Consider the following 72,089-nt stretch of genomic DNA (forward strand, 5'->3'; position numbering starts at 1 on the left):
ATATGATGGTCTCCCAAGCAGCTCCTCATATCTGCATTTGACTTTCCAAGGACTCCAGAAAAGCCCCCTAACTAGAGCTTTTGCAGTAAACAGAAGGTTTACTGCAAATTAAGGTTATTTAACAGTGTCAAGACAGCTACATTTTTTATTAGGAGCATATTATTTAGCAACTGAGTAAGCATTCCTTTTTGTGAAAGCTTCCTCTATAGTTAGTTCCTCACTTACCATCTTTCCAGTAGAAACATAAATACTGAAAGGAGTCACTGAAATGGAATGGAAGAAGGTGAATCACCAAGGGCAAATGGCAAGTTTTCAGATGTCCCGTGCTTTGGTTTGCAGGAACTGAGCATCAGTCACTGAGAAAGTAATCTGTTCTCAAAGGAACAGCAAATGAGAAGAGGGAAAGGAGGAGTGCTGCATTTTAACCTATTCAGATCACAATCATCAAAAATGCAAGGGCATAAGCAAAGCCTCAGGGTTTTCTAATGTCCCTTGGGGGTGTCACCATTCTATCTCTGGCTAGAGTTGAACAATACTTTTTCACAGAAATGCCTGCTGGCGTATTCTGGGAATTTGAAATAGGATTTTTGGAGCTGGGTAAATGTTTACAAAGCAGGTAGTAAGAGAAGTAATGTCCTTTCATGAGCTGTACCCATCTTGATACAGAAAACTGACATTTTTGAAACCTTGTATTCACCTCCTGAATTTGAGCTTGAAGATTCAGTATCCACATCTCCACTATATGCCTTCAGAAATCTCACAGACACTACATATTAAAATATGTCTTTCTCTGAGGCAAGTAATTATTTAATATGCCCATTAAATTATTGTGATACAGCACTGTTATGAAAAGATAAGGGAAGTGCCCATAAAATTATTTTTTATAAGAGGATACCAAAAGTATCTCCGTATTAAGGCTTTTGAGAAATAAGTTACTAATTGTACCAGTAAACAGAATTCTATGAAAAACTGAAGTTATGTTCACATCAGTTTAATTACAATCCACAGCACAGGCAGTGAGGAAGAGTAAAGGAAGTTTCTCACTGTGATTAATGAACTGTCTAGAAAAAGAAAAAGAATTGATGTTTAATTGTTTTATTTTTATCAATGCATATAGTGCACCCATCACCAAGTATTTTTAGGTACACAAACAACAGAGATTTGAAAATACATAAAATATTGACTCCAAATGGACAAACTTCACAAATAATAATGAAGAAACTCTTTGTGGTTGAGGTGTGTCAAACAGATTTTAAAAACATAAACAAAATTAAAGGTAACAGCACTAAAGCTATAAAGGGTTAAGATAAAGTTATACAATCATGTCCCAGAGTATCAGCACACTTACTCAATTCAGCTGGATTAGCACCTTGGCACTAGCTGCTGAATGGCTCCCAATTACTATTACATTTCCAACACCAGGTGTCAAAGATACCATTTTTTTAAGCAATATGTAAAAGGCTTTTTTTTTTCCGCCCAGCAGTTCTTTAGATAAAACGTACAATAAACAGAGAGAAAAAAAATGTACTCGCTATATTTAAGTTTCTAACAATTAATTACTATGTTATCTATACTGTAAGAAATTCTTAAGTATTGTTGGCAACTGGAGTTGTGGAACAAGATGCAGTCTAGCTCTTCCTATGTAATTTCGGATACATAGTCGGCAGAGCTGACAAAGAGAAGATGGTGTGGCTGCAAATAAAGAAAGGAGTTTAATTGTACAATTATACAAGCAAGCACTTTGTTTTACAACTGCCTCACACAATAATAGATTTCTAAAAAAAAAAAAAATTCATATTTTGCAGATTTGACCTTTTTCTTCATTCCATTTCCTTCACTGCCTTTCTGCCCTCAAAGACTAGGGCTGCTTAAACCTTAATTAATAGTTAGGGAAATGCTAAAGAAAGCAAGTCAAGGTCAGTTTTTTTTAAATTAAAAACCAGTTCCCAGAAAATATCTGATGTCAATAACTTTAAAAACTGCAGACTTGTTGTTTTGTTTTTTTTTTTATTCACAGCACAGGTTGCATACCTGCTAGAGCACTACCAGCTGCACTACCAATGCATCACTGCAACAAGAATAAGCAGGAAAAATACCCCAAGATCCTGGACCATATTTAGTGATCTTACTACTTAATCATAATGTCTTTATCATTCTGCCCCCCATTCCTTAAAAATGCTATTTTCTCTGGACAATAAACCTGGATATGTTTCATGCAATGTAATATTTTTCTTTGCTCTAACTTTTAAAAACACTACTAGTCTTGGTAAATTTGTGAAAACATACAGTTTTTAGAGGGGTTTTGTTAGCAGCATTCAGACTACAGGGTGGTTTTTTTTTGGAGGAAAACATGAATCAGTGTTACTTGTCAGTTCACCTCTAAAGAGACGCCCATGGTTATTGAAATAGTTGCATTCTCTTGTGGCTTATTTTTACATTATACATAGTTCAGTCTGAACAAGTCCAGTTCCCTTTGCAATATTTCTCTCTTGCCAAAGCAGATAGACCTTTAAGAGGTTTGAAGAACTATAGACTCTAGTCTTCTGTTTCTCAGGTTTTGAAAATTTTGTAAAGAAAATTTAGAAAATTAAAATTCTTACGCTTTTTTTTGTGCCCATAATCAAAATAATTTGCTTTATGTGCACATAAAATACATATTTAAAAATATTATGCCAGCTGAACAAAATGAAATATATTTTTAGCCTGAAATTTAAATACTGTTTCTTTTTAACAAGGTCTGTAAAAACCAATAAAAATGTAGCTTAAATATCTACTTAAGTAAACACCCAATAAACATATGACGATACTTTTTCAGCTTGTATAAATTCTGATGCTGCTTGGTCAATGGGCTCTGGCCTGAGGCTAAATATTGCTGAGTATGTTTATAGTTAGAAAGGAAATTACCTGAATGCTCATATAATCATTTCATACAGCACAGTATATAACAGGGGTTGTTTGGGCTGTTAAATTGGGGTTTTTTTTCTAGGTAGGTTGGTTTTTTTGATAATACAAGTTGCAGTTTCAAATATAAACATCTAAAACTTACCTTCGTGGAAGAGCAGCAGTCTCTCCACTGAACTGCTTGGGGCAGCTAAATCAACAGGCCTCTCAAAATCTGAATTTTTGGCATTTATGTCTGCCCCAAATTCAAGGAGTAAGTTTACAATCTCTGTACTAGAATGCTGGGCAGCAGCATGGAGTGGAGTTTGCAAATGCTTTCCCTTCTGCACGTTGGCACCTGGTGGGCAGATGCACATAAAGAGACGTGAGATTAATTAAATTTGCCATTGAGTAAGAAAGATGAGGCTACAAAGCAAATAAAAGCCACCACTGGTCTGGAATGCCACAGTGCATTTAGCCACTTTATTATTATTTTATTACATAGAACTATAACTAATCACATCAGTGTTTTGTTTGGGTTTTAGTTTTTTAGCCTAGGTTTTATTATCCAAGTACAACCAGCTAAAAAGGTATCAGGTACTAATCAGATAACGTAAGCATCACTGTTGCCTAATCATAAAAAGCACTTTTTGTTCATATTTAAGAAAATTTACACTACATAAAAAACATACTTTCCTTATTTAAGTCTTAAAAAAAAAATCACTAAACTGAAGCTTTGTATGTATATTTTTGTGAGTACACCAACTCAAGAAAAAATCTTGAATGCCTTATAATTTTTCACATGTTGAAGCTGGCAGTGGGTTTGAAATAGACTCCCATCCCATCCAACTTTTATTTATTAATCTATAAATTAGTTTTAATTTTAATTAAGGTGAGATACATGGTCAAGAAAGCTAATAGGGAAAAAAAAACCCAAACCATTAATTCTCCTAATCCATGGGTTCTAATTAGTACACTTTTATATTAATAGGTAATTTTTAACATGTTTTAAATTAAAATGGACTAAATTAATTTGCAATAATGCATTCATATTCAAGAAAAAAAAACATACAAGAGTTAAACTAAACTAGTTAGTATGGAAGAATCTCCCTTAGACATGGAAGCTGTTGGTTCATCTAAAACCCAGCCTTCTTCGGACTTCTTACTGACCTTGTGAGACCAATAATTGCCTGCTGTACCAACTTTACTCCCTGATTCAACACTTTTTGCATTTTAAATGTCCATTTGAGTAAAATAATAATGTCACGGGTCTATAGTAATTGGATCTGAAATCTGAATAATTCCCTGTTCTTATATTAACAATTGGAGCATGTTTCTGCATTCTCCTGCTTATTTCATTGTCTGCTTTTCAACTTCTAATACATTCTCACAAACTGATAAAACATGAAAAAATTTAATTTACATAAGTAGTTACTTAAATTCTCAATTTACATACCCTTTTCTACTTCAGGGCACCAACAAATGTAGAATATGCCCTTCTGTTACTGTTTTTTCTGTATAGTAGTATTTGAATCCCAAAGTATGCTAATTATACTTTTGCTGTTCTTAAACATAAAAAATCATGACATAGGATAATTAATCATCAGAGGAGATGGACTCAATGAGAAACACTTTAACTGCTTGTTGAAGTTCTAAATATAGCATGCAATCAACTAGAAAAACTATTCTGGTGCAATGATAGCAAGGCTGAATTATTCATATATACATTTTAATTCCTTGTTCTGCAGGATGCAAAAGCCCTGTATGTAAATACTGAAATGCACCAAACTATCTTTCAGCTATGCCAGTTGTGTCCCTGGACTTGTGCTGAAACAGAGCCAGCCTTCAACATCTCTAATCCATTGATTAAAAAAATAATCTGAAATTTAGGATCAGATGCCTTTTACCTCACCCCTTCCCTCTGCAACTCAGCCTCTATGCCTTGTGCAAAGATCAGTCAGAACTTGATGAAGAATGAAAGCGAGGGGGACCTCATTGCTAAAGTAGTTTGACTGAAATTTTAATTATTACTATATGAAATTTCTCAAAGCTCATTTTTTACCCTTCTTGTTCTTATAGAAAACTGATATCTACAAAGCTGCACTATGTGCTGAAAATTTTGAACATTCATTCTTAGTGGTCTTGCTTCCTTTTTTTCTCTTAAGCTTACTGTGGTGCCAAAAAAAAAAAAAAAGTAAATATAAGAAAATATTATTCAGCATAAACTTTGAAGTAGAACCCTGCAAGCAAGGGTTCCAGTTCAGTTGGCTGAGCACAGCTGAGTTCAAAGGTGAGTGCAATATGCTTATTTTGCAGTAATATTTTATTGAAATCATGACATACCTGCATAAAGAAGCTTTCGAATGCAATGGATCTGCTGTGAAACACAAGCTACATACAGAGGTGTTCCTAAATGAGGAAGATCTTGGTCAACATCTATACCCCAGGATATCAGTACCTCCAGACATTCACTGTGACCTGTCAGTACAAAGCATGACAGTTTGCTGGACTTCAGTATGCTGTCTCATGGACAAAACCACACACATTTCTTAACCCTCTTACTGGGACATTGCTCAGCTGATCCACGTTTATTGAGGAGCTAATTTCTTACCTCTGCTGGCTGCTTCATGTGTTGGTGATGGCAGACAGGACTCCCACTGAGCTTTGGCACCGTACTGTAACAGGAGCTCAGCACATGCTGCACTGCCTCTCGAACAGGCATTAAATAAAGGTGTTACGCCATCAATTGTTGTAGCATTTACCTAGAATATATAAAATCTATTTACAAAAAGAATTAAAAGAAAGGTAGATTTTTAAACAGGAAATAGTTAGAAATTGCATAAAATACAAAAAAAAAAAAAGTACTTGTTAAAATAACAAGTTAACTGACCAGTCTCTGTGAAACTGTCTTCCTCTTACCATGCTTCTCAGTTGGAATAGTTTACTTTTATTCTTGTTAAAGTATGTTGGATAAAAACAGTATTTTAAGAACAATAAATATTTCCATTACAAAGATCAGAGACCTAGGAAGCTATGCACTTGAACTCTGATGTCAGCAGACATTGCACTGAAAGTGATCCATAAAGTCCCATTTTCATTTTGGGATAAAAGGTAAGACCACCTATGCCAGGAGCACAGAAAAGAGACTGTGCTTTTTTCTACTCATACCAAAGAATTTTAAGAGCACAGCGGTGCAGTGTGACAGCAGACATTCTGAACATTAAAAGAAAAGCCTCCTGAAAGCCACCTAAAACAAGAGGAACCCAGTAAAGTAGAGGAATGCATTCCATATTTTTGAAATGAAATATCATAATGAAGACTGCTAACAGATTCACTCCAACTCATTACTGCCTCAGCAGCTGCCCATCACTCTCATTTGCAAGCATTCAGATGGCAGCTGTAATTACATGAGATGAACATAGCCAACAAGGTAAGTAGAGACCAATTACATTAAAATCAAGAAATATATCCTTCTCAGTTAAGCCAAGGTTAGAATTGGACTTCATATAAAAGGAAACAAAACCAAAGCCTTACATTTGCTCCTGCTTCAAGGAGGATTCTTGCACATCCTACATGGTCTCCCAGGCAGGCTTCATGAAGTGGAGTTACTTGGTCAATTGTTAGTGTGTCTACATTGTACCCCTAAAATAGATGTGAATGGTATTTAAAGATCATACAAAACCTATTTAGAGTCGTTTCCTCACACTACTGTTCAAATGAAGAGTTTACAATACTCTAAATAGGCTTAAAATTCAACTTGCAATAAATTAATCCTCAGTGAGCATTTATTTTTCATCAGAAATAGGCATAAAATATGCAGACTGTTTAGATGCACAGTGACAAGGCAAAAGACAACAGACTCAAGTCAGAACATGGCAAATTCCAAATAGCTATGTGGAAAAAAATTTAACTGGGGGGCAGAGAAACCCTGAAACAGATGAGAGAAAGGGTGGTGCATCTCCAATACTGGTAATCTTTAAAACTCCACAACGACCTGAGTCTAAACTCTCCTATGACTCTACCAACCTGTGACTTAAGAGCTGAAATATCCAAAGCTATGAATTTTAGCAAAGAAAACATTAACTGGATTGATAAAATCACCACGCCCTCTAAATTTTTTGCAGTAGATGTTGTTTGATTCTTAAGAACTAACAATTTTGTCTACCTGCTTTCATCAAATATATTCTATAGTATAATTTTTTCAATATTGAAATAGCTAATAGGACAATATTGTATTATTAAAATTTAGCATTGACAGTCCCTCCCTTTGATATTAGCAATTATTTTTAAATGACAACACAATGCAAAATCCAGAATCTTTCAGTGATTCTTCCTGTTAACTAATATCTTCCTGACTGGCTCTATTTACCCAAAGGGTTAAAGTAGTGAAACTGCTTTATATTGATTTATACTATGCAAGAGGGGAAGACTGACATAAATTTAGACACAATTTTGGTTTGGGTTTTTTTTTGGGGGGGTGGGGGGTGGATGGGGGTTGAAACATACAGAGGAAATATTTTAAATACTAGCTTATATCTTGTAATATGAAAAATTCCTAAACGTGTATTGCTCTGAAAAATTCAAGTGAAAAAAGCAAAACAAATACTGTATCTGCATTAATAATCTATGCTGAGAAATTAAATAACATTAAAAATGAAATCAATTGTAAAAACAGAGCCTTCACCTGTGACAATAAAGTCTTCAGAGAAAGAAGACGTCCTTGGCTGGCTGCCTCATGCAGAGGTGAGCGATCTGCCCAAGAACCTGTATAATAACAACATTTATTGAATAAGCCATATGAATTAGAAAGGGTTTGGAATGCACAGAGCAAAGCAGAAAATATGATGCTCAGAATGAAGTCAAATGTCCTATGAAATTAATTTTTTCCTCTTTAGAGACTCAAATCATCAGCTTCTAAGCAGTAAAATAGTGCTCTATTATTAATTGTAACACATCTCTAATAAATTATTATGTGGTCCACAGAACAAAATATTGAGATATTGATATCAGTAATCTATTTAATAAGTTCATTAATTACCATATTCCACTTCTATTTTTGCACTGTTCATTTTTAATACACATAATAAAGCTTTGTAGCTGGAATATAGGCATTATTTGAACTTAAACCAGACATAAAGCTGCCTGAAGAAGTCACAAAGAAGTTGGTTTATATGAAAAGCAATGTGGGAATCTTTATGTATGGTCAGATTAATTTGAAGCTACTACACAAGTGCAAGGAGAGAAATACAGTGAGAATCACAGTAAAAAATTACTATAGTAGAAAGAAGATATAAAGTCTAAGTTCTCATTCCATAAACTATTAGGTTTAAAAATAATGAGATATGTTTACTGTAAAGTTTTGGCCTTAATTTTCATCTATTTATCACCCTCAAAAGAGAAAGGTAAAAAAGGATAGTAACCCAACAACAACCCTGCGTTCACACACATAACCCTCCATAACTCCCAGCCCAGTTTCCAGACCAATCCTGAAGCTCTTGCTGAAGGAGCTGCCCTTTCCTCTGCAAGACTGCACACTGACAGGTTCCCTCTAGCCAGCCAAGGTTGCAGCCAGACCTGATACTGATTTATGGCAGGAATTTTGAAAATTCAGTTTTGAGAGGCTGTGCAAGGAAAAAACATCTTCAAAATGTATTATGAATTATCAATATTTATTCCTCTAAGAACAAAATCACTAGAACTGTAAAATACTAATACAATCACTTGTGTGAGTTATATCAAGCTGCCCAAAATTCCTGAAGAAATGCAGAGAGAATTACCCTGGCATGATGAATTGGTAACACTGGCAGATGATTCTTCCAGGTGTGCAGGTTTGACTCTGCCATGGGCAGGGACTGCCTACAGAGCCAGCCACTGCATTTACTGGCAAAGCAACGAGTCTGAAATGCAAAGGCTGTTGCTCAATCACTGGCAGTCACCAGCCTAAGCTCTAAGATAACCACACCCCAGAAATAGACCCTGTTTCTGTTTCCTATTGGCCTCCTGTCCACTAGCCTGTTTCAGAAAGTACACTTTTGTTTACTATACACAACCCCCTCAAAACACATCAAGAATGACGAAAAGGCTATTCAACGTGAAAAGAAATCAGGGCCTAGTTAAAAACATATGGAAGAGTGCTCAACAGGAAATTATAGATAAAACCTCCATTTTCCCAGTGGTGTTAGTGAATGAGACTAAAACTTACACAGAAGTATGACTGCATCTTGGAAAACATGGTGCACTTTGTGACTCAGCACTACTGAATACTACTGAGATCAATAACTTGGCAAAACAAAAGCACAGATGATTATTTAAATTATCATAAGACTACATAAAGCTGATTGCAGAAATTTAAAAAATGACAGTAAGATTTTATAAACCTGATTTTAAAAATGCAGTGAGATTTCTATCATGTCAGACTATCCTATGTGTGTGAAGCTCCTTGAACTCTTTCATCTGTGGCAGTAGATGGACTATTGGCAAGATCCAGTTTCCAATCCTCTGTCAGAATTATTTGCACTAAGCTCTGGTCATCTGTGTGTGCATGTACATACACATGCACACACATTACTCCCTGTACTTTTTACTTCAGGTTAATTTAATGTAATGTTTTGAAATGCTTATTGATAGTCCAAATTAAAAAAAAAAACCAACAACATCATCAAATCAAAAAAAGAAAAAAAAAAAAACAAGCTAAACCCACAAAACAAAACAAACAAATAAAACAAAAAAAAAAAAAAAACACCACCAAAAAAAAAAAAACAAACTCCCCCCCCACACACAAAGAGATTGTAATATGATTTAAGGGCTATTATACATAAAAAAACCCTTGAGCTAAGAAACCTTCAAGTGACCCAATTTTGACAAATCATCAGTATTTTCTTTGTCATACCAACAAGCTCAGATAGATTTATTGTACTGTGGTTTGGATGTGTGTCATCACTATGAGTATTTCGATCACTGTTCTTCTGCAGTAGTATCTGAATGAGCACTCAAGTTGTTCTAATTCAATTAGATCCATTAAGTTATCCTGCTGGCTGCTGCAAAAAATTCCTCAAATTTAAATCTGTATTTAGAGGTTGCTTTTCGTAATTTCATCCCTCTGTCTCTATAGATGAGAACATCTCTTTCTCTACAGTTTATCCTACTCAATGGAAAGAAAAAAAAAAAAAAGAACTGGTTTTAAGGAAAAATATCTTATAAAATCATAAGAGTTATGAGGCTTTTATGCTCATTCAATACACATACATTTCAGACATTTTTGTAGCCATGTATAAACACAACAAAAATACAGGTAGGATCTGAAAGCAAAAATTTTCCACCTTTATTTCCTTCACCTCCTTCCATCTTGGATTGATCAGAAGAATGTCTATTAATTACTCCAGTGACATTTGATAATCAAATTATACCAGATCCTGTTATAAGTTCTGGTTTGCACCTAGACCCACCTTATATCCCTATCTTCAGGCAGAGATATTTGGCAGCCAGCTGTTTCTGATAAATCCATAAAACGCAAAACGCTTGTAGCATCTCTACTACAAATAAAATCTAAAAGCAAAAAGTTACAGAACTATTTTGTGCCAACCAATTCTGGAAAAAGAAAATTCACATTCCAACTGACTTGTTGATATACATAGTAATTCATCATTAAATACCACAGGAGCAAGAACATGTTCAACATAAATATTTACCATAAATAAACATCAAAGGTGTTCTTGAATTCTTTGCCTAGATTACTGCCTTCTGCTAATCTACAAATTACGGTGTCTCTCACTTAGAAGTCATTAGCAAAAACATAAACACTTTCATTCATTGTGTTTGTAATAGCAGTAGTAGCAAAAATAGTCTATTCCAAAATTGATAATGCATTAATTCCCTCTGGTCCCTTACAATGCTGAATACGAAGTATCTCTATATACAGAAGCCATATTAGTTCCAAGTTCTCTGATGTATAGTTTACCAGAAGGACAAACTATTACAAAGCATCATTGCTTTGTAAGCATTAACAGGAAAGAATAAATATATTCACTGCATTAACAGGTGAAGTTAAAAAAAATTACAAATTATAATACAATACCTAAATCTCCATCTCCCCATGGCACTTCCAGCCAATTGCAATTATAAATCCTACTCATTTCTTTCAATCTGGAAAATAAAAAAAAATTAAATAATAATAAAAAACCCTGCTCTTGCTAGTTGGACCTGTTCCTAAAACACCCTGGCTATGTTTGGAAGATCAGCAGCTCCCTGTAATATGAACTTCCAGCCTTCAGTAAACACAGCTTTGAATATATGAGTGTGTACAAGTTGTCAGTTTCTAATGGTAAAGGACGGCTGCCCCTTTTTGTCAGTTTTTCACATTTCTTTCTTTAACATAACAACTTCTCAAAGTGCCAGGATCTGTGCATTGGCTTTCCAAGACAGATTAACCGGAATTTCAGCACAAGAGAAACTCACAGTAAAATCAAGAAAACCTTGACATGAATAAACTGCAGGAAAAACTCCTTCTATTTTAACCTCATGCAAAGACATAGTTTTGTGTCCTCAAAAATCAGTATCAGTACATGGATTTTAAGGGAAGCACTGCCAAATGTCCCTATGTTATTTTACTACTTACTCACAATACATCTAAAAAGAAAAGCAAAGATATTCTGAACATGTTTCAAATGCTGTTTGAGCTGCACCTGAACTGTGTTTTTCTTTTAGTAGTTTGCTATTCCTTCAATTATGTTCTAAAATATTCTTTGGTTTTTGAACTGGGGCGTTGGTAGCTATTCTCAGCAGTGAAAACGTCCAAAAATAGGGCTTTGCAATTCTTGACTTTGATTCATTTCTAAGTCATTAATGTTCTTTTCCTCACATTTCCCTACAGACTTCACTCCTTTACATTCTTTACCTGCAATTATCTATAAGTCATTCCTGAAATTATAATTATAGTAGTAAAATACTAAGTAAAAATATTTTCACAACAGTCTTTACCTCCAGTCATGTAATTCCTTTTGTATTTATTTCTAAAAATTTGTGAAGTCTCCAAAAAAAACCCCAAAAAACCAATAAAACAACGACCCCCAGCTCAGTATAAAAAGTACATTAAAGGTTAGAGTTTCAAAAGGAGAACTGTAATGAATAAAGTTCTTTTTGGGAAAGTATTTATACCAGGGCTCAGCGCTTTAAAGAATTACTGGTCTATGGCTAAATAGATGGAGTCCCAGTCATCAGAAGAAGCACTATCATCAAAGAAGAACTGAAAATAGAAGCCTGACACAGCTCATTACTGGGAGATGAGAAACACAGAGTATTTGGAAAGCGTTGTACCTAATATTTATTTCTGCAAAACCAACACAAGCGCTGTTACCTTTTACTTCTTAAGATGCATTCTGAGTGCTTCAGCTTCTGGCAACTGAAGCAACATACAGGATCAATAACTAAAGAGAAAAACCCTGCATGTCAGAGTCCCAAGATAACAGAATCACTTCACCCCAGCTGTTGAAATTGTCTGATATTTTGTATATCTAATTAGGCTTGAAAAGATTTTAATTGTGGGACTATAAAATTACTCATTTGTCTAAATCACTTGTAGGGTAAAGAAGCATGTCAACTACTTAATTGATATTTTATGTTGAAAACTATTAAAAAAAATCTTCAGTGAAGGCTTTAAATTTTAAGAAATATATCTATGATGCTTAACTATCATGATTAGATATGACCAGAAAAACAGAAGTCACTTTTTTTTTTTTTTATAAATGACATTTAAACAGTCAACACTGAAGAACTCCAAGAGAATTAGAATTTAGGCTAGAGATTATTAAAATAAGTCTGAAAGAGAAGATGTTATTCAAGTGGCATTTACATCTGTCATTTCAATGTTTCAAGTAATATGAAAATTCTCTAACAATATAACTATATAACAGTGTATATATATATGTATATATATATATTTATGTATATAAACAATGAAAACTTGATCGATTCAAACCTGTATACTTTCTATTGTTTATCATAATGTAGACTTTAAATCTACAAACTGGGGGCTTCATTTTAAATGTAATGCTAGCAATTGCCTACTCCTAAAAGCCATACAAAGCTTTCCCACACAGTTCTGTGTCTAACAGCACCTGCACCACATGACACATTAGTTTTGCCATTCCAGTGTTGCATTCAGTGAATGAGTTGGTATTCAAAATTTTTTTTATCTCCATGTCTAGCAGGATCTCTTTAATACTGTAATATTGTTAATTTTCTATTGCCTTTTTCATGGTATTGTCCCAATGATAAAAGAATACTTCAACTCCCCTGCTGAACCTATATCAGAACATCATCCGTTCATACTATTTTATAACTAAGGAAGTAAAAGACAGAGTTTTCATGCTTGAATTATAACACCATTCTAACAGGTTTTTTTTTTTTTTTGAGTTCTTAAACATTAGAGTGCACACTAAAAGCACAGTTTAATTATGGTTGTGAGAGCTCTGAGCTTCTGAAACTTCAGCTTTACATGATAATAACCATGATCAGCCAAAAAGCTTTTGCATTAGGTGATTGGTCTTAAAACACATAGGTTCCAAAGAATGGAATTTACTTTTAAGGACATTAAAACACTAACCCTTTCTCCCTACCATTCACCGCATGTTTCTAACCTTTGCATCAAACAGCAGAACATAGGGTATGTTTTTTCTGAGTATAAAACTAATGCATTCTCAGAACATCATTCATGTTGGAGGAGGAGCACAGCTAAGGAGGCTGGGGCTTTGTGGAAGAGCACAGCATGTGACTGTGCTGTCAAGTACTGGGCTATAATGCACTGGATGGTCAAATCAGGGTGGCACATGTAACATTTGGAGTGTTTGGCATTGCACTTTTGCATACTTTTCCCACAGAAACACAAGCCACTGAACTCTACAAAAAAGCCTAGAATACCACAACAACAATTTCCAAACACAGCTTGCTTGGTTCCCAACAGAATTAACATTAAGCTACGTGAAGATGATGGCAATGGCAATGGTGGGAGCAGCAGCAGCCGCTGCTGGTTCTGTGCTCGGCCTTGCATGTGTGGGAAGGAGTGTGTCAGGCCCCTTCTCGTGTCACATGAAAGCACAGCCACAGCTCCACATCCATTGCTCATGCACAGGTTGTTTTTCCATCTTCTTGAGCAATCAACAACTGTCTGGATGTTTTTCTAACCTAAAGTTGCTTGCAAAGTCTGTATGCCCTAGCTAGAATGCCAAGATGTAAAATCACATAAATGTCCAAATTCAGTAATCTATTAGATCCTTATCGGATATGACTTGAGTAGGAGAAGCAGCTGGTAATATTCTTTGTTATTATTTCCTTGGACATGTCACTAAAACAAAGTAAGGGTTTTTCAATCCCCTTCCCAACTAGAAGGTGACAGAAAAGGCCTATGGACATTCTGAGCTGAGTTCAGACTCTGAAGATAAAAGTCTGGAATAATTTTGCTCCTCAAACACAGTCTCAGTCTTATTCAAGAGTACAAAAAATTTTTCCCAAACTGCTGAGAATTCTCTGTATTTTCCCAGCCTTCTGGAGAGTGAATGCAGCCCAGGGCCTAATCCTAAACCTTATAAACAGAAAGCAATTGTGCAGCAAATCTGTGCCATGTGTAATTTTTTGTCACATCCATGAGATTTTGGAGTTGTAGCCCCTCAAGCCAGCAGGCTGAAGGCCTTTTCCTATTTTGACTCTATCCTTTCACCCTTCTATCCAATCTTATGATATATTCCACCCTCTGCATCACTTGCAGTCCATTTTCCAATCTGCCTATTTAATTACAGACTGCATTGCAGTATGACTTTCTCTCCCTTTGCTCTGCAAGGGTGCCTGTAGAGCCAAGTCAGGTTTGGATACCTGCATGGATGAAATAGAGAGGAAGGAAAAAAAGCATCCTTCAGAGTTTATAAAAGATATACTTGTTATTCAAGTGCACTGCAACAATCAGAAGCTTTAAATGCAACAGAAGTCTCTCAGTACTTCAGGATGCCTATCAATAAATGTATATTCCCAGCATGGCAATTACAAAGAGCTCTAAATGGCTAGACCCTGTTAAGATGGATTCTACAGAAAATTTTAGTTTCCACATTTTACTTAGATTCTGAGAATTTCAAAACTAGAGTAATCGTGGCTATTTCGTTGTGAGAGTTGCAAGAGAGCCTAACCTTCAACCATATAATGGAGTGGGGCTAGTACTAACACTGATAAACTCTTGTGAAATTTCTTTTCAGCTGAGGGATATTGTCCAAGTTTTTTTGGAAAATACTGACCTAACAAACTAAAATGACCATCAATAAAAGTTTCTTTAAGTCAGGAAATCTTAGCCCAAACAGTGGAAAACATGAGGGCAAAAGGTGCTCTGCATATTAAAACTGATGAATAAATGCAATCATACAGTATCATTGCATTCAAATGGTTACTTGGAAGATAAGACAATGTGCTTAAATTCTTGAATATTTCTTCATTCTAAAACTGTCAATACTGAAAATCATCAAAGGTATTTTAAGAATAAGAATATATTTTAAGAATCTAGCTAACATATAGCTATATTTTACATGGTAAATACACAGTTCCTTTATGTAAATTATATGAACTCACTCCTGTCTACTACTTTCATTGACTATTTTAACATTTCCATCTTTTTATTTTATATCATATGATCATGAATTTCAAGCTTGACTTCCTTCATTTCTTATTTTGTTCCACTCTAAACTTTATGATATCATCAATATTAAATCATGGAATTATGGTCACTCTTTCAAAAAAATCACTCTTAAGACTCTTGCAATTATTCAAAGCTCCCTTTTACACACTTTGACTATGGAAAAAAAAATTACAGGAAAATATGGCACAGGCAATAGGAGTCCTAAACACTTCTAACAGAGTTTATTCCTCATTGTTGAAAATGTCAGTGTTCAGCAACTTAAAAACCTCCTAAGTACTTCTCTATGAAAAGCCTTACAATTATATTTTGTCCTTAGTATCTTAGAACAGGACAATAATTCAGTCACCTGTGTTCCACTACTGCCTTCTATTTCAGCTATCTATAGACTCCTCACACATAAAGTTATATGTAAAGTTTACTCCTCCCCCTCCTTTCATTCCCTGGTTCTCCATAGTAAACAATTAACCTTTAGTATCCAGTTACCTTGTGACAGGACACCAAAAGTCAGGGTAAGTCAAGCCTTAAACACTTGCATAAAATAAATAGGGCAGATAAACAAGAAATGGTATTTTAGATCAGCTGATAAGAGAGCAGAAAGAACGAAAATAGCCTCAGTACCCTCGTGTTAACCCATGCAAGACAATAAAGTCCCACTAACAAAAGCATGCATTTACATTACAGCTAGGAAAAAAAACCTAAAAACCCAAAAATCAGTTTTATAGCTAGACCATCATAAATTGGGTCAGCTTAGCATATTTCAGTACCAGTTTCTGAAATGGCTGCTATACTAACCTTGGCTGGTCAGAATGCCCCAGCCAGCTTTCCGTTTTGCAGGGCACTCCCCTACACTTTCTGGGCGTCTTTTGGGGAGATTGTGGCTCCTCTGCACAGCAGTGTTTGTTGTCATGATCTGTTTCTCGAGGAAAGCCTGTCTGTCATTGGTGCAGGTGCTCTGCTCTGACGAACATCCACAAATGATCTCTACCACCTTTTTCCTCCTTTCGCTTTCTCACAAAGGATCTTGCTGTACTTACTGTAGAATGGCTACAACACTGAAATCCATTCAGTAACATTTACTAGCTTGGACTAGTGACTACAGAGTGGGGGAAGGGAAGGACTGCTCCAGCATTTTCTATTTTTAAAACAGAGAAAGAATCAGCTTAGCTACAGCATGAGTCTTAACTATTTACATGATTTAAATGGAAAGAAGGTGTTAATTTTTTAATCATTTAACACAAAAAAAACCCAGATTCTTAAAGCATAAGTATTCAAATGTTTTGCTGCTTGAATACCAAGCAGCCTAAAACAGAAAACCAAAATTATCTTATCAGAATAGAAATTCTTTTAATATTAGTAACAACAATTATTACTGCATCAGGTTTTACTGATATGTAATGTGGAGTAAAAAGTGATTTTAGAATTCAAGAGAATCCATGAAACTATGAAATACTCCTAGTTTTCTATGGTTTGTTTATTGGCGTTGTTTTTTTTTTAAATAGGGGGCAAGTTATCCTACAAATGTCAACAGAAACTAAATCCTGAATAAAAACATGTTTTGACTAAAAAATATTATTTTGAAAGTCTGATCCCATTGTGAAAGTAAGGCTGTAGTCTTCTCAGAAGAAGCACAGATCAATATTTTTTTAAAATAGTAACAAAACCAGCCAAAGATTGCTAGAATTTTTTGTTGATTACTATGTATCAGGCTGATACTATACAACAGAAATCTGCAAAGAGAAGCAATCCATGATAAAATTGCATCAGAGTAAAAGACAGTGATTTCTCTGTAATAAAAATATGTTAAAATGTCGCCTTTACCTCCCCGGCATTTCCTTGTAGTATTTCCTCATTATGCTCCTCTACAGATATATAAAGTAGCCCCTTGTAAATTTTTAACAAGCAAATCAACATTACCGAGTTTCACTAATACTATTTTTTTCAGGTACCTGACAAAATTTAATCCCTAAAATTCTGAAATAATGCTCAGATATTTAATGAAATTTTCTACATCCCTCTTGGTTTTCTTTAGGAGAAAATCAGAGGCAAGCTTATAGGTAGATAGGGCGAGAGGAAGAAGAAGGAGCAGCTGCAAATTTCACCTTGAAACTGCAGCACATGAGAGCTGTCTTACTTGGAATAGTGCTACACCCTTTACAGAGCAGAAGCAGGTGGGCTACTGCTCTTCTCACAAGACAGAACAAAACAGCACTCTCAGAGACATTAGGCTGCCTTCAGACAACTGTTTTCCTCGGGTTGTATCTAGCTGAACAAATCAGAATATCTCCTAGACTGAAATAAACACTTCAACATATCAAATCTCTGCATGTAAATCTGAAACAGAGCTTTCACAAAACGGCTCATTATAAACGGGACATTATAAATATATCACTTAAATACTGGAATGATTCTTTCTTCCAAGTAAATAAATATTGGGAGGGGAATTAACAGGAGAGTGTACTAGGGACATGTAATATGTGCCTGTGCAGGAAGATACCAGCATTATTCTCCTGTGAGAAATAAACTGACAGTTTTTGTGCTTGCCATGGCTCTGAGGCTCATCTCAGCTTTAAATTTCCATTTGGAATGGAATTCCAGGACTCTCAGTAGAAGGTGGTGAGGATCAGGATCAAGTAAAGCATCGGGGACAGCAGAGCAGGAATTGACAGTGGTCTGGCAAGAAAAAATCTACATTTTTTTGTAGGAGTTTTGTGGGTGAGGTTGTCAGCTGAGAATGAATCTGCATCTTTCTACAGGAGTGGTACAAACCTGGAAGGACTTCATACAAATGCTTCCCACACTGATCCAGCCTCTGTTCTCTCTTACTTGTCGGGGAGGTGTGGCTGGCAGGAGCAAGGGAAGCAGCAGGTACACAGCCAGCTGCCATGGCTTCAGAGAGGCAGAGCCCCACAGGAGCCAGCATCACCTGCCCCCTTGTGCAGACAACTGCCAGGGAACAAGGAGCTCCCCACAAAGAGCAGTTAGAGTACCCCCAAAACCCTCCACCCCCAAAGCATAGCTTATAGGAAAAGTATCTCCCTTACACAGAGATATTCCATAGATGCTTGCCATTCACTGAGTTACTTTGAATACTCTAGAGAGCAATAACAAAATATGCATTTTTGTGCTTTAAAGAAGGCAAAGCTTATACAGTTCAGGACTGCAGAAGGAACTTTTCACTAAATTCTGCTAGGCCCAAGCATTCCACCTCCAGGCAAAAAACATTTAAAAGTCTTATTAAAACAGTTCATAAATACAAGAATTAAAAAAAAAAAAAGCTAAAATGGCATAAAAAATAATCCAAAATTATTTTAAAAATATAGTTGAGATGAGGGAATAAACATGGCTAAAACCATGGCGTAAGGCTGAAGACTGTGCTACTTCAGTTCCACCTCTCACATGGATTTGCTATATGATCTTTCTCATTTATGCCCTGGACTACATTAGCTACAAAATAAAAATCAGTATCCTTCAACTTCATTAGGTATAAAACTATTAACATTCAAAACTACAAAACCACAAAACCACTTGGGCTCAGTCCTGAGATTATGTTCTTCAGATTTTTCCCTATAGAAGACATTCAAACACTTCCAAAATCTGCCAGAAAACCTTTAACACAAGTCTAAGGAGATGTCCAAGCATATAAAAAACACAGCTGACCATTATTTTTCCTGAGTTGGCAAAGAAGCAGTTAGGCACAGCATTTAGATTACAGTTACTCATGGAAGCAATGCAATTACCTTCAAAAAAGCAACCACGGGAAGGGACAGATGCCACAGTCTGAGAGTAAGGAAACCAGAGGACTTTACTGATGGGTTTGGAATTCTGGCCTAAATTAGCATACAAGCTTTAAATAAAGCACTATGTTAAATTTCATTAATAATTAGTTCTGTTCAAGTTTATAGCACAGAGGAAGAAGTGTTGAAGGAAACTCTCAAAATCTTTTTATTCCAGATTTTTATAAAAGGGAATATGAGTAAAGTTTCAACATTTCCATGTCAGCACATAGCTCTGAGTTTAAAGGGGCAGCAGTTCTAAACAGGTGGGAATGAAAATAGAAGTAAATTTTTGTTCCTCCCTTTCAGCAGGAACTCATTCTATTTTCAAGACTATTTTTAAGGCAACAGAGATGCAGTTGTGGTAACACACAAAAAATGTGTTGATAAAACCAACAATACCCCAAATCCCCTTGACCTTTCAAAATATGATGCAGTCCAAAGCAATACAGTCCAAACTCCTATAACAGTAATTTATCTTAGGAAAATTGCACAAAATTGCACCATTTTCAAATGTCACAGATCAGTATTTTGTGTGCAACCATCTCAAAACAGCAAACTGATGACCCACCTTGCTTCCCAAACTGTTCTGTACTTTCAGGTTACTCTGTTTTCATGACCAGGATTACTATGGGGTCACAGTGACTGCATGGAACGTGCCACACTAAATTCTGGAACAGGACTAGAAACTGATTCTTCCTGCTCATGTGATCCACACCCTGCAACCATGAAGCTGAAATGACAGACAGACTCCCTGTGGCTCAGTGCCAGTACCCCAGCAGTGGCCTGCTATTTGACATTGCCAAAAACAAACCAGAAGAAATCTTGAACATTCCTCCCTGTAGGAGATGCCAGGATGAAGCAAATTTTAGGAAAGATTGAGGAACTGTGGTTTCTGACAAAAACAGCATCCTACAATGCCACAGTGGTGCCACTGTTACATTTTACAGTGCCAGCTCAATGCCAAGGAACATAAATGCACCATGAAAGTACAGGGATACAGCTCTAGGAGGGGAACAGGGAAAGGCCTGGAACAACTTTTTATTTGTTTGTTAAATAGATTCTTGCATCAAGCCATACTTCATGGCAAGTATGATGGTGATATAAAGTCATTACCAAGCAACAAGAAGCTTAGGCATTATCCAGGTCACTAACCCGTCCTCTTAACAAATACCAGCAGATAGGTAGATAATGCTTTAATGGTCCCTAGTTACTTATGCATAAAATGACATTTCTTTACACCATTATAAGCTCTAAAAAAATCTATTGCATACTCTTAATACAATTTCATCACTGTCTCTTAGCTGGAAATCCAAATCAGTAGTAGTAGTAGTAGAAGAAGAAGAAGAAGAAGAAGATGATGATCATGGCAACAGCCTGGCTATCTGGCCAATAATTTCCCTACCTCGTCTCCTGCAATTTCTACAGTTGTTACACCTTGTGTTCTTGGATGCTGGAATCATAACTAAAGGTTGAAAAAATATTTGAACTTCTGATACTATAAAGGCTTTGTCTCAGGTCTCCCAGAAGTCAAATACAGAACAGTGACACATTTATTATATTTTTGGCTTGTTTGCAATGTGTACCTGTCAGACTCTTCATGCAGTAACATAGAAAAATTGCTAATATGTAAACTAAACTAAATTACAGAAGTCATGGGGCAGAACCTAAGCAAATCAGTTACCAAGCAGGCCTGAGCTTCAGGTATTGACAGAAAGACAGACACAGGCATGAAACCTGTAGTCAGCATAGGAGTGGTAAAGGACACCCCAGAGAGAATCTTGAGTCAATTACAGTGAAAGAACAGCCATAAAGAGAGAGAGCATATCTATTGCCAGAAAGACTCCAGACATGGCAGAGAGTAACATCCACTGGTGCAACAGATGCAGCATGCCACAAAGGATTTATGGCCAGCCAGGCAGCATTGCTGCAGTCCTGAGCAGAGCTCAGTACTCAGGCATGCTATGCAATTCCCCCCAAGCCATCATCCTCTAACTGGCAGAAGTTCACTCGCTGTTTGCCTGCATTGCAAGTGTTTGAGAACATCCCCTACAAGAGAGGAATGTGAATAGCAAAACCTTGGCCATAAGAATCCAGTGGCTGAGGGAAGGAACATCACCTTCAGGGAGCTTTGCTATTTTGGTCCTCTCCTGTTGCCTTATGCCCCACCAATGCAAGAAAGACCAGTGCAGATGGTCAGCTGAGCTTGCCCCAAGCCAATACTGCAGTTTTCTGCATATTTTCTTTAACACCAGTTCTCTTTAAAGCCTTGCAGACAGATTGATCCAAGATTGCCTTTCAGTCTTATTGCTATGCACCTTTAAAACCCCAGGTTTTAAGATACATGAGAGTTTATAATGTTCACTTTGTGTGCTTTTATTATTTCATAGGCTTACTCTGCATTTCACACAGAAAAATACAGAAATCAATTGATGAAGGGCATTTCCACGTGAGTTTAGAGTGTACACTCCAAGCAAGCCAATGGGACCTAGGCTGGTGACAAGTTAATGTCCACATTCAGAAAAAAAATACATTTCAAGGAGGCACACCTGAATGAAACCAACCAAAAAATGCAGCTGGTGGACCTCAAGGAGGTCCTCACATATACAGAAGAGTAAAAAACAAATCCCACAAACAAATCCACAAGACAGGCTATATCAGTTTCCTTTCGAGAGGCAAGCATGCAAACAGATTCCAGCATACATATTCACTAGATTTTTCTGTGGCCTCAGAAATTTTCTTTCAGATGAGGGATGTAAAAAATGAAAAATTTGAATTAAAAGTAACATGCTTGCCAACAGATGTTCTTGCTCTTTGTTGCTGCAAATAAGTCAGGGCTAAGGCCATGCCAATTTAGTTGCATCATATAACTCTGAGCAAAACCTCTTTAAGGTAGAATATATTCTTCAAGAAAGAATGTTCTGGTACTTGTCTAATATGTGGTGTCATTTCCTTCCTTCAAAGAAGGTGCCTTTTTGGTGTTATTCTGCAGTATGACTCCTCTTTGGCAGTCATTTGTCATACTAGGCAAAGTTATTTGGCATACAAGAGAAAGTGATGAGCTCCATCAAAAAAAAAATACCCTTCTAAAATTTCAAAAAAGAATATTCACACTATCTTAAGCATTTTTACACCATTAGCTTACGTGCTGCAAATGAAAAACAAATGCTAAATGTGGTGCCTTACACCAAGTGGTATGGTGAATAGGTATGCCATACAATATTCCTATCATTGCTAAATGAATCTCCATTGTATCCAGGAAGCTAAGAGAGGTCTTGTACGGCTTTTATTAATAGAACTGTGATCTCTGTGGAATGCAAGTTGAGAAAATGCCTCATGCCTATCTTCCCTACCTAACAACTGTTGCTGAGTGGCATTATCAATTGCAACTTGTTAAGATAAAATAAATATGAAAACTTTGCTCTAATCATTCACTAAAAGCCATCCAAACAGTAGATCTCTAACAGTGAAACATGACATTACTGTCCATTTATGAGCTGTATTTTAAGGACCATATTCTTGGGACTACCCAAGTAGTTCTCAGTGTACAAGAAAAAAGGAAACAGAAAACTTCATAGTATTTACCAGTCTCTATGAGAAGATGAAGACTCCAGTAGACTGAACTACCACAATCCCGTGGATGGCTTAATTTAGCCTAACTAGTGTACTGAGCTTTCCTACCATGCCTGATCAGGACAGATACAGCAAAGTTGGGTAGCTTAGAATTTGCTACACTCATTCAAGAGCAGCCTTTCTTAACCTCAGAAGAAATCAGGGCATATTCACCTCTCCTGTTTTGCAAAACCAGAGTGTATTTTAAGAAGCATACCACAAACAGAATTTCTGCTTTCAAGTAACTTTTACACTATGGATAAAGTGAAATTTTATACAAATTTTTGTGAAGAGAGGTGACATAATTAAAAAATACAATATTTAAGACAAATCATCTTACATTCTCAGAACGACTTAGCTTGTCTATCAGGCCCCAGGTATCTGTATATGTACATGACCCTTTGCTGTTTATGCTACATTAACCTCTGTAAATTTTCTTTTTTTTTTTTTTTTTTTTTTTTTTTGTAAGAAGGCTCCTCTCTATCACTTTTTGCTTGTAGGTGATTTTGACAATTACTGAGTACCAGGTTTACTTTTGATAAAATAGACACCTTCTGCCTTATAAAAATGTTCATGAGTGGGAACTATGCCTCATTCTATAAAGTTATTTTTAGTAACAAAGCATAGGCTCTTTCATACAAACCAAGATCTTACCAGTATTTTTTGGCAGAATTAATATCTTACAGACCCAAAACATCTGATAATTGATTAATTCTTTAGATTTGATCCACAAACTTTGAAATCACCTAAAACCACAGCACTACTACCTCATCCTAAAGCAACTATACTGTAAAACTCATCTGAAATTCCAACCCAGTGCTCCTATACACAGAGCACTTTCATGATATGACTTGTTAGTTGCTATAGTAGGAAGAGTCTAAAAGCTGCTTTTGACCCTCCAGTGTTCATCCAGCAACAGCTGTACAAAAGGCTGATTTATTAACTCTTCACAGATCTGGAAATACCATGAGAGAAGAAATGTTACTGTGCAGGTCACTGTCATTACACATAGTCTGCTAAGGAGCTAAATATACCCAAAGTTAATTTTCAAGTTAGTTTATTCTTGTGTATCAGTCTGTAGGGCACAGGATTTTAAAATGGAGCAAACATATACTTGTTATGTCTTTACCCATTAAGAAAGAAATTAATAAAATGTTTTTTGCAAAGTTTCATATGCAATGAATATGTAAATGTTCACTTCAACACAATAAATAAAGAAACACTAGGCACCACAACCTATTTCTAACACAGCTCTAGTCCCTGATTGGAAAGCACTTGGCTCCAAACAACTAATCAGTCCCTTTCAAGTCAATGGGGCAAGTGTATATGAGTAAGTGTTTACAGAATTAGTGCCAGAGTTAAAAATAACCCAGCAAAAGGCACCTTTATAATAGAATGGATCCCTTTTTCATTTAATTTTTTTATGGTACTAATAACACTGACTTCGCTGAAAAAAAAAATAATTCAACTCTAATAGCTTACTAGGACCCAGGTCTTCAATTCAATTTAAGCAAATGTAAAAAGGACTGCAAAGTCCTGTCCTGCATTTGGTGCTATTCAGGCTTTTAATATTGTGAATGATAGAATAATGTATTTATTCTTATGCAGGCAGTAGATGACTAAACTGTAGATGCTACAACTGCTCAGAGGGAAGCAATTCAAAACAGACAAGTAAAACAGAAAAACTGTCTGATACCAAGAGAGCATGAAATTAGCTGAAGGCCATTACAAAGTACTGTATGTAGAGAGAAAAAAGCAAATGCACAGTACAGTGACTTTGTTTTAATATGTGGTTTACAGGCTACAGCCTCTATCTGTAATACTTTACTGCTGAGGGGGCAGCATCATTCCAGGAGGTATTACACAGGGTGCCATATACATGGCACATGACACAAGTGTTCCACTTGTACAGAGCTTATAGTTCCCCTGGTTACACTCATAAAGTCTCAGCTGGAGCACTCTGTTTAACATGGGAAATTAGACATCAGTAAAGATGTCTGTTAACTATATATGAACTAGCACAAGTCCAAGGGAGAGCAACTGCAGTAACTCCAGGTGCTAGAAAATAAGATTTCAGACGACAAAGTTATATCCTTTTAACTTTATTCTGAAAAGAAAAAAAAAAACAGCAGAAGTAAGGAAATGCATGATAATAGTCCTTAAATTGATTACTTCTCATACACAGAAAGAAACAGTAATATTTAATGAATTTAGTTAGCAGACATAAAGATTTAGGTCACCCTTGGGGGAAGTGGGAAGCAGTTTAGTGATGAGAACAGCAAACCTGCAATTGGTTGCATAAGGATGCTGCAGAAATCACTATTACTAAGCATTTAAAAAACAGGTTAGCCAAACATTCGCCAGATAACTCACATTTAATTTACCTCTGAAGGTACCTTTCAGCTATACACAAGAAAGGTTTTACTCAGACATAATTTCCATAAGCAAATGAAAGTGCCTTATAATTAGTAGAGCTTTTACATGCACTTTTTTGGTCTCAGCTGATGCTGAACACTGATCTAGTTCTTATATTTCAATGTCACATAAACTGTATAATAATTTTTAATTAATGACTTTGACATTATCCAGTCATTCATATACACTTGAGAGCCAAAGAATAAATGGAGTGTAGATTGCTGACTACTGAAACTGAAAATATTCCTGAAATATTAAGAAACAAAGTATGACCCATTTAGCAACAAGACCACACAAAGCAGATGACACAGGCAAAGCTGTCTCTTTATATTTAAAAAGAAAAAGTGACAAAATAAAGCAAGTCAGCCTTGAAATGCATGATCCCTGGGCCTCAGTTCCTGAACTGAACTCTATAACTTCAGTTTGACAAAAGGAGTTCCACCAAAAACTACCTCTCTCTACCTGAAACACCCTCAACTACCCAGACTTCAAAAAGAAAGACTTATTTTAACTCAAGGGGTCAATTTAGAAAGTATGAAATAATGCCTGTGCCTAGTAGCACATTATTTACAAAGGTTCTTTTTTCTTCAAAATTATAGCACTCTGTCCTAGAAAAGCCATTATAACAGCAATAAGTAATCTTTTGTTATTAAAAGCAAACCTAAAATACCATTCCTAACAGAATTTTGAGAGTATCTAATCAGGTTAAAACTAGAAAATAAAAAGAAACATTTCCTCTAATTTGAATTACTTATTGAAATGCTATAAACTTCAATTAACTAATGATAGATGCTAGGCTAATTATCTATCTCTGTGTTTTTTCTGCCAAGGTTTCTCTGCTACTTGAGAAAAAACACAGAATGGATCATTAATTAGGAGGATACTTGGTATATAATTTTACAATGTAATGTTTCAAGCAGTTTCATGCTTCATGTTACTTATTGCACATCTTTTAGATATCACTTTTAACAGGATATTTTATTAAATGTATTACATGAATTCTGCTGAGACATCCCTGTGTTTCACCAACACCAAAAAATCAAATCCCACAACACATTGTGAGTTCAGACACTAGCATACCTCTTTTCACAGATATAGAAAATAATTATAGAAAAGATAAGATAAAATAATGATTCTGAGAAGAATTATTTGCATCCCAAAGAGCAAGGATTGCTGCTGTTAGCCCCAACAAATGGATGAATAGCAGATTCTGTAACACTAGCTGGACATGTGCTTAAAACTTAACAAATCCAGAACCAATCACTGCAAGCTGGACAGAGAAAAATGAAGGCACACTGATGTTGAACTGTAAAAAGTCCAACTTAAGCACTAAATAGTTACATTAACAATTTTCTTTTAATAAAACAAGCAGAAAACTAGAAAATCTACCATATGTTTGATTCTTAAATCAATAAAAACCTCTGCTATCTGACCAAAACAGTAACCTGCAAGAGTGATAGATTTTCACCTTTTGCATTGCCCAGCTACTAGAATGCTTAGTAAGACTTAATGCTTAAATTTTTTTAGGTATGAGATGGGAATTTTGACAAATGCCTGAATTGCAGATTCCTGGGTTCAGCAACAGGTAACACCATAAACACTACTTTACTCTCCAGGCTGATGCATGCTATTCCTTTCACTCCAGTTCCTCCCAAGTCTCTTTCCTTCTGTGCCCAGCCCGTGTGTTGGTCTTCCCATAAAGAGCTGCCTTAGAGCTAGCGAGCAGCTTCTGGCAAAAAATTCTTGACTTCAAGTAAGGCCTTTTCCATTCTCTGCAAGTATTCCTGTCTGTGCTCTTCTTACCCTACTGTAGTGAACATATACATACACACATAAACTCACACACAAACACACACATGCACAGTAGTTCAAGTGTTGCCATCAACAGGCTCAGATGTAAAAACCCTGGGTTTCAGAGCTTGTGCAGAAAACACATGATACAAATCCATCTCAAGTAAATCTTCTGCAAAGTAAGCTGATTCCTACTTTAGGATTTAAGCCTTTCTTTCTGGATTGCAAATTTTAACACCCCTACACAAAATGTCTAGCTTTAGTCCCAGCATTGAAGACTGAAAAAATCTTTTGAGTTTGAAACTGTTTCTGGCTCATTTCAATAGTTTCTCCCTTTATGTTTAACTTGGGCTTTGTCTTCACATTTGTGGTACCTAGGGATGAGTGATAAAGGCAGCAAGAGGCAAAGACAAGTCTTCCTGTTCCATTCCCTAACTCAGCTTGATGCCACCCCAGAATACAAGGAAAAATAATAAAGACAAGTGAGGTAGCAGGGATCCCAAGCTGAGCAAAATCAGGGCTCAGTCATGTGCCAGCATGCCACAATTTAGAAGAAAGAGTGCTCTGTAATGCAGAAGAACTGAATGAAAATGGTACCTCACTACTGATGAGCTTGGGGCAACAATTCTGCCAAAGTTCTGCTAGTGTGAACAGAAGAAGGAATTTTCACAAGAGCTTTACAACCCAGTAAAATCTGAAGGGTTTCCACACACATGCCCAAAAGTTGGCCCTGCAAAGTGTTATTAAGGTTCCTGCTATGTGCCAAGAGACAACTTATTCAAGGTATATGAGGAATATATATCTCAAAAAAATTACTATATGAAAATTTTACCCTAATCAAGACATAACTTTCAGAAATATTTTGAGTAGTTTCACTAGAGTGGTGCAAAATAATCATATGCCAAACACGGAAAATTTCAACTATGCATGGTAACCTGGGGAACATTAGGAGAAATTGGGAAAATAGTCCCAGATTGGGAAGAATTTGGAACCTTATTTATACACAGGCATCTTAAATCTAGACCTCTCTCCAAATAGAAAACTAGCTGTGATATTCGAGTTTTATTCTCAACTTAATGTTAATTAAAAAAAAACCCAAAAACAAACGAACAAAAAAACAACCCAAAAAAAGCTCACATAATCTAACAGCACTCCTACAGATAATTTTGGTTATAAAAAACACAGCAACAAGTACAGAACAAAAACCCCACTCACACATATCACTTGAAAAACTGAATGCGAATGAGGCTATCAGATAAATAATTACCTGAAAAACAAAATCCCCAAACAGTAGAGATAACAGAGTATACACAAATATACCTTGTCCTTGAGGAACTCCATAAAATTCAGCAGCTATCCTTGCTGCTTCCTTACGGTTTCCTTTCACAATGTAGAAATGACTAAGTATAGCAAGGCTGATCTTCACAAAAAGTTTAAAACAAAAAAGTGAAAGTATAGTAAAGTAGACATTGGATAACTGCTGTGCAAAAGGGCGACTTTCTTCTATGACAGTCATTGCTGCAGCAAAACCTCTGTCAGTGTTTGGGTCAGGCTCTCAAATGTGTTGATAAGATCATATGGCTCCAGCCATGCACTCTTGGGAACAACTGGTCCCGAGGAAAGAAAATATCAGCTGGTCATGATGCCTGCTGCTCAAAATATGACGATTATTTATACTGTACATAGTACTGAGTTCACTACCGCTCTGCTAGCCCGGTGATATTCATGTGGGACAGCAGGTTCCAAGATCCTGGATTGTACTTGTTCCACTTAAAAGGTCTGTTGCATTACAAATTCTGCATTTCTAATTCATTTATTTACATGTTTAAAATACATTTTCAAAAGTATTATTATAAACTCCTGAAATTCGTGTACTAAACCACGTAACTCAGATAACATGTTTTTGCTAAAATATGTTCTCCTGCTGCTTAAGTACATTGCTCTTTTCTGATATTTCATTTTATGTCAGACTAATATTCGTTCCTTAAAAAACTAGAATCATATCAGTAAATAATTGAAGTACACATTAATAAATAAACAGAGATTTAATATATATCAGCTTTGACAGTCTCATTATTTTGCTCAGGCTGAATGAAAGTACCTAGTATACAAAGACTTTAGCACTATACAAAAACAATATTCAGAGTAGGTGATATGAGCCAAACATCTAGATATTTTTATCCATAAGACCTGGAGCACCTAAAATTAAATTAATTAAAATGCAATGGTAAAATTTCAACATGGAAAATTTCTAGTAGTTATGATATGTATTTCACTGTGCTGCATCATATGACATGACAGGCTTTATCCGTTGGCCAGTTTTAGAGAGGGGAATCTAAATTCCTCCAATTTTTTAAGAATTAATTTGCCTTTATACCATAAAGCTATTACTCACAGTCATCAGCAGTCACTCACAAGTTGTTCCATTAGTGTGAGTAATTGCTCAGTAAATTGCTGAGTTGCAACATGATACAAACTGAGGAGCTGCATGACAGAACCAGATTTCTAAGTGAACTATAATCCTAAAGTAAAAATCCTGGCAGCACAAGAAAGGGTCCTACCCTAAACTTCTATACTTCCTTCTAAATTAAAAAAACAGTGTCTTGAATTATAACTTAAAATGCTCTACCCAAAGTAAGCCTAAACCTTTCTATTCTACCCTGGATTCTCATTTGGTGATTAGAAAAAAACAAAAACATTTTAGAATGCTGGCAGCGGTCCATCAGGATAAAAGGGTATGATCCAAATGTCACTGCACCCACAAATCACCCTGACTTCAATGAACAGAATAGCAGATACAAAGCACTATAATACAAAACCATACTTCTGAAGGGAAGTGGAAACAATAAGGCACCTCTTATCATCTGACTCTCGGAGTAACTTATTAGAGTAAGAAGCTATAATGTTTTCTGGAAACTAAATTCAAACAAATCTATACAAATGAAGAAAAGACAATGATAAGTGGAAATGTTCTTGGAAATTATTAAAATTTTTGACTGACAGGAAGTGAATTGTGCTTATCTTGAGAGAAACAGGCAACAGGTATTTTTCTTTGAAAAAATTTAGTCTACTTAAAAGTCAATCATAACTAGAAAAGACAATTAAAAGGAGTTTACCATGTAAAGTATATTAGTTAGTAAAAAAAAATACGCAAATTTTTACCAAATTTCATTTATAGACATTTTCTCATCCAGCCAAAATAGGAACTGTTTTCCTCATACCATTCTTAGAAGCAGGAATGAGTACTTAAAATGCCAAATGAAAATCCATTTTTATATTTGGCACATTGTTATCCGACACTGAATTGAGGTGTCATGTTTTCCACAAATATAAAAGGCATTATGATCTGAGCTACCACTGCCAAGTTCTGTTTCAATCTTCTGTTTCAATCATTAATAGAAATGGTATTTTCCTTAGTAACACACCCAATACTGGAATTTCTTACTTCTCCCATATTTGTACTAGTATTACTAAGCTTAACTTGATCAGTCCACAGAATTCTCCAGCCATCTTATGGACCTGTTTCACAAATTTACCATGCAGTACAAGGAAAAGCCATAATTATGTTACAGAAAGCTTTTTCTTCCTTACAGTTTTTTACCTGACCCTTTTTCCCTTTTTTCATGTTATGCCATCTAGTACCTCCTTTCTCATCTGGACTTCTCCCATCTTTTGTTAACGAACAAAATAATCTTTCTTTTTAGAGGCAAAACTCCAAACACCAATTACCATAAATAACAGCAGGAGTTAATAGTCCTCAGAATTCATCTTCCCCTTACAATACTGTTTCCTGCTTCTTATAACCACAGTAGATAAATCACAAAATAAATTTCTCAATTGTTAGATTGTTTTTTTCAAGTTATTTTTTTCTGAAGAGGTTAAAAAACTGTAAATTTAAAACTACAATAATAAGGCTAATATGCATTTAGTATTTTGTAAGCGATGTTTCAAATAACCTCACGGATTTGTAAAACCACTTTTAGGAACAAGATGAAAATTGAACAGGAAGATTATTCCTGTATCAAAACTTGCCTCGCGTCCTTTCAAAAATTTCCCACATCACTAATAAACTACTTAAGGATGAAAAAATACGTGAAATCATGAGTTTTGAGAATTCCAGTTCACACATACTCATCAGAAACTGGCAAAATTAGTCTTAAAATATTTCCTCTTTTTTCAGAGCTCTGTAACTCTTATGTGCCAGCTTAGCTGGAAACTCTCCCAGCTGCACAGAACCAAGTCTATCCTAATCTAAGGGTTCTAAAGAGCTATAGAAATTACTGTTACAGTTTGTTGGCAAAGCCATGCTATGAGGCACCCAGTCATGAAAACTGAGCAACTGCTTAGAAGTTAACGCCCACACGGCATTTTGGGAAAACCAACAACGTGAATGCTGAGATCTGAGCACAGAATAGCTGAGAGGAAGCCCATGCAGACTGGGAAAACCAGAAACAGAAAGCTACAGCTGTTGTAATGGAAATCAGAAAATAGAAGCATAGGTAAATAAATGAAGGATCTGGCAGTCAATGAGATGACATGAAGGACTGTAAAAAAGTGGGATGCAAGTGTCCCACATTTTCTACTGTGTGGCAATGTGAAGTAACTGAAGTCAGATTTTGCAACACTTCAAAATAATGAGAGCTTCCAAATGGAAATGCACCATATGTAACAAATGTACAACACTATAATGACATCAAAACACTTAAAAAGAACAGTGGCTTAATCTGGATATTCGCATTTCCCATGTAGTTTTGACTTTTGGGAATGAAATTTCTTGGCCTCATTTCCTCACTAGTAAAATGGGGAGTATTCTGAAGATAACTTCATTGCTGTTAAAAAAACACTCAGTTATTCTGGTGAAAAGAATAACTAACTACGTATTTAATAATTTTTATTTTAATACAAAATTCAGATTACAAACCTAAATAAAATGAAATCTTGACTGTTCATTCACTTAATGTCAACAGAAGAGATGGGATGTAAAATTATTTTAGCATTTAGGGTTTTATCATTGCACACAAGAAAATGGCAACAAGCTACATTGCCCATTAACAATATTTGTATTTTTATTTTGTTTAAGAAGATAGTAATACTGTGGCAGACAAGGGTACCCTTACCTTGACAAACTAGCACATTTCCAGCACATAAAACAAGAACGATGTAATGATTCCTCTGATATGCTTCCCCACTTCTGGAAATTAACTATTTTAATTTTAAAACCACTTAAGAAACTTCAAATGCTGGAATTTATGGTCTTAAGAGTTCCCTTTAATGTAACTTGGTCAGCTATCATTTCTCAAGAACATAATCTGCAGAATCAAGATAGCAATACTGCTGTTTAGAATGACTATAAAGGGGTTCATTTCAAACTCCAAAGCTAAGACAAAGTAGCTTGGCCTTTAATGCTTTGCTGTGTAGCAGCCAAGTGCAGTAGCAGTGGCACCTGTTTGTGCTAATTCAAACTGTCCAAAATCTAGTGTACAATTTACCCTCAACCACACAAAGTAATTTTTAGAAAAACAAACAAACAAACAAAAACCTCAGACAAAAACAAAGAAAACCAGACAAAAACAAACAAAAACAACAACAAGAACAAAACAAAACAAAACAAAAAAAAAAACCCAAAACCACAAAAACTATGCTCTATCATCTATTATTAACAGCATAACCACAGTCATACACTATTTTATTCTGGCAATTTTTTGTCTACACTTTAGAAGACTGGTGTGTTTAATTTTCAGTAATGTAAGATACACAAGAAAATTAGCACAACTGATAGAATATTTAGTCTTTGAAAGCAATTTTTTAACATCAAAGACTATAAAACCCTTAGAAATATTATTTCTTTGTAGCACATGGTGTGTTGTTACATTTGGAAAACATACTTCCTTCTATTTATATTTTTCAAAGCAATCTATTTAAACTAAATGATAGAAGATGTAAAAGAGTAATTATATTCACAGCACAAATTCCATTACAGCTAGTCTTAACAGTTTTCTTCTGTATTTTGGAGATGCACATAAAACTCTGAAAGTGAAAATGTTTATTTTAAAAATGAGATAAAGACGAAATATAGTACAAGGAATTATTTGTATGACACTTCACCTGCATGTTTTCCTCCACACGTAAGAGACAGCTCAATATACACAAGAAGTTGATAGTCATCCTGGTTCTGAAACTTCTGTCTATAAGAGGTATAACAGAAGATTTTCAGATAAGAGGCAGAGGAACAGGAACTCTTAGGTGCTTTGAAGAATTGATTATTTTATACATTATAGGCAACCAACCAGGAGAAATTTGTGAAGTAATGCCCTTGAAACAAGAAGTTTAAAATAAAATACCGGTAAGAAATCAAGTTTTAGTACTGAGTTTCTGACGTAAGCATAAAATTCTTCATGAAGGACTCAAAAGAAGAGAAGCATGAGCTACTGAAAAGGAAATGTCTAACTCAGTAAGAAAAATTACCTGTTTAGTGACCAGCTGACTTGTATTTTAATGAATGTATGAGATGCTAATCTTCAAAATTTTACCTACTTATCTAAAGCTACTGAATGTTATGTCATTTCCTCCTTAATCTATGTTCAGCATTTTTTTCTACTATTTTATATTCAAAGCATTTGAACTGGAGAAATCTAGACTCAAAGAAACTATTTTAAAATTTATTTCCTCAGTCTTCAAACATCGTATTGAAGACAAAAAGAAAAGGCATACATACCATAAAACGGTCTTCAAAAAGTCTTAAATGTTCTTTTCATTAATATCATTCTTAAGTTAAGGATATGATGCATTTATGCTTAGGCACAGAAAATAAACCCAAACAAGTCATATTTACCTGAAGAAATTCAGAAGCTGGAGTGACTGGAAAACATCAAGCAGCTGCTGTGTCCTTTTCTAAACAGGAGCTCAAGCCCATTAGTACAACCCAAATACTACTCTTCATAAAATATGAAGAGAAGAGGTGGCTGAAGTACAGACTGTGTGCTACTGTTTTGGGGGAATGAAAAGACAAAATATGAGAGAACACAAACTTTTTCATCTAGAAAAGAGGAAACTTGGTTTAGATCTGAACTGCTTTTTCACTGCACCCCCTTGCTAACCTTGAGAATTCTACAGAATTACTTGAGGATCATGACAAACAACAGATACAACACTGTAAACCAAAGAAATGAAAGGCCCATATCTCCTTTTCACAGATTTCTTCCTGAATGCCATGTCTATCCAGGATCTACACAAACCATACAACATGAAGTTACAACTCATAACCAAAGTTAGTTTCATTCCAATTTCTGTAGTTCTCATAATCCCTGCTAATAGCCTGATAACCCAACCAAAGACTTGAACCAAAAGTCTGTTTCAAAATGCAATGCAATGACAACTTTAGGGGCACAACAGGGAAAAATGAGAGTGTCTTAAAACACTTCTCCTCATAGTTGAGCTCTGGCTTTTGACACCCATTCTACTTAACAGTTACTTATTTAGACACCATTTGCCTTCTCTAACAATGAAGCACAACAGTTCCTTTAAAAGAGCTTTAATACACAAAAATTTACAAAGGTTTTGTTATGTATATACTTTCTCTCTATTTTGGTGTAGCACATTATTTCCATCAGCTCTTGAACTGATCTAAAAGTTCAAATTTATCCTTTTGGGTGGTATGGTGGTACTTTTTTCATCCAGTGTACTAAAATCATTGGTCTGACACAGTTTAGGCTCGATACAAATCAAGTTATTTGAGTACATTAATCATTTCATTTCTAACATCACAAAAAGACTGTTTATTCTACTAACTCTCAATGAATTAAAAAGGGTTTCATTGAGGTGTTTTGCCTTCTCTAGTAGCTGGAAATACTACTCCTATCTCAGAAAATAATTCTAGCCTACAGACTTGTATGTCTGGATTTCCAGAGAATGGAATTACCGGTCAGGGATTGAATATCAATCAGCATCTCTGCACATAGCAGACATTCTCCATATAACATGTATTTAAAAGCATAAAAAGTAACTCAGATACTTAAGTGATCATGAAATTTTAGTCTTCTAACTTTCTCAGTCCTTGAAAAAATAACATAGTAATGTTAAATCTGTACCCCTTTGTTATGTACCACCGGACAGCTGCTTCTCATAATGGGAATAAATTCCCCTTCAGCTACAAGTCTGGTATCAGCCAATTCTGCTGTCACATTATCACATGAACATGCTTGATCTGCTTAACCAGTCCATCTAACCACTGACAGCAAAGTTCTACCCAGAAGGGAAGCAGGTATGACCGACAAGTTTACAAGTAAATTCAATCTGAGATTTGCTAGAAACATAGCAAGTTTATTTACAGTATTTGTTGCAGTCCTCTTTGGATACCTAACATAACTCAACTATTAAAAGTATTACAGAAGATTCCAAAATAAGTCATGTGTGTACCTAGAGACATTACTAAACCCTGAAACGTGTCAGACAGCAGGCACACACGGCCTGCTGACAGACGAACTCTAACAAATCTTGCCCCCCAGAAGTTTAAAAAGTTACCACCTCCAGCTGCCCATTCCATTCCTCAGCTAAAGGTTCCTGCCCCTCTCTCTCCCTTGCTGGAAATCAACAGGAAGGAATGTGTACTGGTACATTCCTCAGTTCAAAATCTGGCCATTTCAACTCTTAATAAATTAAAACCAATCTTGTTGGACTTTACAACGGAAAAACCACTCACACCCACCCCCTACAACCCATTCTGTGACAAGGCAAATGACCCCCTGGAAAAACTCGTAGCAAACTATGAGGGGAGAGTAATGTCAAAATGCACATACTCACTGCCTCTTCTTAAGGATACTTAGGCATCACTTTTGATGGCCTTATGTACTGACACAGGTGTATCAGTGAATCTTGGGAAGAATCTCCTCATTTTGCACCTCTTTCCCTTTGTATAGTTCCTTTCTTGGGTCCAAGCAATTTCTTTCATTGCCAACCATGTCTACAGAACACAGATTCCCTCTGTGGTAACTAACTCAGCCTCTTAGGATTGTGCTACCACAGGAGCTATGCTTTTGTCGAGGTAACTTGACAAACTAACTGCTATTTCTCTAGTAGGCAGTGCAACCACCTTATTAACCTAAATTCATGTAACTAAACCTGATATTTTTGCAGTTTTTATAGTCAATCTTTTCTTCAACTAACAGCAAAAATATCACTTGTTCTTATTAAATAGATGCCTCTAAATAAAAACAATATTTAAGCTGTGAATCTTTTGTCATCAATTTGAATTCCATTCAAAATTGTTAATTTTGTTCTAATAAATAAGTTACAGGCAGTCTGTAAATATTTCTTTAACCATTTAACTTTTTTCTTCAAAAAATAATTTTTATTTCTCAAAACAGTGAAATCATTTGTTTACTTTTATTCCTCCTTTCTTCAAACTTTGTCAGGTTTTCTTCTTGACTAAGTAAAAGTGGTTAAGTGGTTTAATTTTTCTTCTTTCTGTTTAAAGCATATTTTGGTGCTTAAGAATGTTGTTAATAAAAGGAAATTACACAGTCAATAGTAGGGATGAGAGTTAAAGTTTATTCTGCAAGCTTATGTCATTATATGCTGACTCCCATGGCTAGTGCTCGTAACAGAAAGGCTTTTTCCATCCACTAAAATTGGTATCAGCTAAATGATATCACCATGACAGAGCTAGTAAAACATCTTTTTCTTCAAGCTGAGGCACGACAAGTCTCTGCTTGGTGCTTTTACAAGAGACATAAAAATACCTTGTGAGGAAGACTTGCAACTGGCTGAGTGAATGAGGTTAAAACCTGGGTGAGGTGGAGCAGTAGCACTCGGGTTTCTAGCCCAGAATGGAAAGCACAATGGAGTGAGAAAGGTTAAGCTCAATTAGTAATGCTTGAATGAATTTACCTAACCTGGCTTCATAGGCCATGAAATGGGCAAACCTCACAGGAGCCAAAAGGTAACTATGTATGTTAGGCTCCAAAACATATTGACTTTGGAGCCAAAAGCACAGAGCTGCATCTCTGTGATGCATCTTTTATTTTGCCATGTATTATGCCACTAAATGAGACAATGTTGTAAAATATCAACTTCATTCTGAAATCAGAAATTAAAAATTACCTGAGATTTTCTTGCTGAAGGATTCACAGTAATACAACAAAGACAAGTGAAAATTTCTTCTTGCTTATCTTCTTATTCTGCATACTGTGTAGATCCAAAGTTTAAAAAAATGGAGGTGAGGAGAACATTAGAATCAAATGCAGTCCAAAAAGCCTCTTCTCTTAGTCACAGCCTTTCCACGCCAGCTGTAAAAATGAGCCATCCAGAAGAGGTGTTAACTGAAAGGGGGCTGCTGCAAGAGACAGCTGATCATGGCCACATTTATTTTAATCTTTATCTTCCTACCCAGAGCTGCCTAAGAGGCTGTGTGCTGCTACTGTCTCTTAAAGAATTAACATTTCAACAATTAATAAAGGACAAATACAAGAAACTATTTAGATATTCATGGTAAAAAAGATCAGGACATACATACATACATGTACCTAGATCAAAAAAAAAGGTCCTCATCTATCTAGGTGCCAAAGATGCCACAGGAACCTAAACTTTCACCTGTAAAATTAGTCAGAAACTTAAGCCCCAAGAAGGCTACAGGTGCTGGGCTGAAGTTAACACCTCCCTTTCACTTGAAATTCACAACATACACCCCAAAGCTTCCACCTATGTGTCCCATGTTAGAAGCAATATGGCTTCAGTGGGAAAACAAAGAACTCATAGCAATCTCTGTTGATGGTCAGTGTCAACACTTGCTATTTTGTTTACAGATGATGAAAGGAATCACTCCGTAACTTGAACATCAGAGTAGAAACATGTCAACCAAAGAAAGCAAGCTACTCTCTCTCAAAAGACTACTTATCATCAGCTGCTGACAAGGATCAATCCTGCTGAAGTGCTGGCACTATAAAAAAAGAACACATGTTTAATAGATCAAAGAGCGCACAAAAACTCATTTTCGAAGTCAGATAATTTTAGGCTGAGGACTGGAGAAGGATGGCAAATTTTACATTTCAGACCTGCTGCCAATCCTATCTGCATTTTTTTCAACAAGTTTGTAATGAAAAACATGACATTTCTTGAAGTAATAGCCAGCCTGAACACTGACATGCCTTGTGCTCTGCTGGTCTGGGCTTAAGGATGCTGCTTGGGTGTAATGAATACCATTCCACTGCATCTTGGAAATGGTCTCCCAAACTTTTCTGCTTCCCCAAGTTCCTTCAAATTTGTTTCCATAATTAAAGTATTTCCTCAATTCCCAATAACACAACTTATTTAGCTGTCAGCAAAATAAGCTTTTGACATTAATGTCACCATTCTTCACGAAATATCAGACTTTATATCTTTCAAAAAGCAATCTAGAACATATGACCAGACAGCTATTGTGAATAATTATCTCCCACAACTGCCTTATTTCAAGATATTTTCCTATTTTGATTTTGCAATACTTCAGTCATTAAAAAGCTATAGGTCTCTTTATTCTGAAACAGTAATAGATCAGTCCTTGAATAAATTACACCATCTGTCTTCCCCTGTTTACTGTGCTTTTAAGTGACATTTATTTAAGGTTTCTACTAAAATAAATCCAAACCTCCACAAGCAATAGCCATATTTATGCACTGCCTTAAAAAGACATTAATTTGGCTAAGCCTTTTGATTTTGATCTTTTGCAGGTACCTAATGACTGCTTTGAAAATTTCACTACTTTATTCCTGTAAATTCTGCCAAAGAGCCATTTTTTTAATTAAAGAGTTGTTTAGTAAGAAAATCTCTAAAAAGCAACTACATGAACTAAAAATAAGAACAAAGGCGATTAAGCCTTCTTTTCTTTGTAGATATGAGAAAAAAATGGTATTCACTTTTGAACTATCCTTTAGAAAGCAGCAGACATTTTATAACTTCTGAAATGAAGCTTAGACTAAAAGCTTCCTTAACGCTTCTAAGTCTTCAACTATTTTGGGGAAAAGCACCCACTTTTCAGTAAAAATAATCCAAGGTTTCAGCAACAACAAGTTCCAGACCATAAACCATGACAATAATTAATATTTTGAATAGCATAAAATAATAACACGCCCTTAAAAGCCTAAAACCTTTACAAAAGAAACTCTCTGTGATGCTGAAACTCTTATGAAATATCAGAAAGGCCAATACTTAAGAAATACAATCCAGAAAAGAGTCTACCCACTTTGTGACTGATTCCAATGTGACAAATGCACAGATAGTGGAACACAGGGTCCCCAAAGGAATGTCCCCATAGGTACCTTCACATCCTACAGGCTAAACTGACATGTGCTGCAGGTACTCGGTCTGGGGGGAAACAAAAAGCCTCAGTATGGTCCTTTTCCTTTTCTATTTCCTACCTTTATCTGCAAAGATTTTTCTTCCCTGATTCATAGACCTGGGTGTTGGCTACAGGGAGGAAAAGAAACAGCGCCATCATTACAGAACAGAGGTATTTCAGAATGGCCTGGCAGCGCCCACCTTCTTCTCCCTTCTGTCCCCATGAGGCTTCCACCCTGCCAGACTCCTGCATCTGAGCTCCTGCTCCTACTCCCAGTGTTTGCAGCACTGCAACCTCAGGGCCGGGGAATTAAACATAACCGAAGCACTGCTGACACCTGTTGGCAGCCCCCAGAAATCCCGATTTATCCGTTCTGGTATAGTTAATACACACGAATACAGCGGTTGGGAACACCAAAAAAATGGGCCCCAAAGCATTGAAAAGCTCTCATTCCCCTGGGCTCCCACATGGATAACGTTGCAGGTCCGAGAAGCAGGAATGGGCACCAAAGAGGGGCCCCGGGAGGAGTAAGGAATCACCTCACTACTTAAACTGATCTTTGCTGGTACCAATTTAAATTGAAACTTCAACCAAATTGGTGGGGTAAGGTGAACCTGCCAACGGTGTGAGATCACCACGCCAAAGAAAAAGATTCCAGGAACAAGCCTAGCTACTGAAGGAAACTTCTAGGCAAAGAACATTGTCATACTGAGCACGTGTGTAATGAAAGGCAAATGAATAGGAACATCCTATAGGAAGCAAAGGAGGGAATGGCAAATCACAGCACCAGTGAAAGCAAGATACGGACATCAACTGAAAATACAAGCCTCCGCCTAGAACTCATTTACGCTTTGCTACACGAATGCAAAAATCCAGCAGAGCGACAGATGCCCTGTGAGAGGAACTGCCCTGGGAGCGCGGTAGGCGGCGGCAGACAGTGAACCCACAGCGCCCTACGCGCCCCCCCGCGGCCGCCATGTCGCGCTCCGACCCGGCGCCGGCCCCGCCCATCTCCTGGCGGAACGGGGCGGGGTCGAGGAGGGGGCGTGGTCTCATTGGAGCCCGCCCAGCCGGCGCGAGGCCACGCCCCTCGCGGCGGTCGCGCGCGCGCGCCCCCTGCCCGCCGCCGCCTGCTTCCTGCCGCGTCCGCGCGCCCGCCCCGCCCGAGCAGCGGCCGCAGCCCCGGCCGGGCCCAGCGGGGAGATGAACACGGTGCTGTCCCGGGCCAACTCGCTCTTCGCCTTCTCGCTGAGCGTGATGGCGGCGCTCACCTTCGGCTGCTTCATCACCACCGCCTTCAAGGAGCGCAGCGTGCCCGTCCGCATCGCCGTCTCCCGGGTCACGCTGTGAGTGCGGCGCGGAGAGGGAAGGAAGGGAGTGGCGGGGGAGGGCCGGGCCCGGCCGGGCGGCGGCCGCTGCCCGCTGAGGTGGTGAAGGGCTCGGGAGCCGAGAGCGGGGGCCGGGGCGGGTGAGAGGACGGTGGCGGCCGGCAGGGGCGGCCGGCGGCTCGCGCGGCGCTCGGGGCTCGGCCTCCTGCGCTCCGGGCGGGCCAATGGGGGAGCCCCACGACGGCGCGGCCGGGCGGGAGCCGGGGCGGCGCTCGGGGAGCGGCCCGGCTGCCTCGGCCCCGCGCCTCCCCGAGAGCGGAGCGGAGCCAGCTGCTGCCCGCGGCTGTGGAGAGACAGGGATTACAGGAACGTGGAGTTTATCCTGTGAACATTTATCCCATCGTAGTAGGTTTTGCTTTTGATTAGTAGCTCTCTTGGGTTTCCCCATTGATAACCTAGCATACTTTCTGTTCTGTGGTAGCAAAGTGATTGGGATGGCTTCTTCTCTGCGGAATGGACCAGGTGTAGGACACAATACCACATCAGAACGTGTTGCCTACTCTTAAAATGGGCTGATGCAAACTTGTGCAGGGGAACCTTTTTTTCCCAATTTTGGTGTTAGTTCAGGGTGGGGTTTTTTTCTCCAAAAGGAGACTTCCTCACAGAGAACTTCCATTAAGTATGTGTGATATGGAGAGCAGTAGTTTCACAAGCATTTCAGCAGCTGTTACAGCCACCTGTGAGCGGAGGCCTTTGCTCCCGTTTTTGCCACGTGGTTCTTTACCAGAGGCCACTGAGGAATCTGGCTCATAGGACATTTAACTGACCTGCTTTAACTCAGGTCATGCTTTTTTGTTAGGTTGGTTTTGGCTCAGATTAGGGAGCTAAAGCAGCACACTTTGGAAGTGTTTAGTGCCAGGTTGGATGGAGCTCTGCACAGCTTGGACTAGTGAAAGGTGTCCCTGTCCATGTTAGGGAGGTTGGAAATTGATGATCTTTAAGGTCCCTTCCAACCCAGGCCATTCTGTGATTTGGTGATGATTCTGTGGAGCTTTGGAACCACCCCAAGGTAGGTGTCACCTGTGGATGCCTAATGGCAGGACTTGAAAGGAGACATGAATGCAAATAAGGGGACTGCCATCACCTTTCAGACTGGTTTAATACCACGGGAAAAAAACCAATAACCTGTATTCAATGCTACACTGAGGATTGCAAAAGCACAAACTTGACATAAAGGCATGTCTTCGAGTGTTACGGTGAGCTCAGCATATATAGGGCAGCATACAAATGCCTGATTTGGCTGAAATTGCCAGTCCTTTCTGTGATACACACAGATCTGGTGTTACTGGGAGGTGCTACACCTAATCTGCTTCTCTTGAATGTCTAAGAAATTCTGGAGACCCCAAACTTAGGCCTGCTACTCCATCTGACTGACAATGGTTAAGAGGTGAAGTCAAGTGCTTGATAAGGTTTTCTACTTAAAAATATACTGCTTTTTTGCAAAGAGATGAAAATTCATAACAAAGCTTAAATTGTGAAGATTTGGTGGTGTTTTTCTTATCTGCTATCTCCAAAAGTGTTTTCTTCACTTGTAAACTTTTCTTTTAATTTGAGATTACTAAACCTGGTTTTAATGAAATAATATTTTAATTGACTAATTTCTGAACTGTAATAAATATAGCTATGAAGTTCATAATTCATAAACAAAATTGTTCAATGAAGAGTTGAGGTTCATAGTTGATGGCCAAGCTAATTGCTTGTGGTATTCCTCTTTGTAGATGCTAAGTTTGGTAAACTGATAAGCTTTATGAATACATATGGCAGTATCTGCTGTGTGTCTGTTATTTTCCAGTTGCTCTTTCCATTGTGATTTAGTGTGGCAACTGAGGTAGTTTTCCAAATGTACTCTTATAATAAAGCCTTCCAAAATTATACCATTTTCCAGAATGTAGATGAAAATAACTATCTTCTTCATGCTGTTACTTAAATACATCACAGGAATAAATCTTGAAACTTGCATGAACTATGCATGTAAACTGTTGTATTGGAATGGTCAAAGCCTCACGAGATGCTTTGGGTTTTTTTGTTTCTTCAAGGACAGTTGAGAAATAATATTGAATGTGGTTGCCAGCAGACTGCTATGCTGATGGTGTCCCAATCAGTTTTACTTATATGGAGATGCTAAAACATATTTTACTAAAATGAAATGTAGTCTAGATTTTGTATATACAGATTTTTGTTAACAGGAAAAAGTCAATAGGCTACGTATATGTTTTAGACACTGTGGTGTCAAGGCCTGACATTTAAAACTGGGACACCATAATTTCTGGAAGGTAGGTGTTAGTTTGTAATGTTGATTGCATTTTAGCCAGAAGTATATAAAGGAAAATAAGGAAAATGGATGAGGGAAATATCTAATAAAAACCATAATTTTTGTCACGTGTAAGATATAAATAATGAGAAAGGGTAATCTTGTGTTGTGTTTTGTTTTCTCCTAGAAAAAATGTAGAAGATTTCACTGGACCTAGAGAAAGAAGTGATCTGGGATTCGTCACATTTGACATTACTGCAGATATCCTTAATGGAAAAAATGGTTTGCAGACTTTTTGGAATGAGAACACTTAGATGCTATTTTTGTTACCTTATAATCTTCAGATATTCAGGACATGGGGAAAACTAGCAATTTGTCTAAAAATAAAAATTTAAAGCAGCTAAAAATAGTATTTTGCATAGCTATGGCAGTGAAATAGAACTTAACCAGCCCTTTGGTCTCTAGTAGATGACAAGTTGTTTAATGCCTGTTTTTGAAATCAGGCTCTCTTGTTAAGTGCACTGTATCTAATAATGGGGAATGCAGTTTAACATCTAGACATTATTACTTTTAAGTGCAGTTTGTATCAGTGGTTTGAGGAGTGGATTAATGGTAAGGTTTATATAAGATATTGTTTTGAATGTCATACTGATCTAGGAACTGCAGCTTTCAAACTCACTTTGTTGTGAGGCTTTCTAAGTCCTGACTGTATAATAGTTGCATAGAAGTACCTGTCATTTTCTGAAAATAAAAAAGGCATTGTAATAGTTTATGTGCTTAGATGTTAAATACTCTAATCTTTAGTATTGAATAGTATGAAATTCATTGGGAAGCATACAATTTACTGAAAGATGTATCACATTGTTTTTTGGCCTCTGTCTCAATTGCTGTTGCAGTTTTGCAGGGGTTTTTTTTGTATTTCTTTGCTTCCCTGCTAGTCTGGATTTAGGCTCTTGAAAGAGTTTTTCTTCAGAAGTCAGTACCAAATAATAGGTGGCATGTTCAGGTGATTACACTAAACCGTGTTTTGCAGCTGGTCTGAGGATCCTGGGATTTTTCCTTGTCTGCTGGTTTTTGTCTGTTAGGCAAGGCACTGATCACCTCTGTGTTTTGGTTTCGCCCTTTTGAAGAACACTGTCTTGTGTGAGCAGACCACACAAAACACAACGCCTGATACAAATGCTGGATAAACAGGTTAATCAGATTTTTGCAGGCCTGTTTGCACAGGAAAAGGGTGCAAACACTTTTTTTTTATCAACTCAGTAAGTTCCTGAGTTTTACCTCTGAAATGCTTATGCATATTAAAAACAGAGACTGAAATTCTAAATTAGATGCACAGACCTGTACACATTGTGTATAGAGAGAAGCAGAGTAAAGCAGGACAGGACCTCTAAAAGAAATGTTCTTATAAAAGGATTAGTCTGCAATATGTGAGCATAAAGATTCCATGTTTGAATGACTGCTACTAGTAACAGCCTTTTTTTAAAAAACCGATTCTGACTGAATCTCTCATGCCTGGCATAAACAAAGCTTGCAATATGTAGAGCTGTAAAAGTCTGGTAGGGTTTTTTGTTCAAAATTTGTGAAGAGATACAGGTACGTGGACTGTGTTAACTACCAGAAAGAAGTTGTTCGTCCTGGGAGAAGTTAAATACAATGGCAGTTAGAAAAAGGAACTAGGCAAAGGAAAGGGAAAATAGAATTTTGACAATCTCCTTTAAGCTTATTTAATTCATTGTTAACTTTTGCAAGTGATAAGAAATCCTATCAAGGAGATCTTCAAAATCTTGTTGGATATTTTGAGCCAGGTGCCAAAAAATCTTCAAGTAAAATATTTCTACCTATTCTTGCAGGGACAGGAGTTAAATATTTAATTCTTTCCTTTCTTGCCCTTTGAATTAGTAACTGAAAAACATGTGTGTCTTGGGATGAGTGGAAGAAGGAGAAACAGATTTTGAGGCTAGTTAGGGAATCTATTTATTCTTTGAGATAATGGCAAATAGAATAGAAAAGAGGACTAGGAAATAAAGATTACAGCTAATCTCTATTGTGAATTAAAAAGTGTTTTCCTTAGCAGTCACACATTATTGTTAAATAAACAGACAACTGTTTAGAATCCCAGCATTATTATACTGTCTCAAATGGCAGTCATCAGTTCTTTACTGCTGATCAAAAATCTGATCAAGAGTTTTTTGTTCGAGTCTAATAAGCTTTATTTGTTGTCAGTAAAGAATCAAATTTGCTAATTTTTGGGGTCCCTTCCAATATTAAATACTTCCCATATTCTAATTTCCCTAACATGGGCATTAAAGGCTCTTTGAATTCCCTACTCATCACCGATTTTGTATTTATATATTGTTTAACATTACTGTATTTGGATGCAAGGGTTCTCTGATACTATAAAAAATTGCCCTGGGGATATTTGTGGAAGAATTCTGTTGTGACTTTTATGCTTAAGGTTTTATAATAGGTTGTCTAGCAGAGGATTGTGGTTACTAGCTTGCAGTGTCAAATATAGAACTCTTAAATTATTGGAGGAGAAATAGCTGCTACATTTCATAAGTAGTAAAAAGAAATACTCACCTGAAAACCTGTCACTTTATTATGACTAAAACTTGTGTTCAAACTGCTGGCAGTGCTCTGATTTATGAGTAAGATGAGGTATGTTGAAAGGTAAGAGCTCACTGTAATGATTATAAACTACTTAGATCTAGTAAAGATAAAACAAGGTTATGTAAGTACAGTATGGTATTTTTCTTAACTTGCATACATCTGCAGAGTATATTTGATTGGAATGTTAAACAATTGTTTCTATATTTGTCTGCAGAATATTCAACGAAAAACAATGTAAGTATTAAAAAGAGGTTTGAAGCAATTACTCATTTTAGTACTGCAGCTATTTTTAATCATTCTGTAGTTCTGCTGAGAAGAGTTAAGGCCACCAGCATTTCCTACTAGCCTGCACTGGCCTTCATGATTATTTTCTTGACAGTTAAACCGTAGGCTGGGAAGTTCACCTCCATAAAACCTAACTTGATATATGCCCAGTAGAATGGGAGAAAAATAACACATGCCTTGTGTTGCAGTATACTGTAAATGAGTTTTTTCACCTTTTCTGTCCATTTTACTTTTTTCCCTAAATTTCTGCAGTTGACTGTTGTTAGAAACTAGAGGGAGTGGCTTCTGGGCTGTCCCGATGTGGTGTGTATTTTGTTCATAGATCACAGTTGATCCTACCAGTTACTGTAGCCCCATAATTCATTTACATTACCTTGTCATACTTCTCAAAATAATTTGCCATGTTGCTTTGAATTGGTTGCTACTGAGCCTTCCCTTTGGGATAGCTGAAAACCCTTTTTACTGATCTGATAAAAGCTATGTGGAGCAGCCTTTAAAAAATTGCTTTCATGAAACACCATGCTGCCATAGTACCACTGAATTCTAGTTAAAGCTGCTGTGGTCACATTGCAAGGATATGGTGAAACTTGGGGGTTTTCTTAACTTGCTGTACAAAACTGTCCTTCTTTTTAAATTTTTTTTAAGCACCTTAGTTATATTAAATAAGATGATGGATATTATGTTTGTACTAGATTGTACAGTGATTTTACTGTATTGTTCCATATTTTAGATTTTTCTTTCATGTAACTCAACACTTCTCAGAAATACTGAGATGTATTTTTCTAAATTGTTCTATAAATTACTAAACAAGACTGTTTAGCATCTACTTGAAACAACTTTACACTTTAGAGTGTAAAGAATTTACACTTTAGAGTGTAAATTCCGGTAACGTAAGAACTTGGGATCTCACTTTTTCAACTGTTAATAAATTTTTTGGGGTTATGCTTGCAATTAAAATAGAGATTTCCATTAAAGTTGGAAAAATGATATGGACATAAACTGAGTTAGCATGACTCTGCTTAAGTCCTTTATTTGAAACAAAGTCTAAATACTGCTTTGAAAGTGACTTACCTTTGCAAGTCAGAAGGAAACCCCTTTATGCTTTGTAATTCTTCTAAAGCATATGACTTCTTTTTAAATGTCTTTCTTGTGTTTTAAGATGTTCCTTGTTGTTTCCATTTATTCCATGCCACACTTCACTGTGCAGTAGTATTACATTACCCCACTGTGAAGTGTTACTTTGTTAAATTAGTTATGGATTGCAAGCATGTACCTGCAAAAGGAGGTTTTAGAGGAATAGTGCAGTGAAGGTCCAGTGTCTGAATGTGATCTGGTAAGATACCTTGCTGACTTAATTACAATTGTGATTTTAGGCCCTAAATCAGGTGGTCCTTTGGGACAAGATCATGTTGAGAGGAGATAACCCAAGGCTGTCCTTAAAAGACATGAAGTCAAAGTACTTTTTCTTTGATGATGGAAATGGTCTCAAGTAAGTAAATATTTGTTTTATTACTAGTGTCCGTGGTATCTTGATTTACTTACATACTTTGCATTTAATACACATGTTCATTGGTGTAGTAAGGTACCTGTATTCTATGTGATACTCTGTCATCTCTATTGCATCTTTCATTGTTAGAAGATGGCCTTGGGGTACAAGATATCCTATGTATTCTGTAGACTGGAAGATGCACCGCTATTATGAGCAACAGGCTTCTGGGTTTCTGCCTTCAGTCTCTGTAAAATTGGTTCTGTGATGCACCCAACTCCAAAGGAGTCAAGTAAAAAAAAAAAGTAGGCAGTAACTACCTAAAATTAAACAGCTTGTTGTTTCTGGAGCAGATAAACAATCTGTATCCTAATTTATTTAATACTAGTAACTGTTAATTAAATCACTTAACTTGAGTGTTTGTGCTGATAGTCTTTGTTGCTTTTGCAGGGGAAACAGGAATATCACCTTGACTCTCTCCTGGAATGTTGTACCAAATGCTGGCATTCTACCTCTTGTAACAGGATCAGGACATGTGTCTGTACCTTTCCCAGATACCTATGAAACAACAAAAAGTTATTAAATTATAGTACTGAACCATAAGCAAAATATTTTTATACTTGTATATTGTGGATACATTTTATTGCAGTTTCTTCTTGCATCCCATGCAACTTTTCACTGAATGGAGCTTAATTTCCTCAGGATAGTAGCATAGGAAAAGGAAATGAAAATTCGGTGTTTTTTTTTTTAATAGAACATTGGAGCTGAAACTTGAAGGGAAAGGTAAATTACAGAGTAACGGTTTTGAGGGGGGAAACTGAGGATTTTTTTTTTCCTGGCCATTCAAGTATAGATCTCCTTTTCTTTTAAATAAATATTTTTAAACCAGAAGGTAGTCTTCCTGTGTTTGGGCTTTTTAAGTACTGTGATTCTTATTTATTTTGTGTAGAACTCAAATATACCTTCTGGAGTTGGTTTCTGGAAGTGCCTGAAGGAAATGGCTGTTGTGTTTTAGGGCATTTTTTTAAATCCATGTGCAGTATGTTACAGTAGGCTAAACTTGGTCCTTTCTAGGACTGTCAGCAGCTACTTGGAAAACTGGTAGTTCATTATCTGTCAGCCTCAAATCTTGAGTGCCACTGATGAAGCCCACATTCAGTTCTGTATTACAAATCATTTTAATAGCTGCTTGCAATGCAGCAAACTGGAAGAATAAAAAGAAATCTATTCAGTATGAGTCTTATTTCTTTAAGCATAAGACATAAGGCTAAGTCAGTAAGAAAAGAAAAAGCTTTAGGTAAAGAAAGACTTTCTGAAATGGAATCTCTAGATTTTTACCGGGATCTGTTCATCAAGGAAGAATGAACGTGCTTGTCCCAGAAGGGGCTGAGACAACCGATATCAGAGGGGATCTGCCACAGCAAGGGAAAGGATAGATGTTCCCTAAACAGTCTGGGTAAACCTTTCCAAAGCAGAGGATTTCCCCATGGTAAAATAGAGTAATTGAGGCAGATTTACCAACCTGATTGTCAGTGAGTCTACCTGCAAGGCTTGGTTGCATGAGCCAGGAAAGGTAGCAAGCAGCATGCAGCAGCTTCAGGCGGCCTCTCTGTGGCTGCACATCCCCCTGTGTGTGCTCCTTCCCTCAGCTACAGCTGGGAGTGCTCTCGGGGTTGGGAGGAGGGAAGGAGCAGGGTACCAGGATGCCTTAGGCAATGCAATGGCTTGCAGTGATTGACTGGTGCATTCGGGCCATCCAGGAGACAGCCAGGAGAAGGAGCACGCCCCTCTATCTGCTGTCCCCCTGGCACAGTGCCTGATTTACATGTGTGTCTTCAAACAAAGCATGACAAAGGGAATTCATTGCCAGGCAGGGAATGTTCTAGATGTACCGGACACTTGGAAAAAGAGGAAACTAAAACTCAGGTTTTAATGCTGTAAATCAGAAGAAAAGTAATGGGAAAAATGATGAGAACTGCATTGTGAAAACCCTTATAAAAAAAGAGATGCAAAAATCGGAGCAGAGTATCTCCCTTGGTTTTGAGTTCACCTAAGAGCTGATTGATTTTGAAGGAACTAACTTGCTTTTAAAAAGGGATCTTTAATATTTGTGAATTGTCCCTTAGTGACTATTTTAATACATTCTTCATGTTGATGTATTAATCAAAAAGGTCTTGAAAAAAATTCCCAAAAGGTGCTTTGTCTGTACAAACAAAATTTTAAGTGCAAAAACTAAAAAAAATTTTTTACATGAATGTTGTAGGAGAATTTGTCATTAAGTTATTAAATTATATTTGTATCCAGCATATTTGCATGAATTTCAGTTCTCTGAACTTGTGCTATTTTCCACAGAGTAGTATAATCAGCACGTTGAAACACATACTATTTTTGCTGTGCTTTGATATCAATTGTATATATGGCTCTAAAAACTGTTACAGAGAACTTAAAACTGTCATAGATAAGGAAAACAAAATATTTTTAGAGATAATTGGGCAAAGTTGTGGATTTGTTTTGCTAATTGCCAAATAAGTTGTTGGTTTTGTCATAAATTATATTCTTGAATTGTTTACTGAGGCATTTCTTGCGGCTTGGCATTCAACCACTTCCCTGCATTCCTTTGGCAGTACTCTTCCAATTAATATAATGTCTGCTGCCTATTAAAGAGAAGCTTTAACTACAGAGACAAGGATCTGCTGTCAAAGAGCATCAGGGAGAAAGCTACTTTCTGTCCTACAAAATGGTATATTCCTCCCAGCAGACAGTAGCAGAATTTCAAAACACAGAAACAGTAGCTTTCAAATGTGATGTTTGATGCTTTACTTGTGTTTCCCTGTGAAGAGAAATTATGTTTGAGGTAAGCATTTTAGAGGGATGAAGAAGAAACCATCATGAAGTTCAAATTCTTGGAGAGAAGAACTTGTTTTTGACCTGATGAAAAGGCCAGCATAAATGATCACTTGATGCTGTAATAGCTTGGTTTTTGCTCCTGAGCCACTGAGACAGGGTGTTGGTTCAGAGTTTAAGGAGGCAAATTCCTCAACTGATCTCTATAAAAAAGTAAAAAGCCTTTCCAAAAGTCAAATGGCTACTGTATTTTGTTGTGACAATTCTCAAAGCATTTACAAAAAGCATGTGCTTTTGTGGAAACTAATGGCATTTACTTCCTCTTGTCTCCCACATCTCATGAGGTACTAGTACTGCTGGCAGCTGAGTGTTCTCTTAGCTGTGTTGCTGACCAAATATTGCTGGTTTATGAAGTAGTATGTACAAACAAGATATTCCCTGGCAAGTGATTTACTTAATGGGGAGAGGCTGAACTGAAAATGCTAAAGATACATTTCAGATAATTTTTAAGTGAGGTTCTGGAGACAGCAGTTCTTGTGTAAGGACTGAAAAAGGGAAATTTTTAAAGTAGCCTGAGTTTCCATTTGCCATCAAACACATGCAGCACTACACTGACAGCTCTGTGCAGGAGGGGCAAAATAGCTTTGAAAAATCTATGTTTAGAGCTCTGCTCCCCTGAGCAGGCAGTCTTATTTATGGGTGGGTCTACAGTTATTGAAGATAGACATTGAGAAAATAAATTATTTCTATCAATTGTTAATTATTTTAATATATTTCTTCTGAACAATGAAATTAAAGCTAGTTAATATATTGCTTACTAGCAAGATTTAAATAGAGTTCCTGCAGAATTTTTGGATTCCAGCTGTTGAAAATGTTCTGAAAATTGCTTTAAGATGGTAGGTTTTACAGATCAGTTCTGCAAAATGAAAGCTATTTAAGCTGAAAACTCAGGTACTGGAGAAGCAATCTTGCTCCAAATTTGTGTCAGAAAATCCATACAGAATAACTGTCAGACTTCAAGAAAAGTTTTTCTGGTTTATTTGGCTGCTTTATTTTGGAATTTTTTTTCATTAAAACAGTTAAAACTTATAAAATTTTAAACTGTTCATTCAAAAACAAGTCAACAGACAGATATTGTTTAGCCTGAAAAGTCCCATTCTACACATATGGGTTAATGCTCATATTGGAGTAGTTATATCAGGCATCTTTTTATTAAAAAAAAAAAAAAAAAAAAAAAATCCAAGACTTAGCTTGAACAAGCCAAATCATTTCTGGATCTTTTTCTGGTGCCCTCCAACACTTCCCTCAGACCATTTTCTCAATGTTATTGAAGATAATGAGCTGAAGATGAGGCAGAGATGGAAACAAGCATTCAGTATTAAGAATGGTCATAGAAGAGCTTGGGTGGGAAAGGACATTTAAAGGCCATTTAATGCAGCCCCTCTACAGTGAGCAGGGACATCTCCAACCCCACCAGGCTGCCCAGAGCCCCATCCAGCCTGACCTTGAATGTTTCCTGGAATGGGACATCTAACACCTCTGGGCAGCATGCTCAGTGCCTCTCTGCCCTCATTGTAGAAAACTTCTTCCTTCTATAAATCCAGCCTTCTTCAGTATAAAACCATTATCCCTTGTCCTATCTCAACAAGCCCTGCTAAAGTGTTAATGCCCATCTTTAGGGCCCCTCCCAAGTGCTGGAAGGCCTCAATTAGAAGTTCCTGGAACCTTCTCCAGGTTGAACAGCCCAATTCTCTCAGCCATCCCTGTAATTATCTGCATGGCCAGGATTTTTCTCTCCATCTCTCTCCACCTTCTCTTCTTTCCCTCCTCTCACCCTTCCCTCCTTCTCACTACCCCTACCTGTTTACTCCAAGCTTCAACACAACTGTCTTTTTCAATCACTAATGGTCTAATAATGAAATTCTAAATCCTCTGTGAATAAACTATTTAGAAAATAAAGTGGAAAAAGAACAACTGTGGGTTAACCATGGACAAATTCATCTGAAACTTTCTTCTGCTTCCCAGCTGTATTCCCTTTTGCTCCTTGGTAGTACTCACGTAAATTCTGAAGAAATAGCTGGCACACTTTTAAAATTATAAAATTGGCAGAAATGGGTTAGAGGACATACATATTTCCAGTGCTAGAGGACCATGACAGTGAGCAAACATTTCTGTAATTGGAAGACATGTTTGTATTGTACCACTAACTTTGTTAGCAGCAGTCATCATGTGCTTTGCACTTGTAATGCAACGATTTCCAAGTGCTTTACAAGAAAAAATACACATTTAGTTCCAGAAAGATCCTGGCATTCTTAAGCCACACTGGAAGTGCTTTTGCAAGCAACAGTCTTCAAAACAGTATCCTGGGGTAACTAGAATTGCCTGTGTGGCATGTGATAAACCCACCACAGGTTCCACCAGCTGGCTGCACAGGTGGTTGGTAACCAGAAGGGATAATTGAGAACTCTTAATTGGGCAGGCCTTTGGCAGAACTGGGATTTGGATGCCACGTGTGGGGTTTTGCTTCTGTGTTACAACGTGCACAGCAGGTACAGTGCTATTCATTCAGTCTGCCTCCTTGCTCAGTGTTTCTTCTTGCTCTGTCAGGGTTTGCTTTTGTTTTCCAAGAGACTGCTGTGGTCCCATGTGCTCATGCTGAAGGGAATTTGTTGGATTTGATACACAGATGAGGTTTCAGAGTGTGGTGGTAGAAGCTAGGAGATGAGTAAAGAAGATAAGCCAAACACTAATTTCTGAGTTGAAGTGTAAAAATATTTATGCTTAAGAATGGTTGGCGTTACATGTAGTTATGAGAGGCAGAGAGAGGTCTTTTTTGTGTGACATTGTAGCTGAAGATTGAGATAAAACTAGTTTAACTGTAATTTGGAAGTAACAGTGATCAGACTGTGGCTGCTGAAGTCTTTCTGGGTTTTGAATTTTGTTGTTTGGTGGTGTTGCTGTTTTTTGGTTTTTTGGGTTGGTTGATTTTTGGTTTTTTACTTTAATTTCTAGAAGGTAAATTTCTTCATGTTTTCTTTCTTTCTCTCTCTTAGTTCTGAAAGAAACAGTAGGCAAGGGTTTCTTTTTCTTTCCTGCCTTTCTAGTCCCCATTGCTCATTAAATATTCCTTGTTTATTGACATTTTGCTTTAGGAATTAGTATAGTAAGAAAGAGAGAAGTGCACTAGTGCCTGCATTCTAAATGCACATGTGGCAACAACCAACATTAACATTCTTCTTTTTAAGGACTGTTTTTGGGGATTTTTATATTTTCAAATTTTAAAATTAAAAAGTAAAATGTTTTGTATGGTTTCACGCTCAGCACCAGAAATGCACTTTATGATATAGGGATTCAAGAGAAACTGTACCAAGTTTTAATTACATTTGATTGTTTTTGTTGGTACAGAGGGAGAATGAAAAACCAAAAATTAATGAAGACAACAGCTTTTACTTTACAAAAGAAATTCTTGTCAAACAAAATTTTATTTTTGTTTGGAATGAAGGATCAGTTTCTCTGGCTGAAGAAGGAGTTCTGCTCTTTGATATCCATATAGGGTTTGAGCAAAGGTCTGTTGTTAACTTTGGAAGTTTTTTCCCTTTTAAATTTTGTCAAAAAATAGTGTAGTTTTTTACCAATTTCATATTACTCCATATTAACGAATTCATACAGTATTTTAGCTTCTCATTTTCCTGGGTGTATTCTTTCCTTCCTGATTTCTACTTGCGATCCAGCAAGATTATTTTAATTCTGATATGCTGACCTATTTAATGCACAAATTAGTTTCTGAATTGTGTTTCAGCAAGATATTGTGTTACAAAGGTGTATCATAACAATTGAGTCCTGGTTATCCATACAAAAATTCCTCAGATTTTAGAAAAAGAGTTGCACAATACATGAGAAGGTGAAAAACTGAAAGCCTTCATTTGATCAATTCTGGAGCAGTGGTCTCTGCTGCTTTTTCTAGAGAAATATCTTTTATTTTCTCCCAAATTTTTCCTGGGTCTTGAGAAGTCTTAAAAAAAATGTTTTGTATCCTTTGTCACAGACTGGACTTTTATAAGTCAGTGCTTTAATGGGTATTCCAGTTGTTTTAACCAGCAATTGTACTTCTGGTAGCATGACTGAAGTATTACAGAATAGTGTCGAAATAGCTTTTTGAAGACTGTTCAATCTAAACAAAATGGCAGTGTAATTGCACTAAAATTGCTTTTGCTAATTTAGTATAGTAAAAATATTGTAAACAAAAATCATATTGAGGAAAAATGATTGATTTTCATGTTGGTTTTTTGAGGACTGGATTTGATCGTTCCTGTAGGGAAATTTTGTAGGAAAATCTAAGAACCTATCTCAAGTTTAACCAGTAAAAGCAATATTGATGCAGTTCAGTTTTGAAACCTCATTATGTCATGATCGTGATAATCTTTAAAAGTTTTAATCTTTTCTTTGAATAAACTACATATTCTAAAACATCTTCCTTAGTCTAAAAACCAAAGAGTTTAATTCAACACTATGCAGTTTGTATATTCACCAGCAGATGTCAGGCATTCACTTTACAAAACAATGGAGAGTGAGACATGTTCATTTTCATAGTAGGATATATAAGATACTTGGATTTTAAATTTAGGTATATAATACCATTATGCAGTTTTTTACCTACTCAAACTGAGAGATTTTAATTTAAAGGAATTTTCAGAGTGTTTGGATTTAGACAGTGGTGGTCTTAATGTAACTTTTTTTTTAAAATTTGTCATATGTATTAATGTCATGTATAATACAGTAAAAAAAGATGAGTCAATTATGTATATGTGTACACAAGTGACATCCTTGTATTTCTGTTCTCTAGGCAGTAAGTGTCTGGTGACATTTAAGAGAGTGCTGTTTAGTTTATCCCTGGGAAACCCATCCCTGGGATGGGATTTGCCATCATCTGTTGTAAATGAAAAAATCTTTACAGTTAAAATCTGTGACAGACCCGGTACTCTGGGATGTTATTCTTGGGTCCTCTACAGATCTTTCATAGGCCAAAAAAAAGCTGCAGATGACAAATGCAGATGAGTTTTAAACTATATAGGGAGTGGTGGTTGGTTGTCTCACAAGCATTTTGAGTCCTAATTCATTGCAAATATAAATCAAATTTTCCAACTTTGAATAGTATGGGTAGAGATTGCTGTAGGGAATGAAGTCTGGTCAACGTCATCTTCTTTCTGAAGCTACACTTTTGTAGTGAATATGTTTAAGACAATTTTCAGTGCATTTATTACCTGTTATGTGTTTCATACAGAAAACAAAAAAAAATATTTTGTAAATTTTTGGGCAGTGGAGCAGGAGTAGCTGTCCTTTGAAGTGGGGTGGTATTTCTATACAGATAACCGCAGTGACCCCGTTCTTTAAGGTAAATGTCTGTGTTCTGAGCATCTGCCCCTGCTAAGTGGGAACAGCTGCTTCCCAAGGAGACAAGATACAAGTCAGTTGCTAGTGCTGCAGCAGTAGGAATCTCAAAGCAGCCATGGTTAAAACAACAGAAAGCATGAGCATGAAATGAGAAGTGCTGCCTCTGCAGTTCCCACTGTATTAGAAACAACCAACCATTTTTATCCTCTACCCATCAACTTTAGCCACTTCAAGTAAAAAGGGCCAGAATAAGTGCTGTAAGAAAATATTGTATTCTTTATATATGAGAAATAAAGGAGTGCTACATTTATCAGGGACCTTTTGGTTTTATACCTGTTGCAGAATGTTGTGGGGTTTTCCCTTATGTGCAAGCACTGGGAAAGTATTTTTGATCCAATTTAAAAGGGAAAGACAAAGATATCAGCTATAAATAAGAATCAATAGTGTTCATAAACCACTTTGAAAGTGACACAGGTTCAAAGTGTCAGATATGAGGATGACTTAGTGTAAAAGTATTGGAAGAAAATCTCACATACTTTTTCTACCTTTATTGGCCCAACTCAAGGGTTAGGGTAAGTAATTTTGAAGAGCTTGCTGATCCAACAGTTTTCTGTGAATGAATGGCAAGTAACTGCTCCTTCATTCAGGCAGAGAGAATCAGTGAGTCTGGACTTAGTCAGATGGACAATCAGTCTCATCACTACACTTAGCAGCCTGAGCTGGTCAGCATCACTTTCTTGCCAGAGGCAAGACTCTTCTCATTTGGACCTCATTTGTTCTGTTCTGAATTGCAAGAAGTTGAATGAAATGATCACCTTCAGTGGCTAAATCCAAAGCATAAAAACAGCTCAGGGCATCCAAACTTGCTGCTGTGCACAAAATAGCTTCTGGAGAGTAGCAACATTTCAGAGATTGTTTGGTATAATACACTACAGACAGGTAAAGTTAACTCTGTCAACCAATTCTTTGTGCAAACTATGATGAGGCTCTCTGGAACTGTCCTCATTTGGATTTTTAGCTGCCATGAGAGCAGCCAGAGGCAGTGCAGTGCAAGCTCCCCAGGTCTGGGGTGCACACCACAGGCCTTGTAAAGCTGAAGGACAGGACCCTGCCAAGGCTGTTGTCAGTCTGGGGTTTGAGTGTGTCCCTCTAGAGCATTTATTACCTTAGCAAGATGGTGCTGGAGCATCTTGTGCCTGTTCCAGGAGATTTGCAGTGTCACAGTGAGCTGAGGCTGTGACACCCTGGTTTATCTGACCCTCTGCTTGAGAGAAGGCTGTAACCCAACAGCACATGTATGTTTCTCATCTTCAGCACAAATCCATTCATTTTTGGCTTAGGCCTAGCTTAATTTAATTGGTTCTTAGATTTATTGTTTTGAAAGCACCTGGTATTGATAAGGTGATGGCATGTAAGATGTGCACTAGGAGAAGGTTCAATTTTAAATGTAAAACCAGTAAAATTATTAATATAATTATTCAGAGCACTAACAGCAAGCCAATAGTCCTGTGTGATCTCTTTTTGAAAGAGAAAATACTTCCACTTCCTACTGATATAAAGGTCTTTTCCCTTAACAATATTGAAAAATACCAGCAAGACTGATGAAGAGCTAATTATGGAAAAGCAAACACACAGTGCGAATTATTCTAAAAACAATCAAATAATAAAATTTCTATTATTTCTATTAATAGTTCTATTAAACTACATCAATGATTTGAATAATCTTTTATTAACCCTAAGCTAATACACTGAGTGAAATTTCGTTAGGGAAAAGTGATTGAGAATAGTTTATCAGCAGAAAATACCCTTACAATGTGTCACTAGATGGCAATGTAACACATGGCAGAGGGGGACTTTGTTAAACTATATGAGAAAGTTCTTAGCTTCGAGAGAAAACAGGTTTTTGAGGCGGTTTTCATGGATAAAAGTGCAGCAAATGAGAAGCTAGATAATAATATCATAAGACTGTTTCCTAAAAACCATATATTTATAATCTTGACAGGAGAGAAATGTTAATATTTGTGGTTATGTTTGAAGGCCTTGATAGTTATGCTGAAACAGAAATTGCAGTAGGTGTCTGTTTAGTCAGAGTTTGTGTCATATTTCCCCTTCATGAAAGGGCAGCTGGAAAGTTCTTGGCCTCTGCTGTCCTCCTTTGTAGCTAAGTAAAATGAGGTCTAGGCTACAACTTGTTAAAGCTTTCATGCCTTTAGTAAAACTAGACTATTCCCCTTTTTTTCATGGGTTTTTTCCTGTTTGTTTGGTGGAGGGTTGTTTGGTTTTTACCTTTTGGTCCCAATACTAGAAGAAACCAAATAACTGGGGGAGCTTGCTGCAGGAAAGCAGCACTCGGCAGAACCTGACGTGGCAGTACCACACTCATGTCATTCCCAGAAATTCCACTGCTGTCAAAGGGAGTTCCAAGGGCGTAACACATGAAGGGCACACAGCACAAAACTTGCATGCAATGACTTATAGAAGGAAAATGAAGCTTTTCAGTCCCCTTCACTTATCCAAGTGTGCCTGGCTATTGCACAACAGATGGGGTCAAGTGACCTCTTAATGTACGTACAGACTAGTGCTCATTAATCTCGAAAGGAGGTAAGATTTCATGGTATGTAAAGACTTTTTATTTTTTTTCCCTTGTGCTGATATACAGACATGCTATGGGGAAATGAAGCTTTGATGATGCATTGCCTTTACACAAATGGGATATTATTTTAAGATTAAAATCACATCCCCCTTCCTTTTTACGGTAATGGATCATAAAACAAAGTTGCACAAGATGGATGCTTATTTTTTTCTCTTAAGGAGTTTCATGGCTCCAAAGTTGAAATAAGTTCATATTAAATGAGTTCATATTAAGTTCTTCATTTCTACAACAGCCCTAAAATCAGCAACTAGAATTAACTGTTGACTTTTTTTTTGTCAGGACATTTGAGAATCTATCACAATAGTTTTCTGTCTTTCTTACCAATGGGTACGTTTCCATTACTGTTGTTCATTCATGAGAACAAGGGAAGTGGTGCAGGATGAGCTGGTGAGAAAATTTAAAGGAAACAATAGTAATGACTCACAACTGAAGTCTGTGCTTTAGAAATTCCCACCTTTCATAGAAGGTCTGCTAAAGAAAACCCAAAGTAATGTTCTAGCCAAGTCAAAATTATATTGGAGAAACACTATGGCATGCAAAGTATTGTTTTCAGAGAGACAGCCCAATCTGCTTCCACTTTTGATCTGGACTTTTTTTGGTTTAATGGCATGCTAAAAACTGCTTGCCCAATCCATTGTCTTCAGAGACTGCCCTTTCTTTGAAGACTTAGAGGAGTTGAATTCTGCCAAGAGCTGACTTCTTTATCTGGCATTCTCCCTTCTTTGGGGCTGTCTTATTGAAGTGTTTAGCAAAATATGTTTAATACTTTAAAAGGCTTTAATACTACAAAATACTCCTGAAGTTTAATACTACAAAGTCTTAGGTCTTTCAAATGCTAAATTCAGTGTAACAGTATGCGAACACTGGCAGTAAAACAGCAACACAGTAACAAAAAGAGGACTGTGGATAGCAGTGTGATAAACTACAGAGGTTTGATGAATTTTATTGCTTAATTTAAATGTGCTTTGCATGTTTTCCACAAAGGAGTGATGTTTTCAAACTTCCCTTTCCCTGAGTTCTTCAGTAAAAGTTTTTCTCCTGGCAAGTTTGCATTCCCCACTGGAGTTTCCTCAATGCTCTTGTGATTATACTTGGGATCAAATGAAGTCACATCCATACATGTGTGATTTTACCATGTGAGAAACACGAATAGTGGTTCTGATGTGGTGGAACATTGAGCAAAACTGTGTCTTGGGGAAATTGAGTTCAGTAAAGTAAGATTTTTATCTACTGCTGGTATGTGTCTCTGCATATGGCTTCTGTTACATGACTGCTGAAAAGAGTTATTTTCTCGTGAATGCTCATAGCTGTCATGTTAAAGGAGTCTTGTTTATCTGGGAGCTGAAGTTAAAGTTACAGAAGTTGTATTTTTAGTGCTGATTTGATGTGTATATAGCACAGAGAACACTAATAGGCTAAAGTTGTCTGTTAATCCACTAAACAGAAAACATACTGTGCCATATACGCTCATTTTCATGTTAATTTATCAGTGCTCCTTAACTGTGTCTGGCAAACCCTTTAAACAGTCATCTGGAAGAGTTGTTTCTGAATGTGTATGTGTTCTTTTTATTTTTACAGTAATATATATATTAAGTCTTTTTTTATGAGTATATTAGTGTTACTAATTTACCAGAAATCTTAGTGGTTGTCTACTGAAAATCTTTTCAAGACCTTGGAATGTGTTAGGGTGGGCAATGTAATAAAAGCACAAACAAAAACCATGGATAGATAAAGTGAAATATGAAATGCAATTTACTCAAATTCACAGATCAATATTGCCTAAATATAAAGACATATGATAATATATTAAGTCCCTAAAATGAACTACTCTTTGAAAGAGTAGCTATATGGCTGACTTCTGTGAATGTTTCAATTCTCTATATCAGTATGCTTTTCAGTTTTTTAGGCTTTGTTTTAATCATTCTGATATGCCTCTTTCTTTACAACTTCTTTTTCCTGCCTGCCCTGATAGCTAGTCCTACATGCCAAACTCTCTGATCAAACACTAAACTCAATTCAGTGCATCAGTGCTTTGAAAAGGTGGTACAACAACCTCCAAAGAGGGACATTAATATCTTCCTATCTTTCCCTCTTTTTCATTTGAAATTTTCATTATGAGAGAGACATGGAATTTGGAAAGTATAACTAATTTTTCTTGATTCTACATTACATAAATGAGGGAAGAATGGAGAGAAGTTGAATTTTATTCTTTTTTCACTGGGAGGAAGAAAGTTTGCTTTTCTTTCTTAAGTGAACTGCCCTCAAGTGTGGCCTATTGTTTGTTTTTAAAGATTATGTATTTCCATTGCTATGTGCCACATGTGATATCATGTAGCTATCCTTATCAAACAGCCTTTTTTGTCAAGAATTTTTGTCGGGTCATATTTTACTGATAAATTATTTAAGTAATTGAATTATCTTTATTTTCTGCTTAACCATAACTTACTGCTGAGAGTTGGTCTTTCTCAAAAATAAAGTTGTTCTTTTCCAAAAGCATGACTTTTACACTAATATCTTTTGTGCTGCTCTTCCTTAACCAAACCTTTCTGGCTTAGCAGTACTAGGTTTTCAGTTCCCCCATAGTAGTCCAGGGTGTCAGTCCAGCCTGCTGCTACAGCAGCTTGCTTAGCAGCTCCTCTGTGCTCCTCACCATGCCTGTCTTTTCAGAAAGATTGATCAGTAGTTGATCTGCAGCCTGTGTTGGGCCTCTGGAACATGTGGGTGTAATTAAGTAGCATGAAAGGTGGTCTAAGGCAATGTACTGCTGTAGTATAAATAATTTGGGATGGAAATTCATTATAGAGCTGGATGTTAAGCTGCTAATGAAACTACCTATTGCCTGTATCAGGCAGTACTGGGAAGATGCTTGTGTTTCAAAACCTGACATCTGCAGTGACAATTCCTTTTGAGTCTTCCTTCTACTCTACCAGCAGATTACTTTATGTGATGTGCTTGTTCTGCTGCTTCTTCTGGATGCAGCTCAGGGATCTCTATGCTGTATAATACTGTACAATGTATACATTTCATTTTGTTCCCATGTGAGGTTTTTCTGTGAAACTGAGCTAAATATGCAGCTGCAAAAAGTAAAAGGCTAATCTGTAATCTAAACCAAAAAGTAAAGTGGGACAGAAACTCTTTGAAGGGAATATGTAAACATGGAAACTAGTACTCTGTTTCTGGAACTACTGATTTTTCTATGTGGCTTCAGACCAGCTATTTATTTACTATCTTTATTTACTTATCTGTGAAAGAAGATGTGATAATTATTTACCTCAGTGGAAGTTTTAATGGATCATTAGTTTGTTTTCAAAGGGCTCCATGACAGCTGAGGCAGACCAACATACACACACATACAAATTTTCAGTGACCAGGCTCTAGCAGCTCAGTTATGTTGATCCCTGCCTAAACAGCTGTCTCCACTTCTTCAGCAGGAAAGCCAAGTGTGGCTTCAAGTTGTCCTGTCTCTCTTCCCAGTGCCTGCCTTAGATTTTTATGTTTATACACATTTCCCCTCTGTGGAACCTGTTCTATATGAGAGTCCTTTATGAGAGTTCCTGAAAACCTAACTGAAAACAACAGGTGCATAGACTTATGATCATTATAGAACAGTGGTCCTGATCCAAATTACTTTCTAAATTGTTTAAAGAACTGGAGAATTTAGGTATCTTATTATTCAGGTTTTGTAGGAAAAATCATGGAAGTCTAATCTGCTTGCAGAGATTAGACAATTACCAGTCCTGGTAGAAATAAGGCAAAATCAGGATAAGGCAGTTAACAGAATAATAATACCAGAGTTGCTTTCTAGCAAAAGGAACAGAAAATCACAAAAAGGGCTAGATGAGGCCTATTCACTGATAATGAATGTGAAAATATAAGCTCTGTTATATTAGGTAGCTGGGTAGTGTTTGCCTGGTGCTTGGAAATGCAGTTTTTGCAGGTAAAACATATAACTTCTATATATGTCTTACAAAAGGCAGATATTGGCAGAGATTACCAAAAAGCTTTGAGGCTACTAAATTAAAGTTGCATTTGCTTGCCAAATAATGGCTATGCATCATATCTCAAAGTATACAGAGTTTTACAAGACCTGAAATAAAGTAAGGCTTTGTGCATTTTTGGTATATATTGTGTTGTTTGTTTTGTTTTTTTTAAAAAAACATGAATATAAATAAGAAAATAACTGCAGCCGAATATTTGCCCTCCCACAAGAAAGCTGACAGTGTCAGAAAGACTTTTTTTTAACAAAACTTATTTAGTTTTGCTCATAAATTGACAATTGAGTTAGATAGGCCTGTTGAAAAAGATTAACTCTCACAGTAAGAAATAAATAATGAGAAGCACAATATTGATTAAACTGTGTCAACAAAGTGAAGGTGATTTGAGATAAATATGAGAAATTACTACTCACTGCTGATGTAATGAACCAGATACCTAGTTGTCCCTTAAAGATTATTTGATGAAATAGTTGTTATTACAAAAAATTTCAAAGCTGCTGAAATGTTTGTATACAAAGGACAATGTTTTAATTTAATTATTCAATTCAATTTAGGTTATTCCAGACACGAGAAAGATGTGAATTAGTGTTGCAAGTTCTTTCAACTAAGTCTGCTTTGGCTTATCATATAAAAGCTAAAAGCAAAAGTTCTCTTGTTTTCCTGTAATCTTTAACCCAATTGCTTAGGTAATAAGAAATAAGGTCCCATCTTCCTTCACCTTTCCCCTCCCCGCCATGCTATTGAGGTCTAACATTCCAAAATGGGAGAAAATAATAGTTCCCCAGGGTCAGCTCTGTCTCTCTAGACTTGAATCTTCCATGTATTTTTTCACTTCTGAAGTATTTGTAATCTATTTGTGTTTTCTTCATAGTGGTAGCATGAAAAATAGAGAAAAAAATACACAAACCATGTTTTGCAAAAAAACAATTTGTAGAAAAATATCCTAACCCTCTTACTGGCAATGCTTTCCTGTGGTGCCCAAGTTTGCCTTATTTTTCAGCAACAAGTCTTTGGCTGATAAATCTGTACAAAATAGACTTAAGATATTGTCTGCCACTTTGCTATGTATGAAAACAGGAGGAGTCTGTAGTGACATATTGGAAATAATCGAATGCCTTCTGGTTAAAAGTAAATGGTTACAGCATGTTAACCATAAGACACTCTTAATTGGTCTCCTCCTCTGTAAGGCAAATTCTTTGTGAATGCAAGTGTTCTTCTTTTAGCCTTCTTATTAGCATAATACAAGGTTATTTTCCCCTGATAGTCTGACTTTTACAAATAGTTCTGTCATTGCTCTTTTTTTTTTCTTATGCTGATGAATCTCTGCAAGTTCAAAGTCAATGATGCTTTAGAGATGTTTCAACTGGAAACTGCTTCCAGAACTATTTGCAGAATGAGAGCTGTGTTCATGAATGAAATGAATAATATCTGCTTGAGTTCAGGGTGGCCCAAGTACTTGAAAGAGAGATCTATGTGTAGTTACTACACAAAAGCATATATTAGCCTTGGCCTAAAGTTGGACATGGGAAAAGTTAAGGGGGTTCTTCCTTGCACAACCTCATATATATATTATCCCAGTTCTTACTTTTTCCTTTGGTGATTATCAAGGTGCCTGCCTATAGAGATGCCTGTTTTCATCTAATGCTGTTTTTCTGGTTTGCCATTTATGCCCTTATTCTACTTTTTGCTTATTTTCCTTTGTGTGATTAATTAAAAATCAAGCACATCAATAAAATAGAAAATACAGCAAACTCTGGAAAAAGGCATACTTTGCACATAGTTGCATATTTTAGTGTGTAAAATTCAACTTGGGGTTGTGTTTTCTACTCCTCCTTCTTCCTGGCTTCTCAGCGAGTACCTGGGTACTGAAAGTGCCAGTACTCTCAGTGAGCTGGGCACCCTGAAATTGTCCTTTAGACCTCACACTGCTCTTCCACTTTGTGTCTGGCCTCCTGAACCTTCCCCAGCTGATTCAGAATGTATGTTTCCACCCTAAAAATGGGAGTAAGTGGTTTTTTAACAATGGTCCTTCACAGTTGCTTTCCTTGCAACAAGATGTGTTTCGTTAAAAGTAGGCATTGCAGGGTATTTGGCACACATGTGGCACTCAGGTACATGAAAAAGAATGTGTTAGAGCACTTGTGTTGTCATGTTCTGTACATACAATACTGTTAATGGGTCAGTTCTATATGAATATTGAACATTTGTACTTTAATACTTGGAAAATGTTTTACAAGTGTTTCAATTGCTTTATGAAATTTGAACTCTGATGCACTCATTTCATTAAACTTGGGAAAATTATTTTATTACTTTTAAAGAACACAATTTTCATATTAAGCCATTTTTTCACAAACAGATGCAGTCAAATATGCTTAAGATAGGAGTCAGGACTGAGCACTCTTCAGTTGCAGATACAGCTACTGCCTGTGAAATGCAGTTTGGGCATCATAATTTGGGATTTTTTTCAGAACTTTGGGCATTAATTAAGATCTCAATTAAAAAAAAAAATCAGCTTCAGTTGAGTGAGAAAATACATATAAAATCATCTTGATTTCCGGTTGTGTTAGGTATGTCAAATATTTACATCTTAAAAAACACCCCCAGATTTTCTTGTTTATTTGTTTTTGTAATCGAGTAAGTTACGGTAGTAGGCCCTAGATTTACTTCCTGCAAGCTCCTTATCTGATTTATGGTTATGATTTATAAGCTGTGCCCTGAAAAACACTTCAGCAATGAAAAGTAGCAGCATTCAGTGCTGGAGACTGAGTGTATGGGTAAAATTCTTCCTTTTATTAATCACTCGAAAGCACATTTAAAGGCTTCCATGACTCACATATTTGCTGGCATTGGGTTTGGTGTTTGGTAGGATTTACAGGAATTAAGTGCTGGTGGCCTATTTTTTGCTATTCCTATTAGCCATGTCCTTTCCTTGTGTTAGATGTGTTGAGGGTCACTTCTATACAGAATAATCACAGTGAAACAAATGGTGGAACTCTGTTTTAATTTTTGTGCCTATGCATTATATACTGGGATAAAAATCATGAGGTCACATTCTGTGTTCTTAGTATACAAAGAAGAATTATCTTTGTTATGGCAGTCAATTTTCATTTTAAAATGCAAACTTTAGTTATATAATCAACCATAATGTTAGGAGTTCCTTAACATCTTCATGGCCCAAAGCATCTCTCAGAGTGGCAGAAAAGAAATTTTTTTTTCTGTTCTTCATTTTCTCTGTTGAATTCTTTGGCTGAGAGGACCCCTGAAGATCTTTTCATCCTGAAAAGATTCTATCAAAAATTTGTACAAAGCAAAATTCTTTCTTCTGGCCCTGAAACTGTCTCTGTAGATAGCCTTTGAATACAAGTATTAACTAGCACTAGTACTTGCACGATTTCTGCTTCCTTTATGTTTCTTGTGTGTTTCTTTTTTTTTTTTTTTTTAATTGTATCTGGGGATCGCACATTACATCTATTTTTTTGTTACAAATTGTGTAGCTGAATGTGTTTCTCTTGTACCTCTTCAGCTTCATTTAAATGGGCTGTATTTCATAATAAATCAAATTTTTGTGTTGTCATATTTTTTCCTAAAATACTCAAAAGTTTGCAATTGAGCAGATAACATGTTTGTTATCCAGCATTTGTATCAACACTCAAGCTGTATAACTAAAAGTTTATCTGGCCTAATGATGAGGGACAACAGATTTCATTATTTCAGACTTGACATAGTATAAAACGTTTTTACCAGAAACCTTTAGAGTTAAATTGCTGGTCTTTCATTGGGAAGATGTGTATTGCAGGCTTTAGAAATAGCTCTGAAATCCATCTGTCTGACAGATTTGCATTTGCAAGTCTTAATGTGGAAACATTTAATTCCACTTTGTTTCCTGAGGTGACCTCGAACTTTTGGTGGTAACCTGCTAAACTCCTGCCAGGAAGTGCTTAGGAGATGGTTGGGTGCACAAAGCTTTCCCTTGACACAGCACTGAGCTTTTCATTATGAAACTTGTTACACAAACATGACATAACTATCAGTCACTTGTTTTCATTACTAAAGAAAACAGAAGTGGCCAGAATCTGAAGTTGGTATAATTTGCTGTTGCTATGTAGCTTGACAAATAAATGGATGTAGGTAAGGCAGAAAGACTACTAATTGAAGATACTCTTTTCTCTTTCTTTTTTTTTTCCTTTTTTTTCCCCTAAAGTTAAGCTTCTAGTCCTACATTTAAGATAGTTGTTGGTATTAATAGTTCTTTACTTTTGTTACTGAGATTATTGCTAAATCTTCAGACCTTCATTTGAAGTGAGACATCTCATAAGGCATTCTGGACTCTGGGACTGGCTCTTTTGAACATGAAAACCCAGACATTCTTGGGGATCTGAGTACTGAGAGTGGATCATCAGTGGATCATCACCATATCATCAGAAAATGGTGATACTCACCATTGCTTTATTAAGAGGTTTAAAGATCTTCTTCCCACCTAATGCAGAAATCCAGATTAGTCAGTTTTATTTCCCTCCCCAAATAAATCATAAATATCCTATTAAAAACAGAACAACAAACAAGATAGAATTCTTACTTTAAAGTTTCAATCTAAAAGCTCCCATTTTCAGTTCACATCCAATTTTAATCAAGATTTCTATTAATGTAAAACAAAATTATTGGACTAAATTAGAATACTTATTTTTCATTAATTTTTATGACTTTGAATTTTGCTGTTAATTTGTAAAAGGAAGACACTTTGAGATAAGACGTTCTTCCACAGAGAGAAAAATTTCACCTCAGTTTCAGTCTAAATTGGGTAACAATTCTTAATGGGTAGGCCTTAAGTATTAGAGTATTTGAACTGGGATCTCATTTTCTGTATTTTGGCACTTCACAACAATGCATATAAACGTTGCCACTGCCTTGCAAGATTTTCGGGGCCCAGTTAACAGCTGTCCAATTTTAGAACTTCAGGATCAGCACACAACAAGTTTAAAGGGCGCCCTGAAACCACTCTTGAATATGGTTGTGTGAATTACTGAATTCTCACAGACCACAGTTTGGAAGCTGCCTCTAAATATAGCGTCCATTGTTCCTTCTTGCATAGGAGGATGTGAAATAGGCAGAGAAAAACTGAAATCTCTGAAATTTATCTACCTGTAAAATGGCTTAATGACATTTCCTTCCTTTTCTTTAAAGTATTTTGAGATCCCTTGGTGAAAAATGATGTATAAGAACAGAATAGCAGTGTTTCTTGGTACTTCTACATTATAAAGAAATCTAATGTATTTTGTTCAAGTTGTATTAGCTTCAAACTCTCGTTGCAAAGGATAATCAAGATAAAAGAAACAGAGCCATCAGGTCTTTTGTTACAAGTTATTGCTCAGATGTCTCTTCGTAATGATAATCACAAAACCATGGGTTAAATATGATTTTCTAGCAAGAGTCGAAATGAGAAATGCCATGACTTACAAGGCTATTGCATTTATGGTCTAGTGTGAGTTGCATTTCTTCCCAGGAGACATGGGGTGCTTTATAGCTAGCAGAATTTTACAAAGTCTAGTAATGCTGTAATGTGTCATTTTTTGAAGGCAAGGTTTGGTGACTGACTTTGTTCCATTCTTTTTTTGAGTCAGCTGGGAATGAAGCAAATAACTAGCTCAGGACTTATTTCTGAATTTAAGAAGCTGTTGGTTTTTATAATTACTCTAATATGTAAATATGTTTGTGTAGTTGCCCTAACATGCATTAATAGGACTTATCTTCTGAGTGCTAACTTGAATCTCATTTACTAGTAGAATAAACCCTCCAAGAGTATGTGCCTTACAGTGTAGCTAGGAATTAGGATTATTTATTCATGTACTGTACCTGTGAAGAGACTTTTTTAAATACACCTATTAAGACCTTAAAAGCCCTGACTTGGGTTTAAAATTAGTTCACATGCTTGTGAGGACGGAGGAAACTAAATGTGTTTCTGTTGATATATTTTTATTTTTAAAGCTTTTACAGATGGCAAACCATGTGTGGATAATACCTGCATCATTAAAGCTGCTAAAAATTTACATTTTACTGGGGGCTGATCTACAGAGGTCCCTTTTAACCTAAACAATCCTGTGATCTTTGTGTCTTAGCATCTTGCTCTGTTGGTGCAATAATAAAATATATCATCATCAAGTTGTTGGATCCCTAAATAATTTAAGGGAGATAATAATAAGGAAAACTCAGGAGGCCCAAGGTAGGACCACTCCTGACTTTATGTTGCAAGATATTGCCAAGGCATAAATACCTTTCTATGCTAAACACACGATGCTGTGAACTTTTAAATAGGGCTTATAGTTCTGTTGCTAGTACCTGATCCCAAATTCAGTTTTCCTTTAGCAAAATTGTGTGGTGCAAGCTTGTTTATATTTGGGCTGATTTGCTTGAAATGAAAACTGAAATTTGCAGTTTAAGCGAAGATTACAGCAAAAGCAGTTACATGCTCAATACTTTCTGTCTCTGGCTGTTTGAGCTGTCTAATTTGGACTGCAATAGTCTAAATCTTTTTTATTATAATGGGTACAGACTCCTTTGAGGCACATCAGGTTCTTGTGGCTGAAGTGAAAATTGTATAGTTACTCCAAGAGGCTTCTGTTTCCTGTCTGTGTTGGTGTAGTTATTGTAAATTTTAAATTCAAGTTGGGTTTAGAAATTAGTTATTATAAATTACTTTGTCTATCCATTGGCTAGCTGTCTTAATCTCTTTCCTTATGATCTGCCACTTTGTCACTCTGAAGAGATCTGAACTTGTGTCTAAGACAGTTGTTCTTGTTTGGCTACTTTGTAGTCTGCATCAGTCCTATAGTCTATGGAAAGTTAATTCCCTCTTTGCTGCTCCTAGATTTTGCTATGATTAGAGATATTGGGGAGTCATGGAGGAAGGAGGTTGATATGGTGGGGCCAAAGCCAAACAAAAATTTAACCAGGTAAAATTCTTAAAATTTTTGTGCATGTGGCAAAGAAATAAGTTGTTAGCAATCCTTACAGTTGCTTTAGCAGTGACTTGCAATCAGAGATGGTCATTAGGGGCAGAACTGCCATCTTTACACAGGGGCTCTTGCTTGAAACTGCTAATTTTCAAGTCAGCTTTCCCCCACCCTGCATACCCAGTGCATGTTAAAGTCAGGGGAGAATCTTGAATCTTCCAACAGTGTCACACAGCGACTGATGAAGGAAAGGACATGGTCTGTCTCACTTTTAGAGACCTGAAGATATGCAAACACACCAACATCAGGAGATTTCTGTGAAAGTACTGTCAAGTCCTCTTTGCCACATACTTTATGCAGGCATGAATCTGTGCAGGAGCAAAGATGTAGTTTTGGTTTGTAGATTCAGCAGATATATTGATATCTGTGCCACCAGTGCCTACAACATGATTATCAAATGCATTTTTCATGCATTTGAGTTATTTTCTGGAAAACTTACAGAAGAGACTATGATTGTAGTTGTTGTTATCTTTGGTGTCAAATAATTTAATTTTATAATGTGCTATCTATCAGTGTAAATTTGCATTATTTTCTAATCCTTTCTATAATTTTTCATTGAAAATTGATGAAGTAGCCTGGCCCTGTAACACGGTAGGCCTGTGTTGTTAGGTTGGTCTTCTCTATGCACCTGTTCTTCAGTGAGTTTTTGTGTCTTGAATATAAAAACTATTTCATTACCTTGTTTCCAAAGCAAGTAAATGACAAAGGTTTTAATTTCTCATTCAGACTGAGGATTATATTTTCTGTTTATATTAACTCATTAATTGAGTCTAGAGAGGGCTGATGCTGTCCTGTATGTGCCACTAAGAGCAAGCAGAAGAAAATTAGACTGCAAAGGAAAATTTCCAGGACTAATTTGGTCAAATGCATGTTAGTATTGGGAAAAGTGCATGAAAATGACAGTATCTGATTAGGGCTTTAGGTTTTACTTGGATTTGTAGGGCTGAACACATTTTTTGCTATATTACTTTAAAATTTATATATTTTTTTATTAAGATAATTTGTAAAAAAAGATTTGTTTGGGTTAGGATTTGTAAAATCATTTTCAGAATCTTCATCTTGCAAATCAAGGAAAACTTTCCTGAAAAGATAATCATAAACATCTTCAAGATCAGTCTGTTCCAAAAATTTTTGTACAAGCAAAGCTTACTGATCCTTTTTTACTGATCCTTACTGCAACAGAAGAATGATTTGTCCATATGCTTACAACAAATATTTCAGATATATTTTTCTTTTAATATCTGTAGTTTTTCTGTTCAGTGTACTACTGCCCACAGAAAAGTACACTTTCTCATGCTTGCTTAATCACTTTAATATAGTTAAGGTGCAGCCTTCAGTGATTAGCATGGTATTTCTCGTTTCCTAGAGACCAAGTGCTAAGTCTATTAGACATTTCCTGCTATTCTTTTGAATTGTAAATACTATTCTTGTAAATTGAAAAGGCCAGTGTAGGCAGATATTCATGCAATTTCCTATCTATTAAAGATTTAGCTTCGAGAATGGAGAAATAATAAAATGCAGTTTTTCATAGAAATTAAGGCACACTAAGGATGGAATTCACTCGAACATTCACAGGGATCAAATATTTGGAATGCGAGCACTGATTATTTTCCTGTTCTCATCATCTGTTTAAAGAAAATATCAGCACATAACTAAAGCAATTGGTGAAATTCTGATCTCTGTGATACTGGATGAAAGTTTGTACTAACGCTTTTTAGCATCAGTGAAATTATTCAGTGGCATCAGTGAGCTCAGAATTTGGCCTCCTGCTTTATCTTTTGAGAAGTGCTTCAGTATACAAATGCAGATGTTGTAATTCTTAAATTAAGTGATTTGGCTTGCATTTGGAATAGCAGCCAGCAGGAACACAGAGAGCTTACAATATACACTGAGCTATGTACACTGTTTGTAAGAATTCATGTTTATAGCCGGATACAGCTGATTTTGAGGCAGGAGAAAATGGAGGGAAAAGGAGGAGGAGGTGGAAAAAAAGACACACTTTCAGGGAGGGGGTGAGGTGAAAGAATGAAATCTCACCATCTCCTGAATGTTAGCAGGCTATGTCAGCCTGAAGAGGAAGAGGACCACCCATGGGGAGGACAAGCCAGCCGAACCTTTTCTTAAAATTCTGGCTGCCTTTGAAAAGCACCATTCTATAAAGCAGCTGCAGCAAAGTTTTAACCAGACTCAAGTGCAGGTGTAAACTTCATGCTATCCAGACTTCAAATGCATCCTGTCAGCTGTGTTTGTGTATGCTGATCTAGAACACATGACGTGCATTTGACTTGGTTCAACTCTGCTGGCGGAAGAGAGCTCGGACTTGCAAGGCCCTCCTGCTTTTCAGGAGGGCAGGTGGTAGCTTAAGGATGTCTTTGCTTACGGATTCTGACAGGAAAGAATGGAATTTCATTACAGCTTAGATTGTGCAGAAATAGTTTCTGAATATAGCAATATTTTCTGAATTTACCTGCTTCTTGAATATGGAGCCTCAGATACTTTGACATGAATGTTTACAACATCTGGTGTGATTTATTTTTTCGTTTTTCTGGCTTGACTTTTTAAAGTCATTTCCTTCTCGAGGCAGATTTTGAACCCTTTACATCTTTACATTACACCTTTGTGTCTGACTCTCCTGCAGAGGCTACAGGAATCTAAATCAACTTCAGATGGTTTGCCAAGAAGCTTTTAGGCAAACTATGTGTTCTGGCTACATGTTGGAGGGAGT

The 72,089-nt window shown here is 36.6% G+C and overlaps 2 protein-coding genes across 5 annotated transcripts; one reads left to right on the plus strand and one right to left on the minus strand.

Moving 5' to 3' along the window:
* Positions 1-1,079: 1,079 nt before the first annotated feature.
* On the minus strand, positions 1,080-40,798 carry ASB5 (ankyrin repeat and SOCS box containing 5). 4 transcript variants are annotated; one of them, XM_071432114.1, is made up of 8 exons: positions 40,723-40,798; positions 10,955-11,022; positions 7,565-7,644; positions 6,415-6,522; positions 5,492-5,642; positions 5,224-5,358; positions 3,047-3,238; positions 1,080-1,692 (listed from the first exon to the last, which is right to left on the minus strand). In XM_071432114.1, exons 2-8 carry the CDS (start codon positions 11,010-11,012, stop codon positions 1,565-1,567), a joined length of 852 nt encoding a protein of 283 aa, XP_071288215.1. In that variant the 5' UTR covers positions 11,013-11,022; positions 40,723-40,798; the 3' UTR covers positions 1,080-1,564. The 4 variants fall into 4 exon arrangements, with proteins under 4 accessions (XP_071288215.1, XP_071288214.1, XP_071288212.1 ...); XM_071432113.1 differs by lacking the exon at positions 40,723-40,798 and adding an exon at positions 16,343-16,653; XM_071432111.1 differs by lacking the exons at positions 10,955-11,022; positions 40,723-40,798 and adding an exon at positions 28,462-28,672.
* On the plus strand, positions 40,547-50,556 carry SPCS3 (signal peptidase complex subunit 3). Its single transcript, XM_071432115.1, has 5 exons — positions 40,547-40,797; positions 43,278-43,351; positions 45,861-45,937; positions 47,362-47,477; positions 47,925-50,556. Exons 1-5 carry the CDS (start codon positions 40,655-40,657, stop codon positions 48,055-48,057), a joined length of 543 nt encoding a protein of 180 aa, XP_071288216.1. The 5' UTR covers positions 40,547-40,654; the 3' UTR covers positions 48,058-50,556.
* The last annotated feature ends 21,533 nt before the right edge of the window (positions 50,557-72,089 follow it).

The sequence above is a fragment of the Agelaius tricolor genome, unplaced genomic scaffold, assembly GCF_023055355.1.
Source record: "Agelaius tricolor isolate 1412-34295 unplaced genomic scaffold, bAgeTri1.0.p SCAF_8, whole genome shotgun sequence".
Classification (NCBI taxonomy): Eukaryota; Metazoa; Chordata; class Aves; order Passeriformes; family Icteridae; genus Agelaius; species Agelaius tricolor.

What these genes read in the sequence shown, in the direction of transcription:
- ASB5 (XM_071432111.1), bottom strand. Translation starts at nt 28,657, where the DNA reads ATGACTGTCATAGAAGAAAGTCGCCCTTTTGCACAGCAGTTATCCAAT. An exon ending in ACATGAAGCAGCCAGCAGAG is followed by an intron (nt 5,359 to 5,491) that starts GTAAGAAATTAG and finishes TTGTACTGACAG; the next exon opens with GTCACAGTGAATGTCTGGAG. An exon ending in ACTGCTGCTCTTCCACGAAG is followed by an intron (nt 1,693 to 3,046) that starts GTAAGTTTTAGA and finishes CTTTATTTGCAG; the next exon opens with CCACACCATCTTCTCTTTGT.
- SPCS3 (XM_071432115.1), top strand. Translation starts at nt 40,655, where the DNA reads ATGAACACGGTGCTGTCCCGGGCCAACTCGCTCTTCGCCTTCTCGCTG. An exon ending in CACATTTGACATTACTGCAG is followed by an intron (nt 43,352 to 45,860) that starts ATATCCTTAATG and finishes TAACTTGCATAC; the next exon opens with ATCTGCAGAGTATATTTGAT. An exon ending in GATGATGGAAATGGTCTCAA is followed by an intron (nt 47,478 to 47,924) that starts GTAAGTAAATAT and finishes TTGCTTTTGCAG; the next exon opens with GGGAAACAGGAATATCACCT.